The sequence below is a fragment of the Gossypium hirsutum genome, chromosome D04 (genome assembly GCF_007990345.1).
Source record: "Gossypium hirsutum isolate 1008001.06 chromosome D04, Gossypium_hirsutum_v2.1, whole genome shotgun sequence".
Lineage (NCBI taxonomy): Eukaryota > Viridiplantae > Streptophyta > Magnoliopsida > Malvales > Malvaceae > Gossypium > Gossypium hirsutum.
Genome location: NC_053440.1, coordinates 44,053,786 through 44,125,874, shown reverse-complemented (window position 1 = coordinate 44,125,874; position 72,089 = coordinate 44,053,786). Strand labels below are relative to the sequence as shown.

Below are 72,089 nucleotides of genomic sequence, written 5' to 3'. Positions count from 1 at the left end.
CATATTGAATAAATATAATTATTTATGTATGCAATATATAAATATAAAATGATGTTTTATTAATAATTATGTTAATAATTTGTAAGAATTAGATCAAATTAAAATTTTATATATAAAATGCATAAAATTAAAATTTATGTATATAATTACACATTAAACCATAGCTGATGTAAGTTTATCCAAGAAAATACTCTGAGAATAGCCACCTCAATGAACAGTTTATCGTGTTCATCGTGTTGCTTCTTTCCCCGTAAGTTTATCGTGTTTTCTTTTCCCTTTTTTTTGGGGGGGGGGGGGTATGTATGGTGTTGACAGTAGGGGACCATACATAACTCTCTTTTGAAGCCTATATTTGTGGCAAGAGGCTTAAAAAAGAATCAGATCCGATCATAATGGATTCAGAAGACAGATTCCTAGATGAAATGCTATGTTTAGTTCACAAAGCTAATAATAAAAAATAAGAGCATAAGATTCCAATACAATCTCACTGTCTACTATTCTATCAAACAAAATATACTATTTCACAAAGCAAGAAGGCAATCAAGCTGTTCAAGTGCTGCCTCCTACACAGCACAAACAGCGCACTGAACAAAACTTTCAAATCCACACCATTATGAAAAAGATCATAGCATAGCAAATTGCAACCTAAAGGCAACTGTTCAAATATTCATACGAGAGGGCAGAAAAAAGGGATTATTTATCTACAGGAACCGGTAAAAGCAAGAGCCTTAGTCATAAAGCCTCCGCCACAGAGTAGTGCATTCTAGTGAGTGAATTTTTCAGATAACTAGTCCCACAGTAGGGGTCTGTACTGCCAACCTTAAAACCATCAAGGTTGCCTGAGGCATTGTTGACTACCGTGCCATGAAGCTCAAGTGGTTTGTAGTTATACCACTTATCCAAACTCCCACCACCTCTGTGAAACTGTTTGTTGTCTTTACCACCACCACGCAAGGAGTTGTTGCCCTTGTGCCATTTCTTTCCTTTTTTCTTCTTATCATTGTTCTTCTTCGACTTCTGCTGCTTTTTGCCTCTAACTGTGTGCAAAACGGATGTTGGAAGAGGATCATAAACATCAGGGGCCCATGTCACTGTCAGCTCCTTAGTTGGTAATCCCTGTTTTTGACGGCTACCTTTGAGGGCAGACACTAGCTTCAATGGAGTCTGTTAAGGGGTAAATGACTGTAAGAAAACTTTAAATGAACCTAAGGTCTACTAAAAGATTCTAAGAAGCTAACAAGACCCATCATCCACTGCATTGATAATAGAATGTTAGAATCATAAATAGTATATTCATTAATCTAAAGAGACTCCTAAGAACACTTACGGGGAAAGAAGCTGAACAGGACCAAGATAACTGCGCCAAATCCTCTGAGAATAGCCACCTCAATGAAGTTTCGATTTCATCAACATCATCTTCAGGAGTAGAGACTCTAGTAGATAATGAGGCACGCTTGCCTAAACACTTCTGTGGAGGTTTGCTTTGATGTCCTTGCTCAAGTAAATCGTCCACACCACTCGTATCACCCCCAACACATTCATTCAAACAAGCACCAAGTACTGCCTGTTTAAGGTCACTCAAATCATCTACCTCTCGGGAACCCAACATGGTCCTTTTATAACACCAATGAATACAAACAGTCCTAGCTAGCTGCAAAAATTCACATTCCATTGTCACAATTGTTAAGCGGAAAAAACTTATAGTCCCAGGTAGAATATCGTACATGATACATAATACTGAAATTAATTATAAATCAAGCTGAATAGTTTTCGTATTATTAATTTAAAATGAACTCAAATTTCAATCACTGTAAACAAATAGACTAGGAAAGAACAAAATTTCACAAAAAAAAATGCGGGATTCATCCTTTGATGAGCAATATTCATATAAACATAGGTAACATACAACATATTCAAACATTCATCATGGGTAATCCACAAACAGTGCAAAACATTAAAAGAAAATAAAGAACAATATACCTTTCTTAAGACGGTTACAGCAATCAGTTGACGAGCTTTAAACCTAAGATCACAATCAAAATCAATCCCAAATCTTCCAAACAAGCTAGATTCCTGTTTATTGTACGGTAAAACAGAAGAATCGAGAAGAAGACAGAAAATAGAGAGGAAATGGAAATAAAGAAAAGGGGGGGAAACACTAAAATTGATGGGAAAATGTTAACTAAGATTACCACGACGATCGCTCTTTCGAAGATGTTTCAAACGATGGGAACATAAACATAAACCAACATGAGAATGAGTGGAAGAAGGGATCAAAGGGAGCAAAATCGATTCAAAGGGTAACGAAGGCATATTCTCTTCCTATGCTCTCCGAAACCCCCCTAATTGTGTGAGAAAAAAGACCCTATTTTTTTTTCTTTTCGTCTTGGATCGATCGAGATTTAGACAGAAAAACCCTAATAGAAGTTGGAACGTGAAGAGGAAGACAATGGGATCAGCGTAGGCGGAGAAGGGTCAGGAGTTGATGATGTCCTATATATATATATAAAACATAATATAAGGAGGAGAGAGAAAAAGACGCGTTTTAGCTGTAATTGAAACCAAATTATAAACGTACACGTTTCAATCATGGAATTGTACTTTTCTCTTTCTGGGGGCAAAAGAATGGTGGCTTAATTGTAAATTAGGACTTTAAAGTATACCTTTTTTTCATTATAGTACTTAAATTTTTTGATCCAATTAGATACTTAAATTATCAAGACGTTAAGGTTTTTAGTCCAAACCTAAACAGACGTTAAAGAAAAAAACATTGAGCCAATCACACGATGCCATGTCAAAGACTTGTGTATTTTCATTAAATAATTTTGATTAAATCTTAAAAAAATATTTTCTAAATTTAAATTTAATTACTCAAATAAAAATATATTTTGAATTCTCCCTCTCCCTAGACCCTCCTCCATTTATCCATAAATAAAAACCCAAGAATAATTTTTTACAGAACCAATGAATCTAAGAGACCCTCTCAGTGATTTACCCCTTATAAAAAAAACTTTATATATAATAATTAAATATTTAAAAAATTAAATTTTCGTCTCCATCAAATTCTGGATAATTTTTCATCTTCGTCTATATATAGAATATTAAATATGTTATTCCAAATAATTAAAAAAATATGGATTGTAATACCCGATTTTACCCCGGGCCTACTAAAACCCAATAATAAAAAAAGAGATCCAAATGTAGCAGTCCATTTACAATAAAATAGGCCCAAAATTACAAACCCTAGTGGCCCAATTACAATGTGGCCCAAAATAGTGTCAGAAATCCCTAGGGTTTTTAGGGTAAGCTTCAGCCGCCACAGCCAAGACCCGCACGAGCCGAATCTCCACGCCTTCACCTGCACAACAAGAAAGGCAACAAAACAGAATCGGCAGAATAACAAGGAAATCGGAGAAAAATCAGCAAGATGCATTAGAGATTTCTTTCCCTTTTTTTTCCCATTATCTACTATAAAAGCAGACTCGAATATTGTAAAAAGGAGGATTCGAAATCAATAAAAAAAAAGCAAGTATTTTCACAACACAAAAAACAGCAGAATACCAAGAGAACAAAGATCAATCAAGGAAAAAATTAAAAGGTTGATATTTTTTCTTTCTTCTGTTTCTTTTTAGATTTTTTTTTGCATTATATTACAGATAAAAAATAATAATAAAAGGGAAAGGAGTTGAAACGTACCTGAGATCTGGTCGTGCGCCACTGTCGGAGGTTCCCTCCGTTCGTCAAGGCCACAAAAACCCTCCAGGGGTGTGCTCGGGACGCAAACGGAAAAATAAAGGCCGAAAGGCCATTCCTTTGCCCTTTCGTTTCAATTTGCAGAGAACCCAAGCCGGGTTATTACTTTTTTTTAAAGGAAAGGGATCTAAAAAGGGGGAAAATTAGATTTTGGGCCTTCTGACGCAGCGGAGCTACAGCGGAATGTGGCAGAGCCACCGCGCGAGCTCGCCGGCGCCATTGGCCGAGTAGAGAGAATGAGAATAGGGTTTTGAAGTTTTTAAAACGGCGTGAAAATGATTTTTTTCAGAAAATTTTAGTTTAAATAACGGTACTAAACGGTACCGTTTTGGGAGCAGTCTTAAATGTTAAAAACGACGTCGTTTATGCCTGGACCGACCCGAAATAGACCCGACCCGGGCAGGATCTGTGTGTTTTTATGCGGAGGAGTAAATTGCGCTTTTAGCCCCTCCGCTTTCTAAGGTTCTTTCAATTGAGATTTCTTTTATTTTAAATTTGCCCCTTTAATTTATTTTCGATTTCAATTTAGTCCTATTTGAACGGCACCGTTTTAGAGGAGAAGGGAAAATTTCCTTTCCAGCCCCTCTATGTTATTTGCGTGTTCGATATAGTCCTTCCGTTTTTATTTATTTACGGATTTAGACCCTAAAATTTTGTTTTTAAGTTTGATTTAGTCCCTTTTCAGTTTTTTTATTATTATTTTATATAAATGTCATTATTGTTATTAAATACAATTGTTATTATATGCCCATTATACTTTAAGTTTCCTTTTTTATTTTTCGTTGTACATACTTGCATATATATTTTAAATATACACAGTTTTACATAAATAGTTTTTTTATATATTTTATAATTTGTATATACATATATATTTTTTATAAATTTTAGAATCCATATTCGTATATATATAAATCCATATGTATGTCTTTTATACTTCATAATTTTAATGTACATATTGTATACACACCTTATATTCTTTTTATTTTTTATAATTTTGTTTATTTCCTTCACTTGTTTATTTATTTGTGCTTTCATTTATATTTTAAAAAATATCTTTTTTTTTGCTCATCTACTTGATATTTTATATGTCATTGATTATTTTTCTTATTTGTATTAATTTCGTTTATTTATTGTTCATATTATTTCCATGCCATTGTTGTATTCATTATTGTCATTTGTTAAAGCGACATTTATTCATGTATCTAATGTAGCATTACACCGATTTTTTTACTCGAATTCTTAAAAATAGAAAACTTTGAAGATAAAAGTAACACTCGTATTTAGGATCTTCGAGGGAATTGAGCCCTAACGTATTGGGTTCCAATTTTCTTCGTTGAATCTAATAATCGAGAATACTCTTTAATCAAAAATAAAATAAAAAGCTCATTATCGGGAATTCAACACGTTGTGTCCTAACGCATTGGATGTGACTCGTTGATTTCTCGAGATGAATATTTAAAAAAATATATAATAAAGGCAATATTCAATGTTTAGAATTTTGAGAAGTTGTGCCCTAATGTATTGGGCTGCGATTTCTTCATATGACTTAAGCAATTGAATATTCTTTTAAATTTTATTGCATGAGTCTTTTGGACTAGCTTATTTTTTAGAAAGTAGAATATCGTGCCCTAACGCATTGGGTGTGACATTTTCTTTCTCCGAAATGAGAAGAGTCTTAATAAGTAACTTTTTTATTATAAATTTTTACTAAGGATCGTATTTTTCAACTCTCGACATTGAGACACTAATTAATCAACTAGGTACCAATTTTTGGGCGTTATGAGGGTGCTAATCATTCATCGTACGTAACTAACTCCCGAATCCGTTTTTTCTAAAGCTCGTAGACCAAAGTCATTTTTAGGTGATCCAATCACACCTCAATAAAAGATTGGTGGCGACTCCCAATTTTTCATTTTTAAATCGATAACTAATTTTTAATTGTTTTTTCAAAAAATTGGTTTCGACAGCTTGGCGACTCCACTGGGATACAAAATTTTGAAAGTCAAGCCACAAAGTTGATTAATTTCTGTCTTATGGTCGAAAAAAATAAATTTTAAAATTCATGAGATCCTTTTGCATTCATTATTTTCTTTCTTAATTGATCTAAGTACTTTAGTTATTTTTGCATTATACATTACATGAGTTGAATGATTTTTACCCTCTAAGTGGGAGTGAGAAACTATTCCTTCGTGAGGTTTTCACCTCTGTATTGGATAGTGGATCGCTTTCGGGATACATCTGTACCTATGCCTTCGTGAGATTTTCATCTCCGTATAGTTATAGGGAAATGTATTCCCCTGAACCGAACTTGATCTATATGAGCCTATAATGGGTGAAGATCGAGGAATCTGCTGGTTCGGGTACCTTTGCCCTAGAAGCCGAACTTAATAAAATGAACCTTAGGAATCCACCTTAGGTAAAACTACATTGAACCCTAATAGATATCCGAATAGGTGTTTTACTATTTCTTGATTATATTTTATGTTTATATATGATACTGACTTTTTTGTGTTTTATTTTGATTGCATGATATGACATTTCATTTCATTATAAAAGACGTCGGTTCATATTCAGTTGCTAGATAGAAAGCTTATCATGGAAAATGGGTTTCTTGATAAAGTGGAGGATAATGCGGCTGTCTGAACTTGGTCTGAAACAATACAGCAAGAGAAATGTGATAGTTTGGCTGATGGATATGTATCGGAATTATGGGACTTTACTCGCATCAATGTAACTCAAAAAAAAATTGCAAGAGTTGAAGGAAATCTGGGACCAGTGGAATGACGAGGTTAGACAACTATTTTATAATAATTATGGGGATTTGCCTTATTTGCTTGATGTGAAGGTAGACAAGCATTTGTTTCATGCCATCGCCCAGTTTTGAAATCCTGCTTACAGCTGCTTCACATTTGGAAAGTTCGATTTGGTGCCTACGATAGAAGAATATGTGGCTTTACTTCGATGTTCAAAGTTTCAAGTAGAAAAAGTCTACTCGAGAGCTGTAAATGTGCCAACCTTTTCGAAGAAGCTAATAAATATAACAGGGATGAGTGAGCAGTGGGTTGCTGTACGGATTAAGCAAAAGGGGGATAGCAAGTGCATTCCTTGGAAGAGTTTGAAAGATTTAATTCTAACACACCCAGATGTGAGGAGGAGGGTAGACGTCTTTGCTTTGAGTATATATGGCTTAGTTGTCTTCCCTAAAGCTTTGGGACATGTTGATGAAGCAGTCACCGATTTATTTGACCGGCTTGATAAGAGGGTTACACCGATTCCGGTAATTTTAGCAGAAACCTTCAGGTCATTGAGTGCATGCCGGAAAGCGAGAAAGGGTAGATTCATTGGATGTGCACAGCTCCTACTCGCGTGGTTTCACAGTCACTTTTGGAAGGTTGATAGGGTTTCGTATCGGGTTTTCTCCGAAAATTATTCGCCACTAAAGGAGATTGTAGCCACACCAAGGAGAGACGATATTTCGGAGGAGAAGTGGATAACAATTCTTCAGAATCTTCAAGAAGAGGACATCGAGTGGAGAGCCCCTTGGTTGCTTCCGGATGAGATCCTGTATAGATGTGATAATTTTGATTGGGTTCCTCTGCTTGGAATTTGGGGAGCTGTTGGATATGTCACATTGCTAGTGCTAAGGCAGTATAGGTCAAGGCAATTTATACCTGCGACCCAAGGAATAGCTGATTGTGAATTATCATACAAGGATGATGGTTATAGAAAAAAAGATTCAAGAGATATCCAGTGCATGAATACAAACTCGCCGGATGAAGAGGTTAGCCGTGGGTCCGATGACAACTCCTGAGTATAATGAATGGTGTGTTAGGAGGATCAATGATAATACACCCAAGTCAAATCAGGAAAGTAGCCAGTCAATAGAGGAATATTTGCGGGTCGTCCCTTCTAAGTTGGAAATCATAAGACAAGATTTTGAAAGAAGAAATGTGGATTTAGAAAAGAAAATAGAACAAATGGAGGAAGAGAAGATGAACCTAAGATACATAGAAGTTCAAAAGCTCGAAACTGAGAAATTAAGAAAAGGGAAAAACAAGGCTGAGGAGGAGTTGGATAGTTTGAAGATAGATTATAAAAAGTTGCGTCTTTCAATGAGAACTGCCGGGCTGGGAAAAACTTCAGAACAGTGGCGTGCAGAAATTCGAGAAGAAAAGGACAAAGTCAATAGATGGGAACAGAAATTCCAAGAGGTTCAGACACAAAATGAGGCTTTAGAGAAGAGTTTGTCAGAAAGCCAAAAGGAAAAATACGAGTTAAAAGACAGGGTGACCGAGTTGGAAAGATCTCTTCGTCACTCTGCAATAGAATTGAGAGCAAGCTTGAGCAAGATTGAGGAAATGAAGAAAAGAATAGAAGAGTTAGAAATGGCATTGCAAAATTGTGAGATCCGGATCGAGTATTTGGAAGTAAATGAAAGTCGTAATAATGAACAGCTTCACTACTTTCAGAATCAAGTTAGGACCAGAGATCATATTATGGGGGAAGCTGTGGTCCAGATTCGAGAAGTAGCTAATCACATACAGACTTTAGCAGTGCAGGCTGACATGCTGAGCGTGAAATATGAATTAGATTCAGATCGGGAGCAAGAGTTAGCTTTGTTACTTAGAAATATTAGAGTTCTGAGTATTAAGGCAAAGCCTTATTTGTAATTCACTTTATGTAAAGAAATTTATTTTCTAATAAAGTTTTCTTAAATGGAATTGAATCAAAATTGACGCATTTTTTGCATTCATTTCATGCATTGCATTGTCTCATATACATTAAAAAATATTAAAAGATTCTAATTGATATAAATCATTCCTCAGTTAATCTAGAAACCAACCAACCTACCAAACACCACTACGGTACTCGAGCAAAAACTAAAGACATGGACCAAATGATAGAAAGGCTAGAACAGTTCTAAAAAGAAATGCAGGATCAGCTTCAACAACAAATGAAAGAGCAGCTCGAGAAGATTCAGCAGAATATGATGGACAAAATGATGGAATCTTAGGGGAATATGATGACTCAGTTAACTCAGTTGTTGACTGGAAGAATTGATAAAGGAAAGGGCTCTGTACTCAATGTTGAAGAATGAGACAGTAAGGGACCTATTTATCCCCCAGGCTTTACCCCTCAGCATGTTGAGGTATATCCGCGCAAATCCTCTATCACCATCAAGCCTCAACAATTTCAGGCCGGTGCTTCAATACCAATGGATTTTCAAGCTGGATCAGGCTCTAACCCCGGAGACAACCTTGTTAATCCTGCTATCCCTAACTTCGATGAAACAACTGGAAAAGAAAAAATGGAGGATGAATTACCAAAACAGCTAGAATAAAAGAATAAATGGCGGGAAGAAAAATTTAGAGCGATGGAAAGTATTGAGAGCTACCATGGGATTGATGCTAAAAAATTGAGCTTGGTTCATGATTTAGTACTCCCTTACAAGTTCAAAATGCCAGAGTTTGAGAAGTACAATGGAACTAGTGGCCCCGAAGCTTATTTTACCATGTTTTGTAGGCGGATGACTGGGTATGTTCATAATGACCAACTGCTGATACATTGTTTCCAGGATATAGCCTCACAGGGGCAGCGTCCAAGCGGTACAATCAATTGAGCCGTACCAAGATTAATTCATGGAGAGATTTAGCACAGGCATTCATAAAGCAGTACAGTCATGTAACCGACATGGTACCTGATAGAATCACTCTACAAAACATGGAAAAGAAGCCCAGTGAAAGTTTTAGGCAATACGCACAGAGGTGGAGGGAGGTTGCCGTCCAAGTTCAGCCATCTCTTCTAGAAAGAGAGATGACAATGCTTTTCGTTAACACATTGAAAGCCCCATTTATCACACATATGTTAGGAAGTGCCACAAAAAGCTTTTTTGGCATAGTTATGAATGATGAAATGATAGAAAATGCTATCAGAAGCGGGAAGATTGATGCTGGAGAAAGTGACAGAAGGTCAGCCTCGAAAAAGAAAAAAATGAGGTCAACAACACAAGTTCATATAGCAAGGCTTATTCAAAAACGATTACAGTGAATCAGCCGAGAAAGGTGGCTGTTAACCAACAAGGATCATCAAAACAGGGATCCGACACAAGACAACACACGGAGAAGCTTCAATTTACGCCAATTCCAATGTTGTATAGGGAGCTGTATCAAAATTTATTTAATGCACACGTTGTTTCCCCTTACTACTTAAAACCTCTACAACCTCCATACCCCAAATGGTACGATGCAAACACACGATACGATTATCACGCGGGAATTACGGGGCATTCCATAGAAAATTGTACTACGTTTAAAAAATTGGTTGAAAGACTCATAGGCATGAGCATTGTTAAATTGAATGATTCGCCCAGTACAGAGAATCTATTACCTAATCATAATGATAATGAAGTGAACATGATAAATGGAGATATGGGTAAAAGAATCAATGAAGATATCGCAGAAGTGAAAAGTTTTTTAAGATGGGTCTGGAAGAAGATGGTAGAAAGAGGGTTGTTGGTTCCGAAAAGAAACTTTGGAAGGGTGAAAAACTACTGTGAGTTTCATCACGAGGAAGGACACGAGATTCAAGAGTGTATAGAATTCAGAGCCTTAGTTCAAGGCATGATGGATGAAAAGGAAGTAGAATTCTATGAAGAAGTTAGGGAAGAAGGAAGTATATGCGCATCCGAATACACAAATTTTTCAAAAGTAACTCATCCTGTAGTCATCATCTCGCGACCAAAAAATGATGAAGGGAAAATACAAGTAATGCCAAAAATCATAATTAAGAAACCTACAACTTTTTCTTACAAAGGTAGCAGGAAAGTTTCGTAGAACTATGAGTGCAATACAACTGTCCCTAGAAAGAAGATTACAGAGGATCAAAGTATGAGTTCTTATCCAGAACCTGTGAAGGAAAATGCCATAACAACGGAACAAAGGAGTGGGAAAATAGCTGAGCCTGTGTTATCCATCAATGAGCCAGTAAAAGAGGAAGAAGATGTGGAATTCCTCAAATTTTTGAAGCACAGTGAGTATCATGTCGTTGAACAGTTGCATAAACAATCAGCTCGCATATCCGTACTAGCCTTACTCTTGAATTCAGAGGTACACCAAAGTGCGTTGATAAATGTGCTGAACGAAACCTATGTGCCCAATGATATTTCTGTCAATAAATTGGATCGGCTGGTTAATAATATCAGTGCTGATAATTTCATATTCTTCAACGATGATGAAATACCACCTAGGGGTATGGGGTCTACTAAGGCTTTGCATATTACTACATGATGCAAGGGGTATACTTTGCCAAGAGTTTTGATTGATAATGGATCAGCATTGAATGTATTGTCGTTATCCACACTTAACAAGCTTCCCGTAGACAATTCGCACATGAAGACATGCCTAAATATAGTGAGGGTATTTGACGGAACAGAAAGAAAGGTCATGGGAAGAATTGAGATACCCTTACTGATTGGCCCAACAGTTTACGAGGTGGATTTTCTTGTAATGGATATCAAGCCCTCCTACAATTGCTTATTAGGGAGACTATGGATACATTCAGTAGGGACTGTACTGTCATTATAGTATCAGAAGTTGAAGCTAGTATCAGAAGGTCGGCTGGTGACAATAAACGCTGAAAAGAATATCATAGCGGCGGTATCTAATGAGGCGTCGTATGTGGAAACTAATGACGAGTCGATGGAATGCTTCTTTCGATCTTTGGAGTTTGTAAATGCAACATTTATTCCTGAAGGGAGCAAAATCTTGGTGCCTAAAATATCCAAAACTACAGAGATGGGTTTGCAACTGTTGGAAGGGAAAGGAGTTTTACCCAGAAGAGGATTAGGGAGATATCTTCAAGGAAAAATTGAGGTTCCAGTACTGAAAGAAAAACAAGAACACTTTAGCTTAGGGTACAAGCCAGATAGAAGACAGAGAAAGAATGAGTTAGAAAAAATTTAGAAAAGAAGAAAACCGCGTCTAAGTGGGAAGGAAATTAAATGGGAGCCAATGACAAATCCCCACATATCCAAAACTTTCGTATCTGGAGGGATCATTCATTCTGAGAGAAGGATACCGATTGAGGAAAATATCGAAGAGATGTTGGAAAATATGCACATCAATGGCATATATAAGGATACAAATGAAGAAGTGAGCTTGTTAGACATTTGTCCTTATGAGCCTGACAATGTTCTAAATAATTGGACTGCGGAAGAAATACCTGAAGTCTTTAAAACTTTCTCAGAGTAATATTCAGAACAAACTTGTTATTTTAGCCTAGAGACAATAAGAACTCTTTTGTGAAATAGGCTTATGTTCAAACATCATTATTTTAATAAAATACATCTTTGCAATTGTTTCGAGCAAATATTCTTTCATTCTTTCCATACGAGTAAATATATTAAATAATTCTTTCATTTATAATCATATTGCACATAAATTCATACATTCTTTTGTAACTATCATAGGTCCCTATATATCAATGACGTGAATGACGCCATTACAAACTCAGAGTTTCCTTTTAAATGAAACTTGTGTTTAGAGGGATCGCATGACTTTGAAGGTGACGTAGATTGTGGTTTACCCTTAGACTTGTTGAGGATGGTAGAACAGGAAGAAAAACAAATCCTACCTCACAAGGAATCAATAGAAATTGTGAGCTTGGAAGAAGGAAAAGAGGTGAAAATTGGAACTGAGATTTCTGCAAAGACAAGACGAGACCTCATTGAATTACTCAAAGAATTCAAAGATGTCTTCGCATTGTCATACCAGGATATGCCCAGATTGAGCACTTATATTGTAGTGCATCGCCTACTTATAAGAGAGGATTGAAAGCCAGTTCAACAGAAGCTCAGAAGAATGAGACTTGATATTGTGCTTAAAATAAAAGAGGAAGTCAAGAAGCAGTTTGATGCTGGGTTTTTACATGAGGTTAATATTCTGAATGGGTAGCCAACATCGTTTCAGTCCCTAAAAAAGATAGAAAAGTAAATGTGCGTGGATTACAGAGATTTGAACAAAGCAAGCCCAAAAGACAATTTCCCATTGACACATATTGATACTTTAGTGGATAATACGGTGGGATATTTGCTGTTTTCTTTCATGGATGGTTTCTTAGGATATAATCAGATAAAGATGTATCCTGAAGATATGAGAAAGACTATATTTATTACTTTGTGGGGAACATTTTGCTATAAAGTGATGCCATTCGAATTAAAGAATGCGGGAGCAACATATCAGAGAGCCATGGTAGCCTTGTTCCATGACATGATGCACAATGAGATTGAGGTTTATGTTGATGATATGATTGCCAAATCCAGGACAGAGTAGAAACATGTACAGGTCCTAAGAAAATTGTTCTTAAGACTAAGAAAGTTTCAGCTCAAGCTCAATCCAACAAAATGCACTTTTAGAACCAGGTCAGGAAAGTTGTTGGGCTTCATAGTCAGTGAAAAAGGAATCGAGATTGACCCAAACAAAGTCAAGGTGATACGAGATTTACTGCCACCACGTACTCAGAAAAAGGTTCGAGGTTTTTTAGGAAGACTGAATTATTTTGCTCGGTTCATTTCACAATTGACCGAGAAATGTGACTCCATATTTCGTTTTCTGAAGAAACATAATCCAGGTGTTTGGGATGAAGAATGCCAAGAAGCTTTTGAAAAGATAAAACAGTACTTATCCAATACTCTAGTGCTGTCACCACCTAGCCCGGATAGGCCATTGATTTTGTATTTAACGGCGTTTGATAAATCCATGGGATGTGTATTGGGTCAGCATGATGAGACTGGAAAGAAAGAAAGGGCAATATATTATCTCAGTAAGAAATTCACTGATTGTGAAATGAGATATTCACCTATTGAAAAATTATGTTGTGCTCTGATCTGGACGACAAAGAGATTGAGGGAATACTTGCTCTACCATACGACTTGGCTAATTTTAAAATTAGACCCTTTAAAGTATATGATGAAATCAACCGCGTTGAATGGAAGGATGGCTAGATGACAAATTTTACTCTCTGAGTTTGATATAGTATATGTAAATCAGAAGGCCATCAAAGAGAGTGCGATAACAGATTTCTTAGCTAGCAAAGCTTTAGAAGATTATGAACCTTTGGACTTTGATTTCCCAAATGAATACCTGATGTGTGTGGCAAATGCTGAAGAGGATTCTCAAGAATATCATTCTTGGAGGTTAAACTTTGACGGAGCTTCGAATGTAGTAGGTAATGGGATTGGGGAAATCCTTGTATCTCCAAATGGAGATTATCATCTTTTCACTAATAAATTTGACTTTGATTGACCAATAACATGGTTGAATATGAAGCTTGCATCATGGGCATCCAGGCAGCCATAGAGCAAAAAATTAAGATACTAGAAGTATATGGGGACTCGAAATTGGTAATATACTAGCTAAAAAGGGAATGAGAAACCAGAGACCCAAAGTTAATCCGTTATTGGAGATTGGCCCTGGAATTAATTGAAGAGTTTGACAATATTACTTTTTGTTATTTCCCACGGGAAGAAAATTATATGGTTGATGCTCTGGCTACACTAGCCTCCATGATTAAAGTGAACAAATTAGAGGACATGAAGCCCATTCAAATTAGTGTTTATGAGACCCCAGCTCACTGCTACAGTATTGAAGAAGTGGTATCATCGTCCCTGGTACCAAGATATATTGTTATATGTGAAGAATCACGAATATCCTAATCAGGCAACGGAGAATGATAAGAGGACATTGAGGAGACTAGCTATTGACTATGTCTTAGATGGAGAGATTCTATACAAAAGGGGAAAGGATCGAGTACTGTTGAGATGCGTAGAAGTTGTAGAGGCCAAGGAAATTTTAGAAGAAGTCCATGAGGGTATTTATGGAACGCATGCCAATGGATTTACCATGGCTAGACAGATAATGAGATTCGAATATTGCTGGCCCACTATGGAAAGAGATTGCATCAATTATGCTAAGAAGTGCCATAAATGCCAAATTTATGGGGATAAAATGCACGCACCTACTTCACCTCTTCATGTTATGACTTCTCTATGGCCTTTCTCTATGTGGGGTATGAACATCATTGGGCTAATATCGCCGAAGGCTTCTAATAGACATAGTTTCATTTTTGTGGTTATTGATTATTTCACTAAGTGGGTAGAAGCAGTCTCATATGCTAATGTCACGAAGTCAGCGGTCAGTAAGTTTTTGAAAAAAAAGATCAAATGTCGATATAGAATGCCTTAAATAATCATATCTGACAATGCGCTGAATTTAAATAACAGCACAATAGTGGAAGTCTGCAGTCAATTCAAGATTAGACACCATAATTCATCACCATATCGCCCAAAAATGAATAGTGCAGTTGAGGCGGCCAACAAAAATATCAAGAAAATTATGGGGAAAATGGCTGAAACTTACAAGGACTGGCATGAGAAGTTACCATTCGCTCTTCTTGCGTATCGAACATCTATCAGGACTTCTACCAGGGCAACACTTTTTTCTTTGTTTTATGGGATGGAGGAAGTTTTACCCATTGAAGTTAAAATCCCTTCTCTCCGGGTATTAGCTGAGTTAAATTTGGATGAGGCTGAATGGATCCAATCTCGGTATGATCAGTTGAACCTGATAAAAGAAAAAAGACTAAAAGTTGTTCGTCATGGTCAAATGTACCAGAAACGAATGATGCGAGCTTATAACAAAAAGGTTTGTCTTAGAGAATTTCATGAGGAAACTTGGAGTTGAAAAAGATCCTCCCTCTACAAAAGGATTTTAGAGGGAAATGGATGTCAAACTGGGAAGGACCTTATGTTGTAAAAAAGACTTTTTCTGGAGGTGCTTTGATTTTGAGTGAAATGGATGGTAAAAATTTTCCAAACCCTGTAAATTCAGAATCAGTCAAGAAATATTTCACTTGAAGGAAAAGGAGGAATCAATGTGAAAACCCGCAAAGGGTGCTTTGAATCACACACACAAAAAAAGAGGAGAGGCCAAGGTGAAAACCCGCAAAGGGCGCCTTAAGACCAAAGGGGATTTGAGTTGAAAACCTGAAAAGAGCGGCTCAAATATTTATCAGATTGGGGCATGTGGTGATCTTGCCATACCTGAATCAATAGGAAAGGGTAGGTGACATCTTGGGGCTTCGACGAAGTACTGTAGATCTCATAAACACATGTTAAACTCAAAATGGTTCTTAGTTTGTACAGAGAAGTTCAAGCTGCGATATCCAAGGCATCTAGTCTTCATATTACTTGTACTGAATTTGTTTGTTCTTGCAATACTTTATTATTTGTTGTTATTGAATTTTTTTTTCTTTTCAAGATACTTGCTCTCAATAAATTCCTTTTCTTATATTTATTTGTTCACGTTTCAATCATGGAATTGTACTTTTCTCTTTCTGGGGGCAAAAGAATGGTGGCTTAATTGTAAATTAGGACTTTAAAGTATACCTTTTTTTCATTATAGTACTTAAATTTTTTGATCCAATTAGATACTTAAATTATCAAGACGTTAAGGTTTTTAGTCCAAACCTAAACAGACGTTAAAGAAAAAAACATTGAGCCAATCACACGATGCCATGTCAAAGACTTGTGTATTTTCATTAAATAATTTTGATTAAATCTTAAAAAAATATTTTCTAAATTTAAATTTAATTAATCAAATAAAAATATATTTTGAATTCTCCCTCTCCCTAGACCCTCCTCCATTTATCCATAAATAAAAACCCAAGAATAATTTTTTACAGAACCAATGAATCTAAGAGACCCTCTCAGTGATTTACCCCTTATAAAAAAAACTTTATATATAATAATTAAATATTTAAAAAATTAAATTTTCGTCTCCATCAAATTCTGGGTAATTTTTCATCTTCGTCTATATATAGAATATTAAATATGTTATTCCAAATAATTAAAAAAATATGGATTGTAATACCCGATTTTACCCCGGGTCTACTAAAACCCAATAATAAAAAAAGAGATCCAAATGTAGCAGTCCATTTACAATAAAATAGGCCCAAAATTACAAACCCTAGTGACCCAATTACAATGTGGCCCAAAACAGTGTCAGAAATCCCTAGGGTTTTTAGGGTAAGCTTCAGCCGCCACAACCAAGACCCGCACGAGCCGAATCTCCACGCCTTCACCTGCACGACAAGAAAGGCAACAAAACAGAATCGGCAGAATAACAAGGAAATCGGAGAAAAATCAGCAAGATGCATTAGAGATTTCTTTCCCTTTTTTTTTCCCATTATCTGCTATAAAAGCATACTCGAATATTGTAAAAAGGAGGATTCGAAATCAATAAAAAAAATCAAGTATTTTCACAACACAAAAAACAGCAGAATACCAAGAGAACAAAGATCAATCAAGGAAAAAATTAAAAGGTTGATATTTTTTCTTTCTTCTGTTTCTTTTTAGATTTTTTTTTGCATTATATTACAGATAAAAAATAATAATAAAAGGGAAAGGAGTTGAAACGTACCTGAGATCTGGTCGTGCGCCACTGTCGGAGGTTCCCTCCGTTCGTCAAGGCTACAAAAACCCTCCAGGGGTGCGCTCGGGACACAAACGGAAAAATAAAGGCCGAAAGGCCCTTCCTTTGCCCTTTCGTTTCAATTTGCAGAGAACCCAAGCCGGGTTATTACTTTTTTTTAAAGGAAAGGGATCTAAAAAGGGGGAAAATCAGATTTGGGTCTTCTGACACAGTGGAGCTACAGCGGAATGTGGCAGAGCCACCGCGCGAGCTCGCCGGCGCCATTGGCCGAGTAGAGAGAATGAGAATAGGGTTTTGAAGTTTTTAAAACGGCGTGAAAATGATTTTTTTCAGAAAATTTTAGTTTAAATAACGGTACTAAACGGTACCGTTTTGGGAGCAGTCTTAAATGTTAAAAACGGCGTCGTTTATGCCTGGACCGACCCGAAATAGACCCGACCCGCGCAGGATCTGTGTGTTTTTATGCGGAGGAGTAAATTGCGCTTTTAGCCCCTCCGCTTTCTAAGGTTCTTTCAATTGAGATTTCTTTTATTTTAAATTTGCCCCTTTAATTTATTTTCGATTTCAATTTAGTCCTATTTGAACGGCACCGTTTTAGAGGAGAAGGGAAAATTTCCTTTCCAGCCCCTCTATGTTATTTGCGTGTTCGATATAGTCCTTCCGTTTTTATTTATTTACGGGTTTAGACCCTAAAATTTTGTTTTTAAGTTTGATTTAGTCCCTTTTCAGTTTTTTTTTTATTATTTTATATAAATGTCATTATTGTTATTAAATACCATTGTTATTATATGCCCATTATACTTTAAGTTTCCTTTTTTATTTTTCGTTGTACATACTTGCATATATATTTTAAATATACACAGTTTTACATAAATAGTTTTTTTTATATATTTTATAATTTGTATATACATATATATTTTTTATAAATTTTACAATCCATATTCGTATATATATAAATCCATATGTATGTCTTTTATACTTCATAATTTTAATGTACATATTGTATACACACCTTATATTCTTTTTATTTTTTTATAATTTTGTTTATTTCCTTCACTTGTTTATTTATTTGTGCTTTCATTTATATTTTAAAAAAATATCTTTTTTTTTTTGCTCATCTACTTGATATTTTATATGTCATTGATTATTTTTTCTTATTTGTATTAATTTCGTTTATTTATTGTTCATATTATTTCCATGCCATTGTTGTATTCATTATTGTCATTTGTTAAAGCGACATTTATTCATGTATCTAATGTAGCATTATACCGATTTTTTTACTCGAATTCTTAAAAATAGAAAACTTTGAAGATAAAAGTAATACTCGTATTTAGGATCTTCGAGGGAATTGAGCCCTAACGTATTGGGTTCCAATTTTCTTCGTTGAATCTAATAATCGAGAATGCTCTTTAATCAAAAATAAAATAAAAAGCTCATTATCGGGAATTCAACATGTTGTATCCTAACGCATTGGATTTGACTCGTTGATTTCTCGAGATGGATATTTAAAAAAATATATAATAAAGGCAATATTCAATGTTTAGAATTTTGAGAAGTTGTGCCCTAATGTATTGGGCTGCGATTTCTTCATATGACTTAAGCAATTGAATATTCTTTTAAATTTTATTGCATGAGTCTTTTGGACTAGCTTATTTTTGAGAAAGTAGAATATCGTGCCCTAATGCATTGGGTGTGACATTTTCTTTCTCCGAAATGAGAAGAGTCTTAATAAGTAACTTTTTTTATTATAAATTTTTACTAAGGATCGTATTTTTCAACTCTCGACATTGAGACACTAATTAATCAACTAGGTACCAATTTTTGGGCGTTATGAGGGTGCTAATCATTCATCGTACGTAACTAACTCCCGGATCCGTTTTTTCTAAAACTCGTAGACCAAAGTTGTTTTTAGGTGATCCAATCACACCTCAATAAAAGATTGGTGGCGACTCCCAATTTTTCGTTTTTAAATCGATAACAAATTTTTAATTTTTTTTTCAAAAAATTGGTTTTGACATGGATAATTTGAAGGTTTCAAGAATCAAAATTCTTATAAATAGAAAAAGAATAATTGGTTTCATCTCCAGATCCCTTAATTTCAACGAACCCAAAAGCAAAAACATCTATTGTTCTTCGAACTATATCTGACGGCTTCAACAAAGGTGGGTTTGCTCCCTTCATTTTACCTCTCAACTACCAACTCCTTCGGTTTGTTGCCAAGCTTAATACAAATACTCGGGGATTTCAATATTCCCATCGATGTTGCCATCTGTGACGGGTCCCTGCCATGGGCACCACCGAGCCATGAAAAATACCATACCATTGTGCTTCAAATGGGTTTCAAAACCCTAACATTTGGATTTATCGTCAGTTGAGTGAGTGATAGTAGAATAAGATTATTATTTTTAAATAATTCAATTATAATGTGTTAAAAACAATTTTATGAAATGATAAAAATAAAAACATATGGCATGATTTAATTAAACGACAGTTAAATTTTGTACCATAATATATATATATATATATAATTTAAGTATCAAAATAAGAAAATGAACATACTTCAAGAGTTAAAAGCATGAATTAAGCCATTCTTTTATTCTCAATAGGGTAAACTTAGTCCATATACTGTACAAAAGTTATATATTTAATTTATGTGGTATTTTTATTCAAATTTTAAAATTTTAATTATTACTAAACAGTAATTGAAAGTATATAGTATCGTTGTCCTATAATGAAAAAAATATGTCAGAAAATCGAGTTCATAGGAAAATGGTACAGACACTTCAACTACTCAGACCACTAAATAAATAAGTTACTAACGTAGAAACAAATGAATGAAAAAGTAATGGATAGACTAATAAAACAGTAGTATTACTGTTCAACCTCATAACTTATATAAGATTAAACCCAATCTAGACTCAATGATAGTAATGTGTCTTTAAATTTAAGCCAACTGCTAAAATTACAAGTGTAATTTACTACCTACTTTCCCTTTGTCAGGAGAATTAAATTGGAACCATTTTTATTTTAAATCAAGTTTTTTTCTATTTCAATTACTAGCCCCATTAACTTCGAACAATATAAATTATGGAGCTAACTGTAAATTGGCAAACTACATAAAAGGCATTAAGTTGGAACATAACTATTAGAGAATTAAATGAGTTGTTACAACCTACAAGTGAATTGAGCGTTGAAAGTAAGGAGAACTATAAATGTAAGAAAACACAATAAAACCTAATTTGAACTAAAATCCTAATAATCCCTAATTACTCCCCTTAACCTCTTTTTACGGCGAAATCATGAGAGGATGAAAAGATCAAATTACCCCCATTAAAACTGAAGTAAAAAATTATAATGTACACGTTGAGACCAAGTCGTCGCGCACGAAAGCCAAGTTGCAGCCTTCTAGGATAGTTTCTAGCTTCTTCGTTTCAGCTATTTCCTCACTCCGATGCTTTTGAATCCTCTTTTCTTTCCTCTTACAAAAGAGCTTGGAAAAACTTATTAAATAAAAAAGTAACAAAAATAACCTAAAACTTTGTAAAATGAACTTAATCACTCAAATTAACTAAATATTACCTACAGCAATGCAAATGTGAGCTAATTAAATTAATCTTAATTTATCTCTTTCCTTCTCAAGAAAATGCATTTATTGTGAATAGTTTGTTCATTGCTTTTGTCCGTTAAATTAAAGTTCTTATTATGCAGCCCTTCAAGGTTATAGAGAACTAGTGGATGGATCCATTCGACATATATAATAGGGCTAAAACAATTTGTAATTAAGTTTTGACTTTTGGTCTATTAATTATAAATTTATTTAGTCATTGATTGAATCTATTCAAAGTAACATAATTGAATTTTACATTATATATCATTACGAAAACTACTTAAAGTAAGCTTTTGTTCGAAGCCCTTATCATAGGATATTCATGATCCTTTTAGATTAAATTTGTTTACCTAATCTTATCATTTTTATATCACATCACCATTGTATCTTCCACAATGAAAATAATCACTATTCATGTAACGACCCGAAATTCAATGGTATCGAAAAATATAGTTTCGAAATCTCATTTTTATAAACTGTGTTAGTAAATATTAGATATTAATATTTATGAGACTAGTATAGAAGTATATTAAAGTTTGATCTAGTAATTTTATCTAGTTGTTAGTAAATATAGTTTCGTTAACGATTTTGTTAATTAGAAAATGCACTAAGGATCTAAATGGTAGTTTTACATTCTAATAAAGATGGTAGACGGTGGTGGTAGGTGTGCATGGTTTATATTATAAAACTTAAACCAAACTAAATAAATAAAATAATATTACCTTGATTAAAAGTAGATATTGGAAAGAAATAGAAAACATATTCTCCATCTTTCTCATGCAAACCGAAACCTTGAAGGAGAAGAAGACTAAATTCGGCCTTATGTATTCCATTTTCAAAATTTCAATTGGTTAGTGCAATTTAGTATTTTTTTTTGTAATTTTTTAAACTTTTGAAATCTCAAGAGCTTAATCTAGCTGACCTATGTGTTATTTTTCGAAACTGTTAAAGTTTTAGAAATATGTCATTGATGAATTCTTGAAGTTTTAAGTGTCAAATTGATAGATTATAAGTGTAGAGTGAAAAAAGATTAAATTGTGAAGTCAATTGATAGTTTTGCTCAATAGGGACTAAAATGCACAAATTTTGAAATTTGTGGTAAAATAAGAAATAGAAGGTCCAAAAAGTACTATAGTGAAATCGGCTTGAGTATATGAGATCTAGATTGAAAGTTATGTTAGTCTCAATTTTAGGGACTAAATTGAACAAAATAAAAAATTGTGAAAATTTGCAATTTAATATAGAATTGACTATATATTGATGTTCTTGTATATTTATGTCAATTTGTAGCTAATGACAATCAGAATTCCTTGAAAAGGAAGGGAAAGATAAAGTCGTCAACAAATAGCTCATCATTTATGATTTATATTTCTATAATCCGAATATTTTCGCGTTTATGAATTGTGTTGCAAGGTAATATCATAAGGTTAGTTAGAAATGATAAAACGAGCTGAATTGAATTGATTGTTAGCAATGAGGACTAAATCAAATAGTTTTGAAATTAGTTATATTGTTTTAAATGTGCAATTGAAGCAATTTTGATGATGTAGTAAGTCATCACATGTGCGGAATTGAGAAATTGAGTATTAATGAAATTGAAATAAGGGTGGATAGTGGATATCAGACTATAAGCTCGGAATTGTGAATTTGACAATGTACAATTTAATCAATTCGATTGAGATAGGAAAAAATGTATATGATGCAAATATGATAGCTCGGTTTAAGACATGCAATTATATTGAATGATTAGGTGATGTATTAGGACTTGTAGTTTGACATGTTAAAGCGCATTATATTATTTATATTATATTTTAAAGTTCGATTATAGGAATACCACTGAGTTATACTTTGCGTACAATTTTATTTTTTATGCACGGGATAGGTTTAATTGTGATCATTTGTAGATATCAACATCCAGCTGTAATCCCGAACTCAGCGTGTTGGTGAAGTTTTTGTTAACTTAATGACATATACCCTAGGGAGTCTTATGTGCTATAATGTTAAGTTGATGGATAGATTGATATTTTGATAAGGTACATACATTTATCTTAGTCAATTGATAATGATATGAAACTTGTAAATGTTAAATATGTGGTGCAAATGTTTGATAGTGAATTGATTGAATAGTATATATGTGTAACAACCCATTTTCCAGTAATGACGAAAACAGTGGTTTCAAGACCACAATTTCAACGTGTGAGTCTGTAAATATTAATTATTTAATATTTACGAGGTCATTAGTGTCATATTAAAATTTGGTCCAAAAATTTTGATGTTTGGTTAGTTAGTTAAAGAAAAAGACTAAATCATAAAAGTTATAAAAGTTGCTTGCTATTGATTTTTCTAAACTAAATGGCTTAAATAGTTAAAGTTGGAGGATTTATGTTACAAATAGACCATAGCTAAGTAATATGGATGGTTAGTTGAAAGAATTGAATTAAAATTTGGTGTTTTATAATATTATTATTAAATTAAACAAAGGTTAAAATAATAAAAACAAAAGAAAGTGGCATCCATCTTTTTCATTTGGTTATTTTCCATCGAAAAACTCCATGGTTGTGAGCTTGGGAATTTCGGCTATCTAGTGTTCATGCATGTAAGTCTGTTTTAAACCCGTTTCTCGTAAATTTTATGTTTTTAAGATCGTTGTAGCTTAATCTAGCTATTCTTAGGACTATTTTGTGAATCTTTCAAAGTATTGAAAACTTTCCATTGTTGTTCTTGAAGTTTTCTTGATGTTTATACTTAGGTTTAAAGCTTGATGTTAAAATATGACTAATTTGTAAAGTGATATTACATAATTTTGAATTTAAAGATTAAATTGAAAAATGGTTCAAAATGGCATGAGTTTCTTGTAAATTTCATAACTTGAGGGATTTTTTTAGGATGATAATGAATTAGACATAATAGTTTTGGGCTTAATTAAGAAAAATGAGCTTGTTTTGATTTTAGGGACTAAATTGAATAAAATGTAAAAGATTAGGGTAATTATGAAAAATGTCAATAAAGAAGTCATATACATCAAATGGACTTTTATAATGTACTTGGGACTGATAATTGAAATAAATTATCGGATAGATAAATAATTGATAGAAAATCGCGGAAAAGAGAAAATTACTTACTAGTCCATGATATTTTTATCTTTGCAGTTTAGCCCTAGTAAGTTCATACGTTTTAATTTAGTATAATTTATAATATTATAGTGACTTGTGAATTATGTATTGTTGAGTATATGTTTATATAATTAAATTGTTACAAATTGATACAAGGTGAGAAAGTGATTAAATTGTAAAGTGTAATACGATCTTGTGTATCGAGCTTGGATGAACATAGGATAGGATACAATTGGCATGTCAATAGGTTCTTTTGCATGCTGTAAGAGGTTGACCTGTGATGAGATGATGATTCTTGACTTGTTATTATACACTGAATATGAGTCTAACATTTATTCTAGACTACCAAGTTATATTTACAATGATTCTGGTGTGTTTCTGGGGGAAGATGTAAAGCCTACAAGCTTGGCACTTGGTGCCCAAGCGTGTTCTTGGTTGGATTGGCTTGGTTGAGCATTTTGACGTGTCTTGGGTAGATAACTGTGCATTCATATCTGTTTATATCATTCATTGGGCAGTTTTTTCAATGGTTGAATGACATGGTGATGATATGTAAATGATATTTGGATATGATGCCTTGTTGAGGACTTGTATACATTTTCATGATTTCCGATATTATATCGTAAATTGATAATGTTTGATATTGCACATGTGATATGTTTAAAATGACTCGTATATATGATCCTCACCTGTTGAATGCTTGTGATTGACAAGGTTGATGTTAGTTAAAGAATTTGTTAATTATTAAACTATGAAAATACAATAAGTTATATCATTTCAACCTGTGAACCTACTAAGCTCGTAAAAGCTTTCTCGTGTCATATTTCTTGTTCTCTAGTAAATATCATTTTGCGGAACCAGGCAATCGAATAAAATTGAAGATCACACTATCCAGCTATCTTTCGGTAGACTTTGAAAATGTTTATTTTGGGTATATGTGGCATGTAATATGAGTAACTTGTTTTAGTATATTAGTGTTCATATTAAGTGGTATGTTTTGTACTAGTATATGTATAAGTTGAATGTTTGTGGCAAATGATGTGGTAAATCATAGCTTGAATGTGAGATTTGAGTGTCATGATATGTTACTTATATTGATCATCTTGATAGTAAATAATTTAACAAATGTGATTTGGTTGTTGATTATCTTATGGTGCAAGTGTAACACCCCTAACCCGTGTCCGTCGCCAGATTAGGGTTACAAGGCATTACTGAACTTAACATGATTATAAACAATTATTGAACAATCTTAAACACGCAAGAACAATGCTAAATATACTTACTGGACAATTCAAATTATTACATAGTTGCATTCCTTATCAACGCAACCAAATTTAATCAAAGGTATACTCGAATATAAATAATATATATACTCATTTAATGAAAAACTTAAGTTTCATATAGCAATTTATACATATATATATCCGTGTCAATTTAGCAAATCTTATATACATAATTATATTTCTTATCACCTATATACTTGAATCAAACAAATTTCAAGACATTCTATATGAATATATATATACAAATATATATATAATATTTACTATTACAGGTCTAGTACATAGCATTTTTTTTATTCAACCTTTGCATAAATTTATAACTCAATAATTTAATATTCTCTACTTACTAACTGCATATATACTTTCAACTTTATTATTCTCATATTATATATTTAACAAGTCAAATATACTTTTAAGCAAAGTTCATTATTTAACAACAACCACCCCATCATTAATGTCAAACATTTTGATAAATCACCATTATACATATATATATATATATATCATGCGGATGCTAAATTAAAATGTGAAACATTTTACTTAATATTTACTATGACCAAGCCGAACATGCATATTCAACCATCGCCTTATTCCAAAATATTATAAACTTCAAGGCCAACTTTAATTATCAAGTATATATATGTATATAAATACTAAAACCGCATATGCACACACGTAATTATCTATACAAATATCATTTACCAAAGTTTTTATTTCATCACCTTATAAAAATGCATTTCATACCCCATTTTAACATATATACTTGCATATAGAATCCAACTTCTCAAGTTTAACTTTTCATTAGCATTCAAGAACAAATTCCTCTCTAAAATAATGTATACTTTCACCTATAACCATGTTATATATATATTAAGCTCATACCTAGTTCGAATAAACCACACACACAACATTTATTTACCTTACAATTTTCCTATAATGTCGAACCAAAACCAAAATGTGCATGGTCTTTAATCCAATCCAAAATCGAGTAGAGCAAGCTAATTAAGCCATATTCGCATGGCTTTAATACAAATATACTCTCAAAAGAAAAAATTTCAAACTAGTCTATACATGCCATAGTTTCAAGAAAATTTCAGCTTAAAATACCGTAATTATCCAATAGTGTAATAAACTTTACTGACGATCCCGAACTCGTAACCACCTCAAAATCTATAAGACAAAATAAACAAACACAAACGCATACAGTAAGCATTTTAAAGCTTAGTAAGTTAATAGCATAGATAAAATTTAACAAATAAAATAAAAGAACAATTAAATTATTTATAAGGATATTATACATCTCTTGGTTACACTTTCAATTCCATATACCTTTCTATTAATCTAAACATACCTTAATTCATCCATATATAAATATATATATATATATAAGCCTTCGTTATGGTAGCTTAGTTATCAACTAAGCCAATTTACATCTCTAAATAAAATTGGTAACTTATAATATTACAAACACTTATGATATTTCATTCCGAATAGACAACTTACCTTATTTCCATTCATTCATTTAATTAATACATACCTGCAGATATAATTCATTCACATGTCCGACTACATTTAAAATTACATTAACAAGAACTTTCTGAACACACGTTTTAAATAAATTCACCGGCACATAGCCTGCTAGGCTTAAAGCCTGATTCCGTACATCGGCATGAAGCCTGCTAGATGTATAGTCTGAATATTTCACTGGCATTAAGCCTGCTAGATGTATAGTCTGAATATTTCACCGGCATTAAGCCTGCTAGACGTATAGTCTGAATATTTCACCGGCATTAAGCCTGCTAGGCACAAGCCTGAGAATCTCAAATACAAAGACGCTCTTTCGTATAGTTATTTATAATTACATAAGTCTTACTCAGTAACTGCATATCCGTAACATTGAATTATATTCGATTCTTCATAGTAAACTTACATTTGGACCACATAGGTATAACTAAAAAAAACATTACATTCAGCACAAACGTTTTTGTAATCTATGTTCGAACCTTCTTATACCTATAAAATTCATACATTAATTTTTCAGCTCAAGAACATGAATATACGTATATAACTATGTTCTAACAATACGCACAAAAATATATGTAATTCATAGTATTTAAATTTTATTACAAGAACTTATAATATACTTTAGAACCATATCTTTAACTCATAACTTAAATTCAATCCAAAGAATTAAGCCTTACATTCGAATTTACACATCTATGTATATTTATTCCACCATTTGTTTCGAATCATTGAATTTATAGCATATTTAGCTAACATACATGAAACGTAAATCATTAACATCAACTTATTAATATTAATTCTTATATTCGGCTATAATATATAGGTAAATTACAAGGTTTTATTTAATTTACACATTTTAAGTTCTAACTTATCATATGTGTGGTAAAAAAATGTATATATATATTCAATTTAGATAACATTTACTTGCTAATTGACTTACCTCGGATATCGGCGGACACGATCGATTACTCGACTACTTTCGTTTTCCCCCGATCCAATTCCGTTTTCTTCATTCTTGATCTAAACATATTCAAATTTAACCTTTTTATTCATCAAAACATTCAATTAAATCCAAAAATACATAAATGGGAAAATTATCATTTCGCCCCTGACATTTTACACTTTTTACAATTTAGTCATTTTTGCACAAAACACGAAATACACAAAATTTGCCCACACTATGCTAGGGTCGAATATTCATAGGCTTCATACAAGTCCACACATTTCATTTATTTCACATTTTAGTCCCTCAAAAATTTATTTTCACAATTTTAACCCTAATTGCTCAATTTCACTAAACATTCAAAGACAAAACATGTTAATCATTTACATATCTTTCATATTTCATCATCAACTATCACAAAGCTCAAGCATCCATTAATGGCATATCTCAAAATCATCATCAAATTCTAAAATTAAAGTATGGGTCTTGCAGTACACAAAGCAACGATCTCAAAAACATAAAAATTATCAAAAACCGAAACCAAAACATACCTTAATTTTGCTATGGAAGTGCCGAAGCTTTAAAAAGCCATGGAAGGTTTCTTCATTTTCACTATTCGGCTAAGAAAGATGAAATATTCATCTTTTCATTACTTATTTTTAGTTATAATATTATAATTTACTTAATGACTAAATTAACCTTAATTAAATAAATTATAAAACATATAACTTAAGGTAAATATTGACCATTGCTGCCCACTATCTACTAAATGGCCTAATTGCCATTTAAAACCCTCATTTTTGAAAGACAACAACAATTGCGTGCTTTTAAGTTTGACCTTCTAAATTTTCATTTTACGCGATTAAGTTATTTTATCAAATTGAGCACTCAAACGATCAAATTTTTATACGAAATTTTTACACATATCAATTCACATATTTAAAATATCAAAAATAATTTAAAAATATTTTTTTGACTCGGATTTGTGGTCCCGGAACAACTTTGTCCGATTAGGGTCAAAATCGGGCTGTTACAGCAAGAAATTATGTTAAATTGTTACTTTACATGATCTTGTCTTGTTATGTTTGAACTTGGCTAGATAATGACTTTGGTTGATAGGTTTGAATGTTGTTTGTGATGGTGCCTTATGTCATATTGGTTAGATGTAGATATGTTGCATGTTTTGATATGTTTTGGGATGTGCTTAAATAAGTTTAGGGAATGGATATTCATATGTTAGTTGCTTAAGAGAATTGGGTTAAAGGTTTGTATTTTTAATTTTAGATGTGTATGTATGTATCCTTAAAAGTAGTAGGTGACTTGAGCATGAATTGAACCTTTAAACTTATGGTTTTTGACTATTTTGAAGAAAATATCGAGAAAAAGGATCAAGGTATCGATACCAGACCAAATGAACAGTTTAAATTTTGACAGAATGCCAACTTGGTATGGATATTTTTCTCTAGTATTGATAAATCTTTAAAAATATTGATACCTCCAAAAAGGTATCAATAAAAATGTTTTGAACCAAAATTTTTCAAATTTGGCAGTATGTCAAAATGGTATTGATATTTAATTTGGCATCGATACCTAATAACACAATATCAATACCTATTACAAAGATATCAATACTTTGTACAAGATTTGAAAAGTTTATTATTTGGTCATTTTTCATGCTCGAGTCTAACTCTTCATATATTAAAGCTCGATTAAGCTTGTTTTTTGTATGAATATCATGTTAAATGAACACTTATCTATTAACAATTGTTCTAATTAAATTTTAAATTGAAATTGCACGTTTATAACTTGGTAATTGTTATAGCATCACGTAACTCTAATCTGGTGACAGAGACAGGTGAGGGGTGTTACAATATGTGATTTGAATAACTAAGATAGCATGTTAACATTACTATGAATATGTAAGAGAAATGTTCATTATATATTAGGCATGAAATGGTCAAATGTGGATAAATGAATATGCATATTGAGTGATGGAATTCTTATTGAATAGAATAAGTATGCTTGTTTATTAATTTAAGTGATGGGATAGTTGGTACATTGTGTTAAACTTGAATGTTTTGGTAAGCTTGATGCATAACTTGTAGGTGTGTTTTAAGTCATATTGTGATTTGGAAATGGTTAAATATATAACATGATTTGGTTAATATGAATGTGGTAAGAAGATGTTCGTAATGTGAAGTATGAAATGGTTAATTATTGATTAATTGAATAAGTATTGTATATAGATATGTTTTGAGTGCCATTTTGAGGCATATTGGTTAGAAATAGGATTGGATTTTGTCTTTAAATGTGATTTTTGGTGCACTTGTAATCAGTTTAAGAATCGATTGTTGCATGTATAAGGCCTATGTAAAAGTTGGGTTAGATAACTCGATTGCAAGGCTTATTTTCGTGCACACAGGTTACACACAGTCGTGTGTCACACATGGGCATGTGACACTACCATGTGCTATTTTGTAATTAGAAAGTTTTAGATTACCACAGTCTCAATTTGTTACACGGTCGAATGACACGACTGTGTTATTCTGGCTCACATAGCCACAGTTTGTCACATGGCCATGTGACCCTTATTTTTTGAAATTTTTATACTTTTCATTCAGTTTATACTTAAGTCCTTGCATGTCCCTGCTTGTTTTAAAAGCTTTTGTAAGTCTGTTTGAGATCTAATTTGGGTACGATTAACGTGAAACAAGATTAGAAATGTTGTATGAAATCTTTTAAGTTTAAACTGTACTTTCAACTGTTATGTGTTCTGTGATTTATTGCGACGTCTTGTAGCTCAGGTCCAGCGGCCGGACCAGGTTAGGGGTGTAACTAAGTGAACTCAATTTAGTTGGACAAACTAATTATAGTGGTTACCCAACTATACCAAAAATACATTTTTTTTTGTACAAGGGCAAGAAAATAACGTTAAGGCCAAGTATAACTAATAAAAGTTACTTCATAGTCCTAGCGTCACGGAGCTAGACCTTTCATCTTGCAATCCGTGTGGCCTTAGGCGATTTCTTCACTCAAAATGTGCCTAAGTTAGCCTAACTTAAAAACACTAAGAATTCTTGTAGAAATTCTCTAAGGTACCGAGGCAAAGCGAAAGTAAACTCTGAAACGCTACGAACAAAGAAAGCCACAATAAAAGAGAACACACCAAGTGTTAAATGCTCTCAATATTTCTTTAAATAAAAAAAGAATGAAGTGATTACAAATGAAGGGGGAGGCCTCTGTTTATAGTTGAGCTCATCTAGATCCAACAGTACAAATCGATTTACATCAATGACTAAGATTAGTTCCCATTTACAATAAGAGAGTCCTAAGGGATTTAAATTCTATACATGTTTATCCTTTAGGATTTACAAGAATTATCTTGTTAAAATACAATTCTACTAGAGTGTTTCAATTCAATTATGATTCAAGTAGATGAGCTTCTGCTCATATTTCAAGAATCAAACCAATTCAAATGGGTTGAATGAGCCCCATTTCATCTGTTGACCTCCATGGGACGTTCCGTGCGCATTGGTCACGGGTTTTGATTCGCAGCCCGTGACACTAGCAAATCTATTTTGACATCGTGGAAGAGGAATTTGATGTCTTCAAATGCTGGCTATAATTTCCATCCAACTTTGGAGCATCCCATGATAATATATATCTATTTATCATTTGTGCTAACCTATATTGATTAACGCTAAAGGATTTGAGGAGCAAAGTATGGTTTGAGGATAAGGATATGTACAAAAAGCTTGATGATAGATTTGAAATTGTGAATGGTTATAATCTAAAACCCGTTAAAGTTTTGGGCGAGAGCAGCTCCTCTAATCATTAAAAGTGGCTTTTCAATCCCATCCTAAAATGTTTACATAAGTCACTTATGTATTGTGAGCATTTTGTTGCTTTAGTTTAAAAATATCAAAATTTGAATTCATTTTTTTCTCCCAAATTGAATCTATCTTTGCAATTGTTTTTTCATCAAAATAAGTTAATGCAAACTATGGTAATTAAATCATATAAAACAAATTAAACATTATTGTAATTAAATTGAAAGATAAATTATATTGATAGTCACCCAACTAGAGGTGTTTATGGCCCGACGGCCCGCTCGAAATATGGGAGGGTTTGGGTAAAAATATAGGCCTGAAATATGGGCTTGGGCAAAAAAATAGGCCCGTTTAGAATATGGGCCGGGCCTCGGGTACCACTTTTTTAGCCCGGGCTCGACCCAGCCCGGTTATAATTAATATATATTTTTTATTATTTATTACATTTACAATTTTAGTTACCTACTTACCTTTCCCATTTCCCCCACCCGTTCAAACTTCAGAATCCCTAACCCCTTCCCTTCCCTCCTCATTTTTTCCCCCAAATCGAAAACCCCACCTCCACCTCCACCGATCAACCATCCCACCTCCGATGTACGGTCCTCGACGACTCTACCTCCAGGCTCCAGTTCCACGACGCTAGCGTTGTTGTTGTTCTCTACTTCTCTTCACTTCGATTCTTCTGCAACTTCTGAAGGTATTATTTTTTATGCTTTATGTTTTATGCTGTCCAAAGATTTGTTTTTGTTTTCTTTTTAAATGTTATGTACTGTTCGAAGGTATTATTTTTATGTTATGAACTATTGAAAATGTTGTCTTTTTGTTATTATGAAGCCCCAAAGTTTTAAGTTTTAGTTTCTCTTCACTTCGATTCTTCTGCAATTATACTTTTGAAAGTGCAAATCCTTGTTAAAATGGTGAGAATCAGTTTTTACAAGCTGCCATAAGCAGATTTATCAAGTCTATTTAACAATCCCAAAATGAAGAGAGTCTTCTTCAAATGCTTTCTATATGCCATTCGTAAATAACTAATTTGGCCATAAATAATTAAGACAAAATATAGCCAAGAACAAACAGATTTCGTATAAAATTGTGAGGCCATAAATTACCTTTGGGAAATGCAAAATTGGCCATAAATTAACAGATTTAGTATAACATTGTTAATTTGTTATCCTTTAAAAGCATAAAAATGTAATGATATGATAAATTTTAAAATATTTAAAGTTAAAAAGTTAAAAGTAATTAAATTCGAGTTAATTGTTTTGTAATTACTTGTATAATCATTTTTTATTTTTATTCTCTTTTTTTAAGAATTGATTGTTTGTAATTAAATTCAAATAAGTAATCTTATTTTATTTTTTTGTTCACTATATAGTATAAAAAATATAATTTGATATTTGATATAATTTTAATAACAATTAGTTTTAAGTAAAAAAAAAGGCCGGGCCGGGCCGGGCCGGGCCGGGCCCGGGCTTCATATTTTCTCCACGGGTCGGGCCTGGGCAAAATCTCAGGCCCATATTCCGGGTCGGGCCGGGCTTGAGCCTAGAAATCGGGCTAAAATTTTTTTCAGGCCCGGCCCGGCCCATGAACACCTCTACACCCAACTATTGGTAAATTTATTTTTTGGTCACCTAACTACTTGACTTTTCTTCTTTGGTCGCCCAAATATTTGAAGTTTTCTCTTTCGGTCACCAACCGTTAAATTATCATTAGAAAGATAACTTGGTAGTTTTTCTAATTGGCATAATAACAATTTTAACCCTCATTATTTATATGTTGTGTCAATTTAGTCTTGATTCCAAAAAAAAAACTAAACCTCAACATTTACACCTTGTGCAATTTGATCTTCTTTTTTTTTTACGGTATTACTTTTATTTGTGACATTAAGGGATAGTTTTAAAAGAATGAGAAGATAAAAATTATTATCTTGAAATTTTGGGTATTTTCATTTTTGGTATATGTTCGTTCAAATTTAGTTGATAATCTTTTTTAGCTTTTTAGGTGAAAATGTCACAAAGAAAAGCAAAATTGAAAAGAAAAAAAAGAGACCAAATTATACAATGCATAAACATTGAGGTTAACTTATTTAGAATTAAGACTAAATTGACATAATATATAAATGTAGAGGGTTAAAATTATTATTATGCCAGTTTTAGAAGTTGACATGTCTTCTTTCTGTCAATCATTTAACTGTTGGTGATCGAAAAGGAAAAAAATTGGATATAATTGGATAGCCATTTTTAATTTTTCATAATTGTGTAATAAAACAAAAACTTACCAATAATTGAGAGACTGTAATTTACCATAAATCAAATTATAAACATCAATTACAAATCAAAGTAAGGAAAGCATTGCAGTTAATTTGAAGTAAATAAATTGCCAAACAAAGCAACGACAGCAGCAACCTCACTTATTGGGATGTTGTTCATCCCTTTTTATAAGTTATTTTAGATGCGGATTTGGCTTGTAGTGCTTCTATCGACGATGAAGAGATTAGGATGGAGTTGGTTTAGATTAGTGTTTCCCTTCCTCGTTGATTTATCCTACTGATTTTCTTTTGTGCTAATTTTAATGAATTATTTTTTCAAAAAAAAATCCAAAGCTAAAATTAATTAATAATAAAAACAACATAGAGAAAAATAAAATAAAAAAACCACTACTTCAAAAACAAAATAAAGAAAAAGAATAAAAAAAAACCACGACTTTTTTTTATTTAAAGAAGATTGTCATTAAAATAAAAAAATAGAAAATTACCGGATTAATTACTCTAAATAATAATTGTACTTATTTTAATCATTCATTTTTTTTTGTTTATTTGGTCACACTAAAAAGGAAATTAACCTATCATGAAAGGGTAACAAAAAAGCTATAGCGTATTTCTAGGTATTTTAGGGTGACAAAAATAATAATAACCTCTAAAAATATACGGTCAATAATGATTTTCTGACCAAATTAACAAAAGAAAAATAATAATTTTGTTGACAAAATTTTCTTTTTCATTAACTTGAACATCCAAAATAGGTGATTTCACTTTTAAACAGTAAGTAATTTTTTTTTTCTTTCCAGCCAAGCTGACAACAAAGCAAAGCCTTTTAATGATATAAAAATCCCTTGCTTTCACTCCATATTTTGATTCTTGACCACAACAAATTATTTCATTCATCTCCCATCAAGGACACAAACAGGGTCTCAACCTTCACGTCTCCTATCATACCACCAACTCATAAACCCCATCAGAGGTTTGAGTCACACAACTCAAAATGACACAATGAATACAAAATTCATCCAAATTCATCCCTATACGATTTTAGCAAAATATAGATAAAACTATTTCAAATAGTAACTATCATTATTGTATCCATAAAACAGTTTACCTCTCTATCCCAACTACAGCACTACCACCATTATTCAAAAAATAAAAACCCTAAAACCCGCTAATTAAATCCCAATTTCAATTGAAAAAGAATACACAATTCTAAGAACTTGTGAACTTAGTAACCGCCTTGGTTCCTTCAGAGACGGCGTGTTTCGCCAGTTCACCAGGCAAAACCAATTTCACCGCCGTCTGGATCTCCCTCGATGCGATCGTCGGCTTCTTGTTATACCTAGCCAATCTAGAAGACTCCTGAGCCAGTTTCTCAAAGATATCGTTGATGAAACTGTTCATAATCCCCATGGCTTTGCTCGAGATCCCGATGTCAGGGTGAACCTGTTTCAACACCTTGAAAATATAAATCTTGTACGTCTCGGTGCTCTTCTTGATCTTCTTCTTCTTCTTATCTCCGCTATCTTTAGAGATCTTTTTCTCAGCCTTCGGCCTCTTCTCTGCCGACGCTGGGGCTTTCTCCGCTACTGGCTTTTTCTCGGCGGGCTTCTTCTCAGCTTTCGGCGCCATGTCGATGAGAATGAGAACAAAAACAAAGTTATAGAGAGGGTAAACTGAACAATAGTATTTACGAGATGAATTGAGGGAGCTCGATGAAGTGGAACTTGGCGAGGGAGGATTATTTATATAGATAGGTGAGATGACATTTGATTGGTTGTTTGAGTGTCACGCGGATCACTGGCGTGGCGTACCTTGAGTCCGTTAGATAGATGTGAACAGTTGAGATAACATTATTTAATTTAATCAAGGAAATCGAAAATGAATGGCGGCTTTTTCTTTAAATTGACCCAAAAATTTTATTAATTACGAAAATCACTCATTTTCAAAATCTTGTAAGTAGATAACAATTAAAAATGTGCATTAAAAGAGAAGAAAGAATTATGGGGAGGAAGAGAGTGTATTTTTTTTTGAAAAGTTTTAATTTAATTTGTTTTTTTTTACAGTTTAATTTAATTCTATTCTTTTAATTTTAATTTTAATTTTAAAATATCACGTGTCACAAAATGATTGGTTAAGAGTTCTTTTTAATGATAGGAGTAATTTGTACAACAAAATATGGTTTAGGTACCAATTGTGACCAAAAAACAGTTTAGGTTCCAACTCGAAAAAAAATGGATAATTTAGCTACTACTTTGAGTATCAGAATATAGAATGAACAAGAGAGAAAAATATAAAAATAAAAAGATGATTCAACTTTCATTCCGGATATCTAAAAAATTTATACATGTTTTCTATTTATAGGGCCTCAACTACCATAGGTTACAAAACTCTAATACATATAATTAAGGTACCCTATAAATTTTTAGGGGCTACAAGAAAATAAATTCTTGGGGGTTATGGGAGCTATATGGATATCCATTTTACAACAGTCTCCTTTGGATGTTCATTAATGAAAAATGTGTCTCATTAAAATCTTATTAGAAAAAACCCAATGGGATAGAAACCTAATGAAGGAAAAATGGTACATAATCTCCTATTATAAGTTGTCTCGTTAAAAACTTTTACCAGGAAAATCAAGTAGGATAAAACCTTAGTTAAAGGAAAAAAGAATGTGTTTTTTACTCTAATGATAACATCACATTACGTCTTTAAGTCGACACATTTCAAACTTATATAGTGGTATTTGAAACGTTAAAGTTGACAATGCCTTGATAATAAAATTTGTTAAATTATCACTAGAACGAATTTATTAAACTTCATTACGACCTTCTTTTTCAAAATCATAAGTGAAAAATAATTTTGTGAAATATATTTGGTTTTGTCATATTTAATATAACCATCTTTCAATTGAGTCATGGGCCGAAGGTGATAACTTTCTATTCAAACAGACGAGAGCGTGTGGAATTTTGCACGGGATATCTGTTTGCCGTGGAGGCCCTATAGTGTCCCATCTTTTATTCGCGGATCACAGTTTCCTTTTTTAGAGCTAGTGCTGAGGAATGTCAAGTTGTGCACCATATTTTGCGCGTCTATGAGGAGGCTTCTAGCTAGGCTATTAACTATAAAAGATCTCGGGTTATGTTTAGTTCGAACACAAAGATAGTTAATTCTTAATGGCAGGAACAATAATTAACTAAGGCTTCTATATAGGCCTTCCGTCTCTTATTGGCAGGAACAAGAAGCAAATTCTTATTTTTATCAGAGAACACCTTAGTAAACAATTATCAGAGAACACCTTAAGAAGTAAAATTTATCATTTTTAAGGAGATTAAAGTGCAATTTTATCTTTAATAATTTAAAATTTTAAAAGTTTCAAAAAAACTAAATGAAAAATTTTCTATTTTAAGAGGGACTGGACCCTGCCAGCCCCCCTTAACTACGTGCTTGCTTTCAAGTACATTCCAAGGTATCCTTAATCCAATCTTGGCTTAGTTTCTTGTTATCCACGAGATACTCAGGTGGTTAAAGGATGAGCGATTTTATGATGTCCATATTGAATCGTATGGTAAGGAAGTTATTTCGACACAGAAGTAATATTGCAAGATTATCATTCTATTAGATCATCTCGTTCCAGTGGGTAAGACGAACTGCTATAGAGCGACTCATGAACTTGACCATATGACCTTACCTTCTGTACGACGTCATGTTTGGGATGCTCCTCCCAGTTTTCTTTGCTCTATTCTGGATATTGATCGATCTAGGATTGTGGCCGAAAAGCTTAGGTTTGGGTGTACAAAATAAACTTATTAGCTTGAAATTTAAACTTCTGTTAATTGTTGGCTAATTTTGTCTCCATGTATGATCGGTTTTCATTTAATGAATTTTCTTTTACTAAAAAAAATCGATTGTCATAATACAACCCTAAAATAAAACTCAAGAGAATCAAATGACAAAAAGGAAAAAGATTTATAGGCATTATCATTACAATGAGAAATATCCAAAATTATGGTCATCATCATTGCATAATTATCATAACTTCAAACCTTTTTCTTTCTTCCATCCAGAAAATGAAAATGTATTTTAGGGGATAAGCACACAATACTTCGTAGGTGAATGCAGTATGCATGACAGTACTTCAGTATATAGCAGAAACATATTCATAACTATGTAATATACTATAAAGACGGAATGCTATGAACAACTACCGCCTTAAGCTCTCCACAATGTAGTCCGCGTATAAATTCCTACAAACCATATTGTTGAAAACCAATTAAATAAAAACTATACAAACTGATTGAATAAATGTCATAAGTCTATTCAATCGAATTAAATATATAAAACTTAAAATTTTATCAAACTGATCGAATATCAGTAATCATTAAAAACTTGTTGCAAGTAAAACAGTTAATAAATATTTCAATCATTTAATATATAAGTGCCTAGATAGGAAACTATAACTTACATGGAATGCTGGATTGCCTCATAAGCAGTTGAGGCGGGCAGGAAGTCATTGACAGCAACTTCCTTGTTCTCATTCTTCTTATCTGCAAATAGTTATTAAGACAAAAGAAAGTTACACAGAGACGTCTTTGATTGTAGAACTTACACGCGGCGCTTGGTTTGCTACTAAGAATAATTAAACTTACAGTCCTCAAAGAAGCGGCGAATCTCAGCCAAACGGTGAGGTGGAAGTTCCTTGATGTCATTGTAGTGACGATACTCAGGATCATCAGCACATACAGCAATAATCTTGTCATCTTTCTCACCCTACATTCATGGTTGCAGATTTTATTTTCTCGTTTGGTTTTGAGTATTATACAAGAACCTGGACTATTTTAACGAGTAGTTAATGCATACCTGATCAATCATAGGCATCAGACCTATAGCTTTAGCCCGAAGAAAGCACCCTGGAAGAACTGGTTCCTGCAAGTATTTCAATGGTGTATTGCCTTAAAATTTTTAGACCCTTTGTTTGAATATGCACAATATTTTAAGGGAAAAGAATGGCAGCACAAGTTTGATTCACTATATGGACCATGTCAATCTCAAAGTGCATTGGAAGAACATGTTATGCAACCCTGCATTAAACTATGGTATTTTTAATGAAAATGAGGGGCAACTGACGTACCTGCATAATAATCAGGACATCCAAGGGATCATTGTCTTCACAAAGAGTACGAGGAATGAAACCATAGTTGTGAGGATACACAACTGATGAATAAAGCACACGATCAACCTGCAAATTTATGCACTTTTCATCAGCAACCAATTAAGAATCTATCACAACATTTCAAGTACATTTGGGTAGCTAGTTGATTACCTTGATCAAACCAGTTTTCTTGTCAAGTTCATATTTCACCTTGCTCCCTTTCCCAATTTCAATCACCTGCACAAATTAACCACATCTTCAGTATAACAATAATCAAGTAAGATCTATTAAAACCTTTGTTATTAATGAAAATTTTACTATATTTCAATTCTAAAGGATTTGCATAAATGTTTATAAGAAATGTGCTAGGGACAATCAAATGCAGTAATGTCTAGAGCATTTTATCCCATCCCAGATATGTTATTTAATATGTAATAACCGGGAAGAAGATAAAGTATAGCATACTTACGCAGTTGAAAACCGTAGGAGCTCCAGGTCCTGTAATATAGATTAAAAATAGTAGGAAAAAAAGTAGTAAATTGTTATATTTACAAAAAAACCAATATGAAACCCAGAAGAAACTATACACAGCTAAAGTTGACATTGGTTACCAATTTCAAGATCATGCCATGGGTGAGCAGCGACGGACCTCCTGGTCATTGACGAAAGGATCCTTTCATTCAAAGGAGGATGTGGAGCGCAGTGAGAGTCAGAGGACTTGACTGTAGTCTCAATTGGTGGAGCCATCACTGTGAGTTACAAACAGTGTTAGCAATAATAAACAATTCTTGAATAAGATTTAAACAGCAATAATAAACAATGACTGTAGAAATTTCATTGATTTGTTGCATTTCTTCTTTGATTTTTCTCTCCTGTTATCGATTATATAACTTAACCAATCAAATGCTTGTATAACCATGCAGCGAAAACAAAATTGTCACCACATATTGGGTAAAAGCCGTTTCGATTTCAGAAAACTGCCTAAGTTTTGCATTTGACATGGAGCTTTTCTGCTTTGAAAACTGAAGGTTTTCTTATCACTTTAGCAGCAGAGTATCGTCACATTTAACAATAACAAAACAATTCAACGTAAAACTCCCAAAATCCTAAAAGAAAACTGCCAAAGAAAAAGGAAAGAAAAGAAGAATTCTACTAATTGATTCTTTTACTCTGTTTGGAAAAATAATCGGAAAATAATTTTTGTTTTAAAGATGATTTCGTAGCAGAGTCTCTCGCACGGTGATTCCACAGCTGATCCTTTACTTTTAGGAAAAACGTTTAGAATCAATTAAATTTATAGCTTACAAACACAGATCTACAAACTACTACCTCTTAAAATCTTCTAAAGTGAGAAAATACAAAAGCAAAACCAACCAAGGCTAATAAAAAAGTGATTTCAGCTCAAGATAAGCGCCAGATGATTTCTCACCAGAAAAAAAATATATCAGACAAATCTAAGAAATTAAAAATAATGCATCTCTGATTCTGTGCTACAGTCACGTTACAACTTACAAAAAGTAGAAACAACCACATAAAAAAAAAAGCAGAGCAGAAACGAGAAACGGAGCATAAAAGCCAAAAAGAAATGAAAAATGAACGAAGTAACCGTCGAAAAATAGAATTGCAACGTACCAGCAGCGGTTTCCAGTTCTGAACCAAAATGAAGCTTTCAAGAAGCTTGAAGAAACACACAGATCTCAAAAACAAGGAGAGAGCAAAAATAATAAAAGGATAATAGGCACTAAAATAGAGAAATAACACCTTATAGGAGGCTTTAAATAGAGAAGTAGCAAAGGAAGCTGTGCCGGTTCCCGCTTTCTTTCTTGGTTACCATCTAAAGCCAAACCCGAAGAGCAGAAAAAAAAATATAAAGTTCACGTTTACTGAGATATGGAAAGGGGATCGCGGATATTCCGCAGGAGGCGAATAAAACGTGGGTCCCGGGTGTAAAATCCAAGTTTACGTGTCGTCTGGTGAATAGGAGTTAAGGTGGAGTGGGAGTGGGACCTACTATGGACATCGACTGATTTCCTAACGGTCGTGTGGTGCCGTTTCGGGTTTGTCCGTCCCTTTTAATGGACGGTGACGGATGACGAGTCTTGGGCATTCTTTGGGTAGAATAAAAAAGCATTTTGTTTTTCCAACTCAAAAGCTTAATTTTTTAAATTAAAAAATGTCAAAAATATTTTTTTATTTAAATGCAATATTTAGATTTTTTTTTACTTTTGCGTTTCTAAGTGAATTTATCAAAATATTTTTATTTATATTAATTATTTAAAAAATAAAAATTTAAATTAATTTTTATTTATGTATCATCATATTGAATTATTTAAATATTTAATGGATTATTATATAATTTTTTAAAATATTATTTATAATTACCACCATTAAGTCAATTGAATATCATTTATATTTAAACTTTTTTTTAAAAGACCATGTATCATTAATTTTAAAAATAATTTATATTAATTATTTTAAAAATATTTAAAATGTACATTTTATTTATAATTATATTAAATTGTTTAAATATATCAAAATTATTTTTTTTGTTTCCAACATTATGTTTGTTATGAACATTTAAACTCTCCAACCTAATTTTTTGATAATAATGTTAACCACATAAAATTAAAAATCACTTTTTCTTTTCATATTACTTTTCAAAAAACATTACTTTTTCAACCTAATCTTCCAAGGTTTTAAATTACTTTGTGAAAATTAAATTAAACTAAATATATATAATCATATAAAATCAAATTATGTATAATATTACATAAGGAAATATCAAAATTATGAATAAACTTAATTTTAATGTATAATTCTATATATATATATATGAACTTTAATTTGGTACAATTATGTGTATGAAACTTTAGTTGTGGTTTAAAGAAGTAAGTATATTTATTTATTTTCATATTGAAATAATATAATTGTTTATTTGCGTAATATATAATCGTAAAATATTGTTACATGGATAATTTTTGTAGTGGTTTGTAAAAATCAATTACAACCAAAATTTAATATACATAATTATACTAAATCAAAATTTATATATAACATTATACATTGAAACAAAGTTATGTGTAATTTTGATAATTATTCGTATTACATATTTAAATGCTCTTACATAGTTCTTTTCTTAAAAAATTACTGATAAATAATGTGGTTATTTATGTTATACTTGATAAAAAAGGATAATTGATAAAAATCTAATAACTCAATTTTATAAAAGAAAAGTTATAATGATTTTATTTCTAAAAAGTATATTTATGCTTTTATTTTTGAAAAGTCAACATGTATAATTTTTTTTGTACAAAAAAAAATTATGGGTTAATAATATTGGCAAATTATATACTCATTTTAATGATGATTTAGGAAAGTATTTGATTTAAATTGATTTGGAAAATTGATAAATTTATATGATGATAAATCCCAACAATAAAAGATATTGAGAAAATACTTAGGATATGTTTGGTTCAGTGTATTACCTAATACAATACAGGCCGAATACGCGCGTATTACATGACGCCTCTAATCCGGCGTTTGGTTCGCTGTAATAGGCATTACGGGCGTAAACCAATCCCGACCTAATCCCCTTTTTCGCTGCTTTTGTAATCCCTTCCCAAATCCCTGTAATACCTATTACGTCCGCCTTCCGTCCCCTGCTCTCTGTTTTACCCTCCCTCCCTACCCGACCCTCTCCTATTCTGTCCTCAAAATTTCTCCTTCCATCTCCCACCGTTTTTGTTTATTATTCTGTCCTCATCGTTTCTTCAGTCTCTGTCTCCTCCCATTTCCTCCCAACCCTATCTGCAACTCTCTACTGCTCTTCAATATTTTCACAAAATTGGAAATACCTGATAGCTGAATCCAGTGAATCCTTTGAAAGTGAAGCGTTTTTCGGGTCATCACCTCTAATCCAATATCGGGTGAGTTTTATTTCGGACCGAAATTAATCTGCCAATTCTTTTGTTCGACAATCTTTTATCAAATATTTTTGCATGGTTATGAATCTTTAGTCTTCAGTAGTTTCTGTTGAAATTGCTATTTTATTTTATGAAATTGTTGCTGATTTCATTGGAATTATTGTATAATTGCACTTGTGGCTTTTTATTCTTCAGTAGTTTAATGCTGATTTCATGGTTATGAATCTTTTACTCTTCTGTAGTTTTGGTTAACGAAAGTTTTTCAGGGTAATGTACTTACTATTGATGCTCAATTGTATGAATCTTGCATAGGTTATATGACAATTGCTTATGGATTTAATAGTGTTTTCATTTTGTACAGGTATTATACTTGTAGTAAGACAATGCCTGGTTCACTCGGTTTCGAAGAACAGGATGCTAAAACCTTTGCTTCCTGGATATGATTTTCAGTGATCATTTCCCTTGTTTTAATTGAACCTAAAGCTTAATCAAGTTGGTTCGTGCGATAATTGTTTTGTATGCAGGGTATTGATTATTTGAAGTATGATAACTGTCACCATGATGGATCAAAGCCAATTGAAAAGTGGTGTAGTTGTCTTCTTTGTTTTGATTTGCAGCCATATTATATGCTTATATATTGCTTTAATTTTTCGTGTAGATATCCTGTTATGTCTAAAGCTTTGAAGAAGGCTGGCCGCCCCATATTCTTTTCTCTGTGTGAATGGTACTGTCTAAATCATAGTTTGATTTAAGCTTTTAATTTAAGTAACGATTTTCTGATTCTTTTTTTTTTTTTTTACTTTGCCATGTGTTTGATTTTTTGTTTCTTAGGGGAGAAATGCACCCTGCTGAATGGGGTTTCCATGTAGGAAATAGCTGGAGGACAACTCGTGACATAACTGATACATGGGAAAGGTAAAGATTTGTTAACGTATTTGGAGGATGTTAGAGTCGGCCTAGAGTATAACTTACGATATTTTGTTGCCTGGCAGTATGATTTCGAGAGCTGATCAAAATGAATTGTATGCTCAATATGCAAGGCCCGGTGGTTGGAATGGTTAGAGTTTTCTTCTAGTTCTGCAATTTTTTTTGAACCATATTAAATGTTTTGTGATTACAATTCTTGTTATATCGATAGATCCGGACATGCTTGAGATCGGGAATGGAGGGATGACGAACGATGAATATATAGTACATTTCAGCTTATGGGCTATTTCCAAGGTATTACAATTGATATTCACCTTTTTTATGCTTGTTGATATGCATGATGTTGCATATCTGGTCTGAAAAACATGAATGCTATTGCAGGCTCCTCTTCTTCTTGGCTGCGACATAAGGAATATGACACAAGAGACTATAGAGATCATTTCAAACAAAGAGGTCATTGCTGTTAACCAAGGTACATAATTAGAAGTACAGTTCTTCAAAAACGCTTTAATGCATCAATAGTTATCGAACTTTTTTAACTTAATGCGATCTTCTGCATTAGATTCTTATGGTATTCAAGCTAGGAAGGCTAGGATGCACGGTGATGAAGAGGTGAAACCTATGCAACAACCCCTTTTGCTTAACCATATGATCATATAACATGCTCGGATTGGGTCACTTTCTTTTCTTTTTTTCTTTTGGATTAGCATTTTGGAATTAGGAATTAGTTCTTTAATAATATTTGATGAAGAAAGCTTTCCTCTTTAATGTAGTTGGATTAGCACTTGTAATTAGTTTCTTAATAATATGAATGAAGTAAGCTTTTTTACTCCAATGTCAGATGTGGTTGCTGTACTCTTGCAGATTTTTTTCATATTTATTCATTAGATTCAAGTCATTGAAGATGATAAAAACAGAAATGAATTGGACTTAATTACTACAAATCCAGGTCTCCAAATTGTATTATATATTGTTAAAAGATTTGTTACTCTGCTATTTTAAAGCTTATCCACAATTATGAACCTCCACATTTATAGAAAGGGATTTTTTGGTCAAATTTTGCATAAAACAACTGCAGAGTGCAGGAATTTTGGACCATCTCATATATTTTATTTGCTTGAATAGTAAAAATATAATAATTTTTTGCCTGCAGTCCTTTGGTGGCTCAAACCATTGCTCAAAAGTCATTTTTCTTTGATAGTCCATGAAGACCTTGTCCAGATTGAAATTCCGAGAGTACTTGAATTACCTTATTGAATCAGGAACTTAATTCAATTGATTCATGAACCAAGATCACCCCGTAATTAAGTTTCCACTAAAGGGAGCTTTCATTTATGGGGACTAATCTTTGAATAGGACAAAAAGTTGAAAACCCAAGTTATTATTACTATTATGATCATGAACCCTAATTTCAAGATTGAAAACCGATGATCAGCGGTATGATGCATTGAGTAAAATTCCCGACCATCCAACTCAAATGATCGTTTTCTTTAGTTTACCTTCAATTGCCCGATTGGAATGGGTTAGGAGATTTCTTTCTTACCATTAAATATCAATGTTCAAACTTTTTGATGTTGTAAAACTATATAACATATGGATTTTAATGTACAATTTCATTTTCATCTAACCTTTTCTTAATATAAGTTAATTATGTTTATGCATAATATAATTCTCAAGTTATATATTGATTTTAGTAAATTCATATAAGAACATTTTATTATTAAGAATTTTATGAAATTATATATCACTATATAATTATATTTAATATTAATTATTTTAAATTGTATAAATTCATATAAGAAAATTTTTACTATCAAGAATTTTATGAAATTATATATTATTATTAAATTATATGTAATAATTATTATTTTAAATTATACAAATTCATAAACTATAATCATATTAGTTATAATAATTTTAAATTTTATTAAATCATATATTTAATTAAATCATATTAGTTATAATCATATATTATGATTTGAGTAAATTCATATAAGAATATTAATTATTAAGAATTTTATTAAATTATATATTTTAATTATATTATATTTAATAATAATTATGTTATTTTATATTTTACAGTATCATATATTATGGTTTGAGTAAATTCATATAAGAATATTAATTATTAAGAATTTTATTAAATTATATATTTTAATTAAAATATATTTAATAATAATTATGTTTAAATATGATTAAATTATTTATTATTGATATTAATCTTATTAAAATTTAAATAAAATAATTTACCAAAACAAATTTCTGCTAATTATTAAGAATTTTATTAAATTATATATTTTAATTAAAATATATTAAATAATAATTATGTTTAAATATGATTAAATTATTTATTTTTGATAATAAATAATCTTATTAAAATTTAAATAACAATAACAATAATCATTTACCAAAACAAATTTATGCTAAGGGTATTCTGGTCATTTTAGTTTTCTCCATTATGCTATTACACCTCTATTACATTCAACCAAACACAGTTTTACTATTACGCCTCTATTCCATTACATTCAACCAAACAGTTGATTTGCTATTACACCTCTATTCCATTACACCTCTAATCCAATCCAATACACCTCTAATCCAGTACAGCGAACCAAACGTGGTGTTATGGTTTTTAACGTGGGAAGGCGCTGCTTTGATTTCCATGGCGGATGTGAGGGTTTTTTTTAGACAAATAACCCCAAAAATTAAAAAAATTATGATAATAACTCTAGTACCATATTATTTAGAAAAATGACTTAGTTTCTACTGTAATAATTGGTGTTTCCACTTTCCAAGGCGATATCACTTCAAAAAGCAGTCCAATCATTACTTTATTATTACAAAAATGATAGGATGAAAAATTAAATTTTTTTGTGCCGCCACTTCCCAAGGCAACACCTGTATAATTTTTTTATATCTTTATGCGTATTTCCATAATTAAATAAAAAATATTTTTTTATTATTTTTTATGCCGTCTCCTTTAATGGAGGCACCAAATTGGATTAAAATTTTGTTTTTTGGTGTCACCTCCTTTAATGGAGGCATCACTATCTATAAAAAAAAATTCTCCTTGATGACTACATGAGATGTGGCGGCACCAATATTATTTTTGGAATTTTTTGGTGCCGCCACTTCATATGGTGTGCCCATAATGGGTGCTTATATAACATACTGATTTTGGTGCCGCCACATTTATAGGCGGTACCTAAAAATTTTAAAAAATATGTACATGGTGTCGCCACATCTGGTGTAGGGACCAAGAAAATAATTTTTTATTTGTTTTGGTGACTTTATATGATGAAGTGGTGAGAAAAAAAGTCAAAAAAATATATTAGTGTCGCCACATCTTTAATAGAGATCAGGGGAATTTTTTTTACTATTTTTGGTGACACCACATGAAATGACAGCATCAAAAAATTCTAAAAGTAATATTGGTGCTGCCACATCTTAAGTAGTCATCAGGGAGATTTTTTTTTACAAATTTTGGTACCTACATTAAAGAAGGCGACATAAAAAATAATAAAAAATATTTTTTTATTTAACTGTGAAAATACATGTGAATATAAAAAATTATACGGGTGCTACCTTGAGAAGTGGTAGCATTAAAAAAATTATTTTTCTTATTCTATCATTTTTATAATTATGAAGTAATGATTGAGCTGTTTTTTGTATAGTGTCGTCTTAAAAAGTAAATGTATCTATTATTATTATAGAAACTAAATTAGTTTTTCAAATAATCTAGTAATAGAGTTATTTTTATAATTTTTTTTGAGGTTTTTATCTTAAAAAAACGCCGGATGTGATATTTGATATGATTTCCTTTTGTGGAAAAAAATTCAATGGTATGGTGGCTTGTAAGAGCGTTGTTGGAGAATGGGAGGAAGGTATATTCAGTCCATTCTACAAGGCAGGCTAAGGGCTAAGCACATGTTGCTTGACTTTCCATAAATTTAAACTACCAGTCTCAGCTAGCTGGCTCTACACTTGTCCAACAAAAGGTATATCCAGTCCAGTTTCATCAGCGGCTAGAATTTTATTTTTTTTTAATTTTTTTACTGTTAAACTTTAATACATTTGACGCAGGCAACTAACAACGGTGCAATCAATTGTCTCCAACTCACCCACTAATTTGGCATTTGGTTTTAAAAGCCTATGAAATGAACCAAAAAGGTTTTCTTTCTCTTGATATCTTTCGGCTTTGATTGAAAACAAGGGCAAGCCTAGTTCCTAATAAGAAACATCAAGAGCACGTTTGGTTCGCTGTATTAGATTAGAGGTGTATTAAATTAGAGGTGTAATAGTAAATTAACTGTTTGGTTGAATGTAATGGAATAGATGCGTAATAGTAATCTTGTGTTTGGTTGAATAGAATAGAGGTGTAATAGCATAATGGAAAAAAACTAAAATGATTAAAATACCCTTAGCATAAATTTGTTTTGGTAAATGATTATTGTTATTGTTATTTAAATTTTAATAAAATTATTATTATCAATAATAAATAATTTAATCATATTTAAACATAATTATTATTAAATATATTTTAATTAAAATATATAATTTAATAAAATTCTTAATAATTAGCAGAAATTTGTTTTGGTAAATTATTATTGTTATTGTTATTTAAATTTTAATAAGATTATTAATATCAATAATAAATAATTTAATCATATTTAAACATAATTATTATTAAATATATTATAATTAAAATATATAATTTAATAAAATTCTTAATAATTAATATTCTTATATGAATTTACTCAAATCATAATATATGATACTGTAAAATATAAATTAACATAATTATTATTAAATATATTATAATTAAAATATATAATTTAATAAAATTCTTAATAATTAATATTCTTATATGAATTTACTCAATCATAATATATGATACTGTAAAATATAAATTAACATAATTATTATTAAATATATTATAATTAAAATATATAATTATGGAGCAAAATTCTTAATAATTAATATTCTTATATGAATTTACTCAAATCATAATATATGATACTATAAATGAAAATTTGAAATAATTAATATTAAATATATTTTAATTAAAATATATGATTTAATAAAATTTAAAATAATTATAACTAATAAATTATATTTTATGAATTTGTATAATTTAAAAAAATAATTATTACATATAATTTAATAATAATATATAATTTCATAAAATTATTGATAATAAATTTTCTTATATGAATTATACAATTTAAAATAATTAATATTAAATATAATTTAATAGTGATATATAATTTCATAAAATTCTTAATAATAAAATGTTCTTATATGAATTTACTAAAATCAATATATAACTTGAGAATTATATTCTGCATAAACATAATTAACTTATATTAAGAAAATGTTAGATGAAAATGAAATTGTACATCATAATCCATATGTTATATAGTTTTACAACATCAAAAAGTTTGAACATTGATATTTAACGGTGAGATAGAAATCTTCTAACCCATTCCAATCGGGCAACAGAAGGTAAACTAAAGAAAACGATCATTTGAGTTGGATGATCGGGAATTTTACTCAAAGCATCATACCACTGATCGTCGGTTAAACCTTCAATTGACCATAAGGCTGAATATAAATTTGAAGCTTTCTCTTCCATCTTTTGATGTTCTTCTGACTTCTGCTGAACTACCACCTCGGAGGCAATACTCCTACTGATTTGATCACCAACGGCCTGGATTTTTTCCCCCAACAAAGTGGCAGCCTCATCAAATGAAGAAAACACATTATCACGAGCATCAGATTTGTTCTTTCTCTTGTTTGAAGATGAGGAACCCCCTTGGTCTCTATCTCCTCGCGGATTCGTACCAGAAATATCCATGTCGTCTAAAGAGATGTCAGCTTCGCAATCATAGAATGTGTTTCTCTCTTCATTCATATCTGTAGTACGTACATCCTCAGCATGTATTTCTTCAAGAACATCAGCAGCTGTTTGAGCGTCTTTCCCAGTCGCTCGATCTCTTGCGTATATGGCAGTAAACTGGTTGTAGTAAGGGAAAGAACGATGTCTGAACTGAGCGGCTTCTTTGTGACTCTAAAAAAAATGAGGAAATCATATTAGTTATAAGTTTTGTAAAAAAAAACAAATAAATACTTGAAATACATTTTACCTTTACATAGGATTCCCAAACTGCATCTTCAGCAACAACGAGCTGCATATGCTCGTCCTAACCAAAACCGCTGTTGTTTTGGCCATTAAGCATGTCATAGACGACTGACCATTCTCTTTTTAGGCACCTAATCCGAGATTCAATATTTGGTTTCGCCTTCAACATTGCTCTTGGTAAAGCCTTTTCTAGCATTTTCTCTAGCTCGTTCAAATAACCGGCTTTAAACCCGGTATCAGCATTAAATGTTCCTACATTGTGTAAATCTACCATGCAAGAAACCAAGGCTGCATCTTCTTCTGGAACCCGTTTTCTTTTGCTTCCTCGAGAAGCTTGAGAAGAAGCATGTGATTGTGGAACACCTGACATATTTATCTTAAGAAAAAAAACAAATTAACATTATTTACTATTTTGAATATCATGAATCAAAAGGTGAATAGTTTATAATATTATATCGTTAGTTCAATACTAAATTTAAATTTATAACACATGCTGAATGAAAAGATAATTAAATTATAATTCAACAAAGTTTAGTACAATACAGAATTTTAATCAAACACCACCAAAGTTTCATAAACTAGATACATAAAATAACATCAACAAATCAATTCAAACTCAATTTGTCCCTAAACCTAACTAATTTCTAGATGCTTGCCATTCATCGAACATTTGGTTGGCTAGTTCCATCCTCCAAGTAGCCCAAGCATCCGATGGATGAATATTTGTGATATTCGGTTCATCGTCATCCACCACATTAGTAGGTAATCCTTCTCCCACCTCCGCTTCAATGGGATCAATACTCATATGGGTTCGAATAAAATTATGGAGCAAACAACATGCAATAATAATTCTATTGTGCACCCTTACAGGATAAAACGATGGACTCCTAAGTATTCCCCATCTAAGTTTTAATAACCCAAAGCATCTTTCAATAACATTACGTGCTGAGGCATGTTTCATATTAAAAAAACTCTTGCGGAGAAGTTAGCTGATAACTCTGACGCCACTCGTTCAAGTGATATCGTTGTCCTCTAAAAGGTGCAAGAAATCCCTCACAATTTGTGTATCCAGCATCAACTAGATAATAAAAACCTACAAAATTAAATTTTTTTTTAAATGATTAATTCAGCACAAAAAGTTTGATCTTAATGAACAATATCAAAGTCCTCTAACTATCCACTTTACCGTGAGGAACTTTTAGTCCATGTCTTCTACTAATGGCATCTCGAAGAACCCGTCCATCGGCAACTGAACCTTCCCAACCAGGAAGAACATAAACAAATTGCATATCAGGTGTACAAACACCTAGCATATTTGTTGCTATGTCACCTTTTCGCGTTCGATATCTAGGTTTATCAACTGTTGGAACCCTAATCTTGATGTGGGTTCCATCAAGAGCACCTAAGCAATTCTATATCACATTATATAAAACCTTGAGTTAGAATACTATTTTAAATCTAAATCAACTAAATGTTGTACAAGCTATATATAAAACTTAGTCCAATACCTTAAACCATTTCCACCTTGTGTTAGAAGAATCGGCTGTAATTGCCTCCGGCTTTTTAAATAACACATCTTGTAAGCATATCACAGTATTTAAAACACTATGAAATGCTCTACTAACAGTTTCCCCGGACCTTCTAAAGTGATGCTTGATAACTCGATTTTTAAGGTGATGGGAGATGATATGTAAAAACATTGCCACTTGCTCATCAACAAGCATGTTTCTTGACGACTTCAATCCCCCTAACGATTCTAACATCTCACATAGTTTAAAAAAGACAGTTCTATTCATCCTAGTTTGTTCAATACAGGTCTCGTCACTAGCATATACAAGTTTTTTCACATAATCCCGTTTTGCATAAAAATCTAAGGTATAGGACCTAATCATTGGTCTATAAGTATGTAGGCTAAGGCTGGCACCCATTTTAAATAAGAACCAAATCGCAATTTTACAGATTTCCAACCATATTGTCACTGCAATACCAATTCTTTTACGCCTCACACTTTGTACAATTAAAGGCAGACGGGCCATTACTGCAATATATTAATGTGTTCCATATTGTCAAATCGCAGTAAAAGGGTCACATTTCTCCAATCATAATTTCAATAACAGTAAAATAAAATTAAATAATTTAATTGCCGAAGAACTTACAGTGATTGTGTGAAAAGAAGACGATCAACTGTGGGTGGAGGAAGCAATCAAACAAGCCGCTTCAATAGGAAGCAATATCACACTATCAAAGAAAAATGAACAATACAAATTTAGAATCTTAACAAAGTAAAAAAATAGAACTATAACATTAACATTAACAATGAATATTTGTTTTCTAATCAACAATGTTACCAAATACTTGTTTTTTACTCAAGTTGTTTTTTAATCAATCATAATAACAATTGAATATTTGTTTTGTAATCAAGTTGTTTACTTGATTATATCTAATAATCCAATTTTAATATATTGAATATTTGTTGTTTAATCAAGTTGTTTACTTGATTATATGTAATATTATTAAAATAAAATTTTTAATTTTAATTATTTAAAAATATTTTTAATTAATGCGCTGTATATGAATATACACATTTAATTAGTTTTATTTTTAATAAAATAAAACTAATTTATTCCTTCAATTTTAATCACCTTACAATTTATTCATTGTTACAACTTATTTTTAATTTTAATTATTTAAACATGTTACATTCCTTCATAAAATTCATTTTAACTCACCAAATAGAAAATCACACCAAAAGCTTTTGTTATTAGGCTTGTTGTATATACTTCTTGGCATAAATTGTGAGACAAAAATATTTGTTTAAACAAATCCAAGCACAATAACACCAAAAGCTCCTTCAGCTGGAAAGTATTTCTGAGGATTCAGTCATGCTCTCTCGAGTCATCACTGGCTTCTGGCACTACTGTTCTCACTGTAATTATATTTGGGAGGTAAGCACTTCCAAAGCTTTTTTGGCTGGAAAAAACAACTATAAAATGAAGATAGACATTGAGAGAGGTTACATTAGAGAATCTGATGCATTTGAATTTGGCGAAGTGAATGAAGTTGAGATTTCTAGTGTGTATAATCTGGACACTTTCTAATTTGTTTCTACTATATGTTAGAATCAACTTTTATGGTTTTTGCTTTGCTTGAAAGGAATATCTCATCTTTTACAGGTCTTTACTTGTGGCAAATGCTGGGGATTCTAGGGCAGTACTGTCATGGCATGGAAGAGCTATAGAGATGTCAAAGGATCATAGGCCCTGTTGCATGAAAGAGAGAAGGCGAATCGAGGCTCTGGGTGGATTCGTTGATGATGGTTATCTGAATGGTCAACTAGGGGTCACCCGAGCATTTGGCGATTGGCACATTGAAGGTATGAAGGAATCCGGTGAGAGAATTGGCCTCCTAAGTGCTGAACCAGAACTCAAAATGATAACACTAAGGAAGATGAGTTTTTGATCATCGGTAATGATGGAATATGGGACATTTTTTCCAGCCAAAATGCCATAGATTTCACAAGGCGGCGGCTCTAGGAGCACAATGATGTCAAATTATGTTGCAAAGAAATAGTTGAAGAAGCAATAAAAAGAGGAGCAACAGACAATTTGATCGTTGTTGTGGTGTGTTTTCACTTGGAGCCACCTCAACCTTCTGTCAGACAAAGGGGAAGAGTCAGGAGAAGCATTTCTGCTGAGGGGCTTCAGAGTCTTAAATGCCTCTTAGAATGATAGAACTATATTACATTTTTTTACACTCAATACATGGTTGGTACACAAAGGAGACAACTAGTTAATGATAAACTTTGGGGAGAATGAAAATATGTCCAAAATTGAACATAATGATGTGAAAATGAAGAGTGAATGAGCTGTTAGAGCTAGAAGCAAAAAGGCATTGCTTGTAAAAAGTGAAGATGATGATGTGAAGGCGCTGAGATATAATCCACAAGTTTCACGAATTCAAACAGAAGAAAGAACAAAAGAATCAGCTAAGTTGTAAGTACTTATTCTATTTGTTTTGCTAGTCTTTTCATTCTCTTCAGAATGTTATTTGTGTTTTGTTTTCTAATTACAACTTTGTTACTATGTAATAGACGCAAATGTGATTCAAATTCAGAGAGTTATGAAGATAATGTGAATTTGATAAAGTTTGGAGGGTTTTCTAAGGAAGTAAAGATGTCTAAAGTCTTCAAGTACAATGAAGTGAACTCGAAAAATGAAGGAATAAGAAGAACTAGAACTCGAAAAATTATCAACTTTTTCCCATTTTCAAACACAGTTCATTGAGCCATACCAGATTTATATGAAACAATTTTCTCATTTGTAATAGCAAAATATGGGGCTTAAGCTTCATCAATGGAAGTAACATGGATTAGACCCATGAAAGTTGGGGTTTAAATCCTAATGTTTCTAAATACTTTAGGAGCTAAAGTATTCACATGGTTTATCGGTGAATCAGTTTCTAATTATAAAATCACTTTCCCCTTTTCCTTTCCCAGCAGCCACTGAATATCTATGCTAATTTAGAATCTTTAAATCAGAAACATCTCACTGAAGCTGGATAATCTTCCTAGCTTCCATTATTTCTCCCCAAATCAAGCGGATTTACATTCAAGTCTCTAATTCTTCTTGGTAAGCTTAAATTTAAAGGATAGTTAAAGTTTCTTTTTTCTATTTATCCAAATCTCGTGAAAATAAAGTAAAATAAAAATAATCATATTGCTAAATCCAATAGATATTCCAGTCGGATTCTATTGATTCTAATTAAAACTTATTAAAATTTCAATTTCAGTAACCTCCTAATTCCATTTTGTAAAGAAATGATAAATTTCCAATTAAGAAAAAAGGAGCTGGAAATTATTAAGAGACAGAATTAGACTTACAGAAGGTTTCCATCGAAGAAGCATTTCCTGAAGGAAAGAAAAGGGAAAAAATCAGTAAATAAGGTGGGTTATCCATTTTTTGAATCGAAGAAACAATAGAAATTATAAGAAATCGAAATAACAAAAGAAAGGAAGAGAGTGGAACTACGAACGTGAAGCCATCATCCTTGAGCTCCCTTAAGAAAGTGCGGAGACCCCTCTCACGGATCGCCTGCAACGCACTCTTTACCACTGTTGTAAATTGTGTTGTAAAGAAAAAGAAAAGAAAAGGTTGTGAAGCAGCTAAACTGAAACAGAAGGAAGAAGCAGAAGGAACGGCTAAGTTGTGAAGCAGCTAAACTGAAATAGAAGGAAGAAACAGAAGGAAAGGGGAAGCCAATCGGGAGGGTAAAACAGGGAGGGTAATCTGAAACAGCAGCTAAACTGAGCAAAAGGGTGGGATTACAAATCCGTGAATTTTGAGGATTAGGTCAGTAATGTATTAGACCTGTAATAGGAATACCCTCAACCAAATAAATTATTAAAGGGGTATTAAGTGGGGCCCACTGATTAGAGGTGTATTGGCATAGCCAATACACCCAACCAAACAAGTTGCAAATTTATTAGATGTGGTAAACAAATTGGCTCTATCGTCCTTTCTTCTGGTTCAATTTTTTTTAATTCAAATTTTCTCAATTTCAGATTAATTAAGACTCTGATATTTTCAATCTTGATTTTTTTTAATTTATATTTTTTAAATTCGAGTTCAATTATTTATTTTGTTCTTATGCTATGACTACACAATTCAGATTCACCTTACAAAAAGTATAAAATTATATATATTTAATAGAGTTTTTTTATACAAAATATTTAAAGGGTTTATTGTATTTAAAATTTATTATTATATTTTATGTATATGAATTGATGAAAATATATTTTATTATTTATTATATTATGTTAACAATTGAATAATAATCCAAAATAAACTAATTGTATCTCAAATCTCAAGTTCAAAATAAAAATAAATTAAATCCAATACTTAGATACAATTTGTAAAAGTTAAAACCCAATTCAAAATCTAACTTAATACAAGTACAATTTTTTAAGATATTAAATTTTTAATAATAGTTTATGTATTACTAGTAATAAACATGTATTGTAATATACTAAATTACACATAACTATTGATATTATAATGTGTATGAATATATTATGTAATACTATATTGTCATACTATAATATATTATATATATTATTGATAATTAATAAAATGTAACCGTATATCAACTTTTGAATATATATTAATAAAATGATAAGTATTTGGTATAGTGGTAGTGTAATTTTTTTTTCTTATTTCACAAGTAGGTTTAAAAAAATTGAATGCTTCTTTTTTGTTAAAATGTGTATTTTTTAAAAAATATTTTACTATACCCTTATAAGATAGTTGTCAACCCTCTGGTCCTAATTATGGAGTCTAAAAACTCCAGTGTACCAAATAATCTCCATTAATAAAAATGGCATTTTCAATCGATATTATAAAGATATATTTTATTGGTACAATATCCAAAAAAAAAAAGAAAAAGGTTGGGGATGTGTTGAATGTTTTCAAATGCAGGTTGGAGTTTCCATTCAGTAGTTGTTGCCTAACAGAATATTAATCCATTTTTTCTTCTTGTCAATAAGACCACAAGAAGGGATATTAAAAGATTTACGCACCAAGAGGATAGAGCGGAAGGAGAGAATTCTCACTTGAAGACATCAATTAAATGCATTGTGTCCTTGAGAAATAGTAACTCCACCAATGAGATTAGAACTGTTATTTTTTATCACTTAGAGATGGAGAGACCAAGTGGAGACATTAATAAGAGGTAAAAGGACATGTGGTTGGACATTTTTTAGGGGCCTAAGAGAGAAAGTGTAACACCCCTTACCCGGCCTGACCAACGACTTTAAGTACTGGATATTACAACAACCCAAATTATCACAACAACCTACTTAGAGTTATTATCTCAAATGGGTGACATTGCCAATTTTACAATTTAGGACGACAACTATAATCCATACTATTACAGAATTGGGTTTTTACATATTTACTAATTTAACTAATTTAGCAATGTTTACAACTCCACCAAACTTAATACAGACTCTTCCAATTTAATCCTTGAGGCATTTCCTCTAAAGGAGCCCCTCTATATGCATACACAGCTATTGTATTCCATCTAGCTTCCAGCGAAAAACTGGCTTGGTCCCTCTCAAATTTTTTATACCTTTAATGAACCTGCAATTTGAGCAGGAAGCTTATAAGTTTAAGTAGAGCAGGAAGCTTATAAGTTTAAGTCAACTTAGTAAGATCCGCATATATATATAAAGACATAGAATAAATGTGAAGCATTCAACTCAACTTTTAACTCCCTATTAACAATATTCATTATTTCTAACGACTAACGACTGGCAACTGCTTAAGTGATTTCTACAACTACGGTCTCCCTCAAGAATCCCATATCTACACAGCCTTAGAGCACTAGGTCTCACTATTACTATCGAGAATCCCTAAACAATACTTTTTAACGTCTATCGCTCTGGAATTGGGAGCTTAGTGAAATCCATAACCTCTCTTATCTAGATTTACCCTCTGTCTTCCCTTATCTTTAGGCGGCTTTACCGACCATCAGACCTTGGCAATCACTTCCTCTTAAGAGAACCCAGTTAGGCCTATTAACCCATTAACTGGTCCCTTTTTCCATGATATGTACATAACTGTGTACTACTGCATACTTGCCCATGCCTATTTATTTTGCATAAAATTCGTAAATTTCCTACCGGAATGATATATGCGTATACTACGAATACCCCTTTCTCTTAAGGAGCTTCTTTCCTTTCCACTCTATATAGGTTGAGACTAGAGGTGATTATTCGTTGGGTTACCCGGCTAGGTCGTTGGGCTACCCGGCTAGGCCCGATGGCTCGCCCAAGAAATGAGAGGGTTTAGGTAAAAATATAGGCCCGAAATATGAGTTTAGGCAAAAAAACGAGGCCCGTTTAGAAAATAGATCAGGCCTCGGGTAAAAATTTTTTGGCTCGAGCTTGGCTCGGCTTGGCCCGAATTATATATTAAATATATATTTTATTTTTAATCAAATATACTACTTTTTAACTTTCATTCATGTTTCACTTTCGTTCATCACCTCCACCGATCCAAAATCCCTAAGCCCTAACTCAAATCGTGCCCTCCTTTTTTCCCAATTCCAAAATCAAGCTTCAAAATCCCTAAGCCCTAACTCACCAGTCACCACCTCTACCAATCCACCTCCACCCAATTCCAGAATCAAGATTCAAAATCCCAAATTCCATAATCCAGTAGCTAGCCCTGGTATTTCGTCAATAGGAATTTGCGTAAGTCTGGTATTTCTTTCTTTTTTCTTGTTCTTCTTTTTTTAGTTCATTTTTGTCATTATTATTTACTTGGATTGTAAATAAAAAAGAAAGGTGCAATGCAGCTTTTGCTATTCTCTTAGCCCAGAAGTTTTATTTTATTAAGAGGTGGTTGGCTGTTTATTCTTAATTTTGATGAATATGTTCTGTTGGTGTGCATTATTCTACAATTTGAATCCTGAAAATGTTATTTTGAAGCTTTCTGGGCATTTGAAATTACAATTAGCTGCTTGTTCTTACGAGTGCAACTATTCATCTTGATGTATGTGTGTAAGCTAGTGCTATTTGTTAAGTCTGGTTTAGATAGGCTTTGGGCTGTAGAAAATGCATTCTTCAGCATTATGTTACACTTTCTGGTTTTGGAGGATTCTTAGTCTAAATTCTGTAATATAGAAACAAGTTCATATCCATGTAAATAACCTGAAGTTTGATCTTTGGATGAATGGCAAGAGGAACATAATGAGGAGTTGGATATTCTCTTAAAGGTAGCTCAATTCAGAATTTTGTGTTTTGTGTGTGTGTGTTTCTAGCCTGTAACAGTAAAAACTTGCCGTTTCTATTATTGTTGGTAAAAATGTTAATGAAACCTGCATATATTATGAGTTATTTCAACCCAATTGTTTGAATCCTGCTGTAGATAGCTGAACTTGGTGATTACCTAACAAAACTATTCTATGAAGTAGGAATTAATCTAATGTCTCCCTTACACCTCCTCTCCAAATTCTGCCAACCTTTGTTTTTTAGGATTTGGGAGATGACAATTAGCAACTAAAAGGTGGTCATAAACCTTACTGGAATGAATTGAGTCATTTCCTTTGTTGCTCTTGAGAAGTATACGCTGTATCATCTCATTGTATAGGGAGATAAGAAGTTTGAGAAATATAACGTTCTTTAGGAATAGCAATCTTTATAGTTCTACATGGATTGCATGCCACTATCTTGTTTACAATTACCTTTGCATGCAAAATTGGGATAACTAGCCATGGATGTTAGGCTAATTACTAATACGCCAACTGCAGGACCATTTCTTATCAATTATTCTGTTTTAAGGTTATTTGGTCACAATATTGAATTCAAATGTGGTGATCAAATTCAAGCTTTAATTAAATCCGTCTAAGGATCTACATATGCATATTAAACAAATTTCTCAAGAATTTCCACATATTATTTAATTTTAATTTTTTTATGGATTTTTATATAAAATTTACTATTTAATCATCCTTATAGGTTGTAACAACATCCATTTAATTACATTAAAGGTTTTTTTTTATGAAAGTGATAGTGTATAGAATAATTTTTTCATAATGCATGCCATGCCTTTGCAAAAATCATTATATTATAACTCATGCTTTATATTTTAGAAGACTTCAACATTTTTCACTTGGGAATCAAATATGGTACCAGCCAAATTTACTTTTCTGGCTTGTGTCTCCTTAGAGAGGGAAAGCTGCTATCGGTTAACCTGCTCCTTCCACAAACGAGATGTGAAAGCTTCAATTACTTATGAGTTTTGAACATGGGTGTTAGGAAAAGGTAGCACCAAATTTATTGGAAGGGTTGTTTGGTTGATGATGAATGTTCTTTTATGCTAGAGACCAATTTTAGTGCATTCGTCCAGGGTAACCTAACTGAAAAAGCTTAACTTAGCTGCATGGCAACCAAACCACCAGCAAATGAACATGATAATTCCTTGGGGAGTAGTATTTAATGAACATAGCTCCTCTCCCATTTGACTTCCTAAACTGCTAATCAATAGTCATCTGAATATACAATATTTATTCAGAGTGACTGATATTTTTGATAACTCAGGTGATAAGATTATCTTTGATATATTTGATCGATTGAAGACAATACAAGTGTTTTGAACATGGCGATAATATTTCTCAACAAATTAGTAGTAGTATTTGTTATTATTGTTTAGTGCATGTGAGATTAAGTAGAAGTATTTGTTAACAAACAGTGATCTGGGTTTCACAAGTAGCAGCTGCTGTTACTTGTGCCAACCAATGGTTAAAAAGAAGGGCATGAAAACTTGAATGTTGATTTAACGGCTTTTGTGTGTGTTTTGTATGATATAATGTGCTTGGTTGTACGTAGTTTAAATTATTTTGATGGTGGAAAAAGCTATGAAATTACCCTTCATTTCAGGTGGTTTATTGATTATATGCATAATTAGGCATTCAATCCCTTCTCTCATGAAGATCTTCTTATCTATTTTTATTATATTTTTAAAAAAATTAATTACACTTTGCGAGTCCATTAGTAAGTACTTTAATTCATGCGAAGTTGGATCTTATTTTTCATTTAGAAATGTATTATTTATAATTGATTTTAAGTTGGGATAACATTTTATGATAGTAAATAATAATATGGAATAATTCATATATTATATACAATTGTTGAACAATTATATAATCTTTTGGTTTATTTGGATTTCAGGACTTGAGTTTTTATGACTATGGCTTGTTTGAACACTTTATGCCTGTGGACGATGGGTTTAATGAGTATGAAAGTGCTCTCAAACGTCAAAAGTCTATCACTTCAAAGGTGTGGGATGAAATGACAAAGCTTGAATGCGAGAAAAAAATGAATTGAAGGCACAATGTAATCACTGTAAGACTATCTTCTCTACTAAATCTTCTAGTAGAACCTCTCATTTAAGACGTCATCTAAATAGTTGTTTGAAAAAAGTTAATAAGGACATCCCTCAATACACTATAGCCACTCAACCATCATTAGGAGGTGTTTCATCTATAAAAAACTACAAGTTTGATACTGATGAGTGTCTTCAAGCTATTTCTACTTTTTTTTTGTGGCAAACATTTATTTAGGACAGTTGAAGAACTGGGATTTAGATACATGATGAGAATTTATAGTCATAATTTTAAAAATATAAGTAGACATACAGCTGCTAGAGATGTCCTAATGTATTATGCAAAAGAGAGAAATCGTGTTAAAGAAGAGTTAGCTAAAGCACTTGGTTTAATTTGTCTAACTTCCGATAATTGGAACTCTGAGCATACTAATGATGAATATATTTGCATTACTGCTCATTGGGTTGACAAAGATTGGAAGCTACAAAAGAGAATCATAAAGTTTAGAGCTTACCTTCGTATGATGGTTTGAACACAGCGGATAAACTTGTTTTATGTTTATCTCAATGGGGTATAGATAAGAAAATTTTTAGCATCACTTTGGATAATTCTTCTTATAATGATGTTATGGTTTCTTGTCTTAAAAATCATTTTCATGCAAACCGAACTATTTTGTGTGATGGTGCTTTTTTTCAAGTTAGATGTTGTGCACATATATTGAATCTTATAGTTAAAGCTGGTTTGGAACCTGTTGATGATGTTGTTGGTAAGATTTGAAATGGAATTAAGTACATAAAAAAGTTGGGAATTCATAGGAAAAGATTTTATGATGTGGCCAACAAAAGTTTTCATTTGAATGTGACCAAAAATTTGCGTCAAGATGTGTGTGTGTGTGATGGAATTTTACTTATTTGATGCTTGAATCTTCTCTTTACTATAAAGATGTGCTAGATTATTGGGGCCAACGGGATAAAGATTATCAAATGTTTGCACTTTCTAACGAGGAGTGGAGAAATGTTTCTATTCTTTGTAAATTTTTGAAAGTCTTTTATGATGTGACTTGTGTTTTTTCTGGTTCTAATCATCCAACGGCTAATCTTTATTTTAGAGGGGTTTGGAAGGTTCATAAGGTCTTGCTTGATATAGTGAAAGGTCCTTATTCATTTTTTAACTCAAATGGTTAAGCAAATGCAAGAGAAATTTAATAAATATTGGGCTGAGTATTCGTTGATATTGTCATGTGTTGCAATTTTAGATCCTCATTACAAGTTGAATTATGTGCAGTATTGCTTTACTACAATCTATGGTATTCATGCTTCAGATTTTGTTAAAACTATTCTTAGCAATCTTAGACTCTTGCTTGACGAGTATGTTAAGAAATCCAAATCCACGTCTTCCTCTTTGGATGAGAGTTCTAATGTTTCGGATAAAAATCCTGTTGATTCTGGTTTGGATGAACACAATGTTAATAGTGCTAATTTTGGGGGATATTTTGATGAGAGTGATAATTATAAACGGTATTTAAATGAATCTAGCACTAGGAGTGAAAAGTCACAGTTGGACATTTATTTGGAAGAACCGGAGCTTGAGTTGAATAGTCAAATAGATGTTTTAGATTATTGGAGCAAAATTTCAGTCGATATAATGAGCTTTCATTATTGGCTCATGATTTTTTGGTAATTCCAATACCGATTGTAGCTTTCAAATCGGCTTTTAGCATGGGTAAGAAAGTTGTTACACCTTTGAGGAGTTCACTTAAGCCAAAAAAAGTTCAAGCCGTTGTTTTCTTGGATGATTGAATGTGAGCTAAGGGATTTTCAACAGGTAATTATTATTCTCGTTTTATTGTTGTAATTTTATATTTTTTTATCAATTTGATTATCTAATTATTTTTTCTTATTTCATGTTAGAAATTGGTTGCAAGAATGATGAGGACGATGAGGATGATGTTTCTTCGATTGCTTTTTAGGATACCTTCCTTTCTAATTGTTGAAAATTTAATTTAGCTCACAATTTATAGTTTGTTATAAAAGTAAATATGTTGATTGGTTAATGTATAGATATTCTGGTTGGTTGATTATATTTTGTAGGTTTTTGATACAATTTTGGTGTTGTAAAATTTAATAGGGCCGGGCCAAGCCAAGCTCGGGCTTAGAAATTTTCTTTCGGGTCGGGCTTGGACAAAATTTTAGGACCATATTTCAGGCCGAACCGGGCTCGAGACTAGAAAACGGGCTTAAAATTTTGTCTGGGCCCGACCCAACCCGACCCATGATCACCTCTAGTTGAGACATAACCTTGACTTCCATCATTATTCTGGTGACCAATATCCCTTGGTCACACCAACTAAATTCTTTTTATGATTTCTCATTCTAGTCACCTATGAACTTCAATTTCACCTTTGATATTCTTCCTGAACTGAAGGCTTTCCAAATATAAACCCCGTGCCTTTACTCATTGGCCAAATCTCTATGTTTTAGTGTCCCGTAGGACTTCCTCGCGTTTAGTGTTTAGATAGACTTTCTCGTCCTTAGTATCCTAGCAAACTAACTATGATGTCATAACGTCTTTCAGCTATGGTTTTAGTCCATATAACCCCATGTTTATCGTTTCGACGGACTATTGACTGCCTCTTGACGTACCAATGTCGGAAGTGAAAATATTGCAACTAAAGATATGAGTTAAGGTAGTTTCTGCAAGTATACGAGTTAGGTTGTAATATAGTTTGTTTACAACGAAACACTTGGTAAGTATTCTAATGATCGCACCTTAGGGATTGTAGTTTGGAGAAAAATGCTATTAAGCCAATTACAAAAAATAACTACTAATCTACTCGAGTCATGAATTAGTAATGTTAATCTTGAAGTGAGATGATAATAATAATAAAATAAATTGAATGAAAACTAAATCTATTCCTAAGTTCGTGTATCAGCTTCTCTTATCTATTGTTTCAACTATGTGAGTTCATTTAGCCTAGATCAAATTGTTTTACCTGATTAAATATTTATGCAGGGTTCTAAATAGTTGGTTACTAATTAACCTATCAGGTTTTCTTAGCCTTCTACTAACCTAACTAGTTGGCAAGAACTACTCATATCTCGATGATAGTTCAGACCGGGGCAGGGTAAGGTTTTCATTGATAGGCACAACCGATTTTGAGTTAATTCCCACCTATATGACTTCTTAGGGTCGTCAAGCCTAGGGTTTAAGTTCTTCCTTCCCTAACCATTGATCTATTGAGTGATGCTTAATAGGCAATATCGATTTCGGGTTAATTCCTACTTAAATGACTTCCTAGGGTCGTCAATCCTAAGGTTTAATTGCACTCAATCAGATCTAGCTAATCCAAATTGAACTTTACTTATCAAGCAATTAATTAGGTTAGTACAATTGAAACATGCGAAATATGTATAAAGTATAAATTAATTTTAATCTTTACACAAATATTCAATTAACAATGTTAAAGAAAGAAAAATAAATAATAGAATAAAGGAAAGAGATGTTCATGGATTTATCAATGAAAGCATGGCTCTGGAACAATATCTGCTCACAAAAGTCTCACTTCAGAATAGGATTTTCTGATTATAAGAACATAACGTCAACTAAGTCAAAACTAAGAACGAGAATAAAAACATAAGAATCCCTTCTAATGTGTTGTTCTGAGCGAGTATTTATAGATTACATGTATTATGACCTAACTAAATTCTTGAAAATAAAAGTACTAAATTGCAAATTTGTGAAGAGTACATAGACTTATGACATATTTTAACCTTTATACTACAAAACATTTATTATTAATATATTTATAATTGTAATAAATATTTATTATTAAAATAGTAATATTGAATATTTTCAATAATATGTGAAGAATATTATTTAAATATATTATTTTAAAAATTTATTATTAAAATAAAATTTAAATATTAAACAATTTACTAAAATAATAAATTATATTAATTATTCATTATATGACTAAATATAAATAATTAAATATGTATGTTTAATAATATTAAAAAATATAATATTTTATATTAATATTTTAATAATTTTAAAAATAAAATTTATTATCAATATAATAATATTAAGCTTAATTTAAGTTAAATTTTATATAAAAATAAAATTACATATAGAAGAGCTATTTTCCGGAAAATGACTTACGTTTTTCAAAAGGGTAAGTCATTTTACAGGAAAAAGGGGCTTATTTTATGTTGACCTATAAGTCATTTTTCGTTAACCAAGCTGTTTCCTGTAAAACAAACACAGGAAAATGCAGAAAATATTTTCCGTAAAACCTTTTACATGTAAATAAACAAACCCTATATTAATATAAGACCAGTTCGTTAAGTATAGAATTTGGCCTAATCTGCTACAACGATTTGTGGCAGATAAAACTCCCCAACACTTAAGTCATTACTTGTCCTCAATAAATGTAAACATATAATTAAAAGTAAACAAAAAAAACCAAATAGAAAAATAAACATGAAGGCAAGAAGAAAAAATTTAGCTGCAAATAAAAATAACAGAAATAAAAAAAAGAGGCAAAATAAAAAATTTAACTTAGTTTCTTTCTTTAAACAATCTAGAGTTAGTAAAGATGAATGTAAATAAGAACTTTACATCTAAATTCCTCCACACTTAACTTTTTCCTTGTCCTCAAGCTAACCAAGTCTAGAAATAGCATGCAAAAAGAAGATGTCCCTTTGATTTTATTACTACTACGAACATGGTTATCAAACATTAAAGGTATAACGATTCTTGTCTCACATGCAACTTAATCTTGATAGTTTGATGCTTTGAAAATTTTTGAAAGTAAATTAAGATTAGTTTACAAATTTACATTACTAACAACTTAAAAGTAATTCACATGACCAAATGTTTAAGAATATCACCATTTAGCATAAATCAAACAAATATGTAGTAGACACAATCATGTGAATAAAAAATATTCATTAACTATAATTGTTAGCAATTCCGGAAGATTATATTTAAGAATATCACCATTAATATAAACTACCGAAATTATTGCTGGATAGTGTGATAGGTCTCCAATGAGCTTCCAACCGAGTGAGCTTCCAATAATCTATAAAACAAAGGAAAGTAACTACGTAAATAACTAGTGCTTAATAAGCTCGTATAAACTCAAACAAAACTTACCATTTTATTAGCATAATTTATAGAGTAAGTGTAATATCATTACTAAGACCATAATTTTAGTAAAAACCTATACAATCATCATCAAACTCACAAGTTAATAAGCTCATTCATGATACATATGAATTCAACTATAATATAAGTAGATTTCTATAAGCACATCATTTATTACATTAGCCTTTTCATAGATCATGATTCAATATCACATTGTGTACTTATCATGACATTCCTTTACATACCCATTGAACCATCTAGAATAACATCAGATACTCGAGAATGCTCACACATAGTGTGCCTTTCCATATAACCGTAACCTTTCCTTTTCAATAATGTTCACATGAGCTGTGAACTGGGCTTGCTCACACGAGATGTGGGTCGAAATGTTAGCTACACAATGCTGCTCACACGAGCTGTGGAGAATCTGCAACAAATGCAAAACCTCAACCATCGGTAGGACATTCAAGACTAGCACCCGAAACATGAAATCCTTAATGACATCTCATTTGTATCCTAAGAATTCTTAAGGTTCAAACGAGATTTGTTATCCGTCAATTATTTATAACATTGATACATTTATTTTCAAATTCATGTATAACTAACACAATGTAATAGATAGGCAATTTAACTAACAGTAATACGATTATAATTCATACGAACTTACCCCGATAAATAGAGTCATAGAAGTAGAGTTGCAAACTAATCCATAGCTTTAGTCGTTTCTCGATTTAAGTACGGTTGTTGTTTATCTTGATTTAAATAGATAATTTCATTCAATTAAATACTTCCAGTATTCAACTTAATCCAAATTCATATTTATGTAAAATTATGAAATTACCCCTAATACTTTATCTTTTCACAATTTAGTCATTAAGCTCATAACTTGAAATTTAACCATTTTAATCCTCCATACAAGCTAGCCGAATTTCTTAGGGACTCATACCAACCCACTTAAATCATTATTTCATAATTTTACCATGAAATTTTACTATTTTCATAAATAAATCCCTAAATGTAATTTTATCAAAAATCACTTAATAAAACATGTTTATTTTACAACCAAGATTAATAATCTATCAAATAAATTCAAAACCTATTCAAAAATATCCATGGTAAGTCCCTAAACCTTTAACATTTTTTCAAATTAACCCCCGCGCTAGCTAGATTAAGCTAAAACGAACTCAAAAACATAAAAATCATTAAAAACGAGGCTTGAATACATACCATGCAAAGCACCTATGCTAGCTGAACCTTAAAGCCCTAAAATGGTGTTTATTTCCTTTAAAATTTCGATGGAGAAGACAACAATGAAGATGATACCATGTTTTAGTTTCTTTTGATTTAATTTAATTATTAAATTACCATTTTAACCTTAGTTATTAACTTTAGAAAACAACAAATTCATGTCCATATTTGTCCACTAACTCCTTAAATGGTATAATTATTATCTTATTCCATTAGTTTAATATTTCATAGCCATTTGACCCATTTAACTAATAGAATTCAACTTTTACACATTTTATGATTTAGTCCTTTTTACTTAATTAACTATTTAAACTTCAAAATTTCTTAACGAAATTTTAATATGACCTTAAAATAGTCTCAGAGACATTAAATAAATATTAAAATAATAATTCACTCGTAGGAATTGTGGTCCTAAAACCACTATTTTCAACATTACTAAAAACGTGCTATTACATTAACCCTGAACTGATCTGGACTGTAAGGTCAAGAGATAAGTAGTTCTTGAGGAATTAGTATTTCAGTGGAAGATCAGAAGATTCTACTAGGGTATTGACTAATTGATTGAACAAGAAAACTCGAAAGAACAGTTGGTTATGACTACTAAAGCGACCTAATCACCTATGCCCATATTATATATATTTTACTATTTAATTTCTCATGATTTATTTCTTTATTTTATTTTATTTTCTTTCTTATTATTAGTTTAGATTACCAAAACCTTATTTTTATTCATCGTAATATAATCCATTTAAAGTACTATTAGATCTATTTATATTTAGGTTAGAATTAATTTAGTCCTCGCCTCCATTGGGTACAATTCTCCCTACTCCGTTGTAACTATATTACAACCTGACCTGTATACTTTCGGATACCACTTTTTATATATTTTTGTGTAGGATTTCTACTCTAGACGTTAGTACGTCCAGAGGCGGGTAAGGCCCAAAAAGGAAATAAACCTTTCTATTAATCGAGGTACGACAACTATTTCTGTAAGATTCCAAGTTTAATGTGATGCTAATCATGTGGAAAATCATCTGAGGATTGTAGAAAACACATGGCAAATTATGTGACCAATTCGAGCCGAAAGTGGTTTTGGATGAGATGATAACATGAAAATAATTACATGTGATAGAGCGATACGTGATGCAGCAGTGATGGTAATATATATGTTAAATATATTTCAGTTGCTTTTTACTTGCTATTTTAATTGTATATAATATCCGACAGGCATACAAGAAGTATGAACCATTTTTGAACAAAAGTATTAATCATTAAGATGAAATGGCTTTGGTTGTTGGCAAAGATATGGCAACAAAGAGTTTTGCCAGAACATTTGCTGACATAAAATTGGATTATGGTAACCAAGATTCAGTGCCTATAAACTGCAATAAGAAAGATGTTGAGGATGTAAGAACCAAAATAGATTCATCTTGCATATCTAAATGTAAAAGGAAAAATACTTAAGAAAGTGTTGTTGATGAACACATTCAATTTATGGTTGAGCAACTTGGTAAGATTGCTCATGCATTAGAACAATTTATTGAGGATAAGACACCACATCTTTACGGAGAAATGATATCGATGGAGGTGGAAGAATTTGATGACGACTTCCTTTGTAGTGTGTTTGATTATCTTGCAAGTCGTGAATCCAATGACAATGCTTTCTTGACTAAAAGTACAAAGTATAGAAAAATTTGGCTTCAAAAATTTTCCCAAGGTTAAAGATATCGATGTTTTAATGTGGTATAGTACTAATTATGTGGTGTAGTACTAGTAATGCACTTGGACAATATTATTATGTGGTGAACTATCAATTATGTGGTGTAGTACTAAATATGCACTTAGATAATATTGTAGTCATCATGTGGTGTACTACTAATTATGCACTTGGATAATATTATTAATTTAATGCTATGTAGTACTAATTGTGGTTTGAAAGCTAATTTGTTATTATTCAATCTTTTTTTTTGTAACACAATCAAGAATCATCTATTCTCTTTGGTTATTTTCAATTTATGACTATTAATATTCTAGCTTAATAATTAAATAATCTTATATATTTAATTTGATGTATTTATTTATAAATAATCATTGCAATATATGTAAAAACAATGTAAAATATAAATTTAAAGATATAAAATAAACTCAATTAAACAATAGAAAGAAAAATAATAATCTTGAATGTATGTTTGTTTCATTAAAAACAATTTTATAAAATATTTCCAAGAAATCTGCCAAACAACAAAAAATATTTTACATAGATTCATCCAAACACCAGAAAATATTAGCTTTTTCTAAAAAGTAAGTCATTTTTCGAAAATCATTTTCAATCAAACAAACGGAGCATAAAAATTAATTTAACTCAAAGCAAATCAAGAAAAATACTCACAGGGTGAATACATAGGACAGGTAGGTGCCTAGGCTGCACATTGTGCAAGTAGATTAATTGTCATGTTAGGGTGAGTTTGGATAGACGATGTGTTTACCTGTGGTTAGTGTAAAAATAGCAGTAGCGGTGAGATTAGATACTGTAGCGTGAGACAAAAAGTAAGCTAAACGTACCGCACCGCACCGCACCCAATTGCCCATCCAAACTCACCATTAATCATTCTAAAAAATATCATTCAATTTAAGTTTTTTTAATACAATATTCATATTTTAACCTTAAAATTTTTGAATTTTATTTCAACTCCCCTAAATAAAAAAAATTCTAATCTCATCCTTGATTACTCATATTTAATGAGACTTAAACCTAAATTCTAATTTCGTTTTCAACCAAAATTTCAATCAAAATTTTTTTAAAGGAATACATAATATTTTAAAAGTATATTTTTTACATAAAATTTTAATAGACATTTTGCTTTATATTTCTATTTGACATGTTACCGATAAACTTATTTAATAATAGCATGATATAATTATAAGATATTGAACAACTGACAGAGTGAATTAAATTTAATTTTAATGGCAACGGTATAAATAAATAAATGAAATCATCAAATAAGTATATGCTCATTTTTAGTTTATCTTTTTTGAAATTAAAATACTAAAATTTGAATTAATTAGAATAAATGAAATGTGAAAAATTCATAGAGTGGTGGATAGCCTCAACAGTTCATTCATTTCATGGTTTCCAGTTTGGCAGCTTTGGGTAGCGTGCTTTCATTCATTCCCCTTTCGTGAATGAAGCCTTATCAACCAAACACTGAATCGTTACTATTTTGAAGGGTTTCTTTTTTCATGCTATACGTATTCTTGGATTCCAATTAAATTTGGATTATATTTTTAATTTCAAGATAAAATTCTTTTAGTATTCTTTTTCCGTACATAAAATTTGAATTTTTGGTAATAAAAGTGTTAAATTCTTTAAAAAAAATCATTTAACTATAAAAATATTATGAGAGCTCATGTATTAGAAATCGGATTGTATTTTACTATCTCTATTTAAAAAATGGACAAAGTAATTCATGTATGTTAGATCAAACAGTAAATTGATATTTTTATTAAGAATTTCGTCCACTTCTACTATTAAAAACTGGTCCCTATACATTAACATGAAGTACATGTGGCATGTTATGTGTCACTATCTGGTTATTCCGTTAGCCATGTTAGATTTTAACAATACAAATAAATGAAATTTTTAACAAAAAATGATCCATTTATTTTTTGATTTAACATACAATGACTAATTTACCTATTTAATAGAGAGGATAAAATGTAATCTAACCCTTTATACAAGAGCCTTTATAGTACTTTTATCGATATTTAATTCTTTACTGCTCAATGTAATAAACACGTGAATTCTTTTAAAAAAAAAAGTTTGAACTCTCGATCATAAATCACATAGAAACAACTTTCAAGCTACACCTAATGTCCCGGTTACTTTATTTCCCGGTTCCTTAATTCAAAATAAAAAACAAACAACTTTGGCTTACATGAAGTGGCACTATATATAGAGGCTTTACTTGAAAACGAATTGACATAACATTCTTTTTTCTTGCAGCCTAAAAAGTGACCAGTTTCACGTGAATCTGTATTGTTCAAAATGATTAACACACATTGACATTTAGGGACGTCCAAACATTTTGATGGTGACTTGAGGTTTAAGAATGGTTTTCCAACGGGCAAAATAGGCCATGAGTAGTACACAAAGGGAGCCATCACAAGCAGTTTACTCAATGATGGTGACAAAGAAAGTTAGGGTGAGAGAGGAGGAGCCACCCGATGATGGTGGAATGTAACAAATTTGTTTGGAATATAGAGAGAAACAAAGGAGGATGACAGAGAATTATTGAAAGGTGATGTGGTATTCGAAACGAGTGATGGATTACCTTCCAGAGAGAGTTGATGGCTTGGTGAAGCAAAGTATAATGAGAACAATGGCAATGAAGTTATTAGGGAGGGTGATTGGCTTCAATACTCCCTTGAAAAAGAAATATGCTCTATGGGTAGTTTTTAGTCACGGTACAAGCTTAGATATCTTCCTCGCAATCCTACCCACTAAAGTGTTATTGCGTGGATTAGACTGAATTTTTAAATGTCTTGGTTATTTGAATTAAAGGTGAGTATTATATTATATAATCTTTTTAGTGTTTACCAGCATACATATAATCACAAATATATCAGTATAATCTAAATTAAAATTCACACAAATTGAATTTAAATTTAAAAACTTAAAAAACTTAAGACCTCCACTTTTGCTAGCAGTGTTATTGCCAATATTATATTAAATATAAACAATGATTAAATATAATAGAATTAAGAGTATAAATTATAAATAAGACATTTTCGATTAATTAGAATTATTTTAATTGAAAACTGAAACATTTTAAATCTAAATTAAAAGAATGCAAGAGAGAATC

The 72,089-nt window shown here is 31.7% G+C and overlaps 4 protein-coding genes, 2 long non-coding RNA genes and 1 pseudogene across 9 annotated transcripts; 3 read left to right on the top strand and 4 right to left on the bottom strand.

The window, feature by feature from the left end:
* Positions 1 to 471: 471 nt before the first annotated feature.
* On the bottom strand, positions 472 to 2,485 carry LOC107899290 (uncharacterized). Its single transcript, XM_016824958.2, has 4 exons — positions 2,193 to 2,485; positions 1,981 to 2,023; positions 1,328 to 1,651; positions 472 to 1,164 (listed from the first exon to the last, which is right to left on the bottom strand). The coding sequence occupies exons 1-4, from the start codon at positions 2,240 to 2,242 to the stop codon at positions 733 to 735; spliced, it is 849 nt and encodes a 282-aa protein (XP_016680447.1). The 5' UTR covers positions 2,243 to 2,485; the 3' UTR covers positions 472 to 732.
* Positions 2,486 to 26,091: 23,606 nt separating this feature from the next.
* On the bottom strand, positions 26,092 to 28,358 carry LOC107899289 (uncharacterized). The gene is made up of 3 exons (XR_005912049.1): positions 28,262 to 28,358; positions 27,708 to 27,787; positions 26,092 to 26,413 (listed from the first exon to the last, which is right to left on the bottom strand). It is a non-coding gene; the product is annotated as an uncharacterized lncRNA (long non-coding RNA).
* Positions 28,359 to 34,871: 6,513 nt separating this feature from the next.
* Positions 34,872 to 35,668, bottom strand: LOC107899288 (histone H2B-like). The gene has a single exon (XM_016824957.2). The coding sequence runs from the start codon at positions 35,436 to 35,438 to the stop codon at positions 35,019 to 35,021; it is 420 nt and encodes a 139-aa protein (XP_016680446.1). The 5' UTR covers positions 35,439 to 35,668; the 3' UTR covers positions 34,872 to 35,018.
* Positions 35,669 to 37,756: 2,088 nt separating this feature from the next.
* On the bottom strand, positions 37,757 to 40,904 carry LOC107899287 (soluble inorganic pyrophosphatase 4). 2 transcript variants are annotated; one of them, XM_041091221.1, is made up of 10 exons: positions 40,720 to 40,904; positions 40,591 to 40,608; positions 39,570 to 39,707; positions 39,428 to 39,456; positions 39,130 to 39,195; positions 38,938 to 39,045; positions 38,667 to 38,732; positions 38,456 to 38,576; positions 38,272 to 38,353; positions 37,757 to 38,053 (listed from the first exon to the last, which is right to left on the bottom strand). In XM_041091221.1, exons 3-10 carry the CDS (start codon positions 39,703 to 39,705, stop codon positions 38,011 to 38,013), a joined length of 651 nt encoding a protein of 216 aa, XP_040947155.1. In that variant the 5' UTR covers positions 39,706 to 39,707; positions 40,591 to 40,608; positions 40,720 to 40,904; the 3' UTR covers positions 37,757 to 38,010. The 2 variants fall into 2 exon arrangements, with proteins under 2 accessions (XP_040947155.1, XP_016680445.2); XM_016824956.2 differs by having other exon boundaries at positions 40,591 to 40,635; positions 40,720 to 40,854.
* Positions 40,905 to 42,417: 1,513 nt separating this feature from the next.
* LOC107944896 (alpha-galactosidase 1) lies at positions 42,418 to 44,643 on the top strand. Of its 2 annotated transcripts, XM_041091220.1 has the most exons (8): positions 42,418 to 42,884; positions 43,243 to 43,318; positions 43,406 to 43,605; positions 43,713 to 43,796; positions 43,874 to 43,938; positions 44,020 to 44,102; positions 44,190 to 44,280; positions 44,371 to 44,643. In XM_041091220.1, exons 2-8 carry the CDS (start codon positions 43,265 to 43,267, stop codon positions 44,466 to 44,468), a joined length of 675 nt encoding a protein of 224 aa, XP_040947154.1. In that variant the 5' UTR covers positions 42,418 to 42,884; positions 43,243 to 43,264; the 3' UTR covers positions 44,469 to 44,643. The 2 variants fall into 2 exon arrangements, with proteins under 2 accessions (XP_040947154.1, XP_040947153.1); XM_041091219.1 differs by having other exon boundaries at positions 42,418 to 43,318.
* Positions 44,644 to 47,647: 3,004 nt separating this feature from the next.
* LOC107944710 (probable protein phosphatase 2C 27) lies at positions 47,648 to 54,180 on the top strand (annotated as a pseudogene).
* Positions 54,181 to 57,400: 3,220 nt separating this feature from the next.
* LOC107899285 (uncharacterized) lies at positions 57,401 to 62,914 on the top strand. 2 transcript variants are annotated; one of them, XR_001684636.2, is made up of 4 exons: positions 57,490 to 58,201; positions 60,680 to 60,853; positions 62,533 to 62,658; positions 62,745 to 62,914. It is a non-coding gene; the product is annotated as an uncharacterized lncRNA (long non-coding RNA). The 2 variants fall into 2 exon arrangements; XR_005912048.1 differs by having other exon boundaries at positions 57,401 to 58,201; positions 60,680 to 62,658.
* Positions 62,915 to 72,089: the final 9,175 nt, after the last annotated feature.

Excerpts from the sequence above, each read along its gene's own strand:
- LOC107899290 (XM_016824958.2), bottom strand. The coding sequence starts at position 2,242 with ATGTTTATGTTCCCATCGTTTGAAACATCTTCGAAAGAGCGATCGTCG. Across the intron at positions 2,024-2,192 it reads TCGAAAGAGCGATCGTCGTG|GTTTAAAGCTCGTCAACTGA; the intron begins GTAATCTTAGTT and ends TTGTGATCTTAG. Across the intron at positions 1,165-1,327 it reads CCTGTTCAGCTTCTTTCCCC|ACTCCATTGAAGCTAGTGTC; the intron begins GTAAGTGTTCTT and ends ACCCCTTAACAG.
- LOC107899288 (XM_016824957.2), bottom strand. The coding sequence starts at position 35,438 with ATGGCGCCGAAAGCTGAGAAGAAGCCCGCCGAGAAAAAGCCAGTAGCG.
- LOC107899287 (XM_041091221.1), bottom strand. The coding sequence starts at position 39,705 with ATGGCTCCACCAATTGAGACTACAGTCAAGTCCTCTGACTCTCACTGC. Across the intron at positions 39,046-39,129 it reads AGAAAACTGGTTTGATCAAG|GTTGATCGTGTGCTTTATTC; the intron begins GTAATCAACTAG and ends ATAAATTTGCAG. Across the intron at positions 38,577-38,666 it reads TGATGCCTATGATTGATCAG|GGTGAGAAAGATGACAAGAT; the intron begins GTATGCATTAAC and ends CCATGAATGTAG.
- LOC107944896 (XM_041091219.1), top strand. The coding sequence starts at position 43,199 with ATGACAATTGCTTATGGATTTAATAGTGTTTTCATTTTGTACAGGTAT. Across the intron at positions 43,319-43,405 it reads CTAAAACCTTTGCTTCCTGG|GGTATTGATTATTTGAAGTA; the intron begins ATATGATTTTCA and ends TTTTGTATGCAG. Across the intron at positions 44,281-44,370 it reads GGTCATTGCTGTTAACCAAG|ATTCTTATGGTATTCAAGCT; the intron begins GTACATAATTAG and ends CTTCTGCATTAG.